This window comes from Cebus imitator, unplaced genomic scaffold, assembly GCF_001604975.1.
Source record: "Cebus imitator isolate Cc_AM_T3 unplaced genomic scaffold, Cebus_imitator-1.0 Scaffold84, whole genome shotgun sequence".
NCBI classification, from domain to species: domain Eukaryota; kingdom Metazoa; phylum Chordata; class Mammalia; order Primates; family Cebidae; genus Cebus; species Cebus imitator.
The window spans coordinates 3,237,970-3,308,926 of record NW_016107399.1 but is presented as its reverse complement, the minus strand read 5'-3'; the positions used below and the strand labels follow the sequence as shown (position 1 = coordinate 3,308,926).

Sequence of the window (70,957 nt, the reverse complement as noted above, 5' to 3'; positions counted from 1 at the left end):
GGAAGTTAACTCAGACTAGCTTAAGAACAAGAAAAGGAAAAATGGAGGTCATCTATAAGAGAGATCCTGGAGTAGCTCACAGGCTGGAAGAAGAGCTGTAGGAACTGAGAAAAAATCTGGGTTTCAATGTAGTAAGATTCCCTGTCCATCATCTACACCTACTTGTATTTTTATATCCATATTTGGATAGACTTACTCCAAAAGGTAAGAATATATCCACTAGCAGTCTGAGAGTCACAACTTTCCAGCTCATTTGACCAAGCAGGCAAAAGGCCTTACTTCTGAGAACAATCCTGGAGAAAGACTGTGGTCAACTCATATTGAGTCATGTGCCCATATCTGAGCTAATCGTGTGGCCAGAGACATGGCAAGTCTGTTTATGACCAGGAAGGTGAGACTGCAATGGACTGGATAGCGGGATAGGAAGATTTCTCCAAAGAGAAGAGAGATGTTATTAATAGAAGAAGTAGGAATAGCAATGCTGGGCAGACACATATACAACACCAGCAGCTACCTGCTACTGCATCCAAAAAGATTCTTTATCTGCAGTCACAGAGCCCTGAACAACCAGCCTTTCTGGCTTCCTTTTGTTGCCAATTCCCTTACACATATTATCCCTACCCAAGGCTGCAGGGAGGCTGTTTACACCGCAGTTCAGTGACAAATCCTACCAGAGCATTCCGTATAACAGTAAATGTCCTTGATTATGCTTAGCTCATTCTGAATCTAAAAATCCATCTCTGTGTCACTGCCTTTGTTAGGACATTTCATCTCTTCCCTGGATTCTTTCAGTACCTTCATTTCTTCTCTCCTACTTCTCTTGTCTCCTAATTATTTGCCTTCTACTTTTTTTTGTTAGAGGTTATAAACAGTTTGAAGAAAAATACTTGATGCTGAGCAAGGTGCTTCCCCCCTTGCTCTCTAAGCTCCTTAGAACAGGGGACATTTTGTTTCTCTGTTGCTATGGACTGAATGTTTGTGTTTTCCCCAAATTTTTATGTCAAACATTTAAACCCAATGGGATGGTATTTGGAGATGAGGCCTTTGAAAGATGATTAAGTCTGATGGTAGAACTTTTATCATGGAATTAGTGTCCTTATAAGAAGAGACAGGAGAGAGATTACTTCCTCTCTTTCTCTGCTATGTGAGGATACAGCAAGGCATCTGTCTTCAAACCAGGAAAAGGACCCTCACCAGGGACTGAATGTACTGGTACAGTGAGCTTGGACTTCACAGCCTCTAGAACTGTGAGAAATAAATTTCTGATGTTTAAGCCACCTAGTCTATGGTATTTTTGTCACAGCAGCCTAAAGTGATGAAGACACCCATCCACCTCTTCATTCTTTTCTGTATAAGCAGGAAAGGAGAACTACCTGGATTCCTGAGTGTCTGAAGTTCATCGTGCCACATTTCGCAGTGTAAAGTAAGTGTTTACACACCCCACATTCTCTTTTCTGGTCCTAAACCTTTCACCTCCTGTTCTCAGGGATGGCCAGTACATTTGTGCTTCCTTCTCTCAGGTGAAGGAGAACATGTGACTTGGGCAGAGTCCTTTCTTTGCATCTCAGCTTGAGACCAAAGCTGCCTTCTCTAATACGGTTATCAGAAATCCTGATTTTTGGGAGTCGGCTGTTCTTTGGTGAGCTCCCATTTAACTCATAGCCTTTATGTATGTGCAGCATTTGTCATGGAAGAATAGGACTATATCACCTCCAAATATATGTAATTTTTATATCAGATTATATGATTTTAAAATATATTTTCTTGAAAAAAGTTATTAATTACTTCTAAGCAACCAATATCTCACATTCCTCTGATTATTGATTACCCATGATACTAAACTTTCTTTCCATTCCAGCATTTGATACAGGAATTCAAACAAAATATTGAACATGTTTTAGCAAATTTAGAGCAACAGATTCTGGAGTGGGAAGACTCCATTTATTAAGGGATGTTCCCTCATAAGAAATGAACAACAGGCCCACGGCATGCTCCATGTGGAGAACCTGGGGTGTGCTCATTCTTCCATGGCAATTCTTGAGATGTAAATAACTCCATCACATGAAGGTGGATTTCCATAGTGATCCAAACTCAAGTCACTCACAGCAGGCCATGGGGAATTTTCAAAAGGAAACCTCTTCTCCAGGCACTTGAGGGCTCTTGTGTACATTTTCAGTGCTTCAGAGGGAAACGTCTTCAAGAACTGGCAAACAGCTGTTCGTCACAGCAAATATATTTCTCATTCCAAGGAAAGCATCAACACATTTTTTTTCTCTCTCTCAAGGAAATTCAGAACTAAATGGAATGATTTAAATTCTTGACTTAAGGAGACTAGCAGCTTTGATAATGCTGCCAAATTCTCCTCACAGTATCGGAAAGAAAAAAATGACCTGAAGACTTGCACGGTAAGAATTATAAGTGGTGAAAGGAAGCTACTCATCCCTGGTTTTTGGTAGACGGCAGCCTGGCAGTGGGCAGCACCAACCTTGCAGAGAGGACAGAGGCAATCGGGCACTGGGCTGCCTGCCTTGGAGGCCCCGAACTGATGGGTGGCTGGGTCCCCTAGGTCCAGGCAAAACACTAGAGCATCACACAGTTCATCCGTGAGGGTGAACCTGAGGGTACACCTGAACTCTCACATACAGCCACATCATATCTTGATAAGGACTCTCAGTCATGAAATTCCAGACATTCTAATGTTTCCTAAGCAGAAAACTCAAATAACAAGTGGTTCAGTTGAAATTAAGCTACCTGGCAAAACTGAAGTCTAACTTTGGCACTTTCTGCTAAAAATCCTTCTGGCTCTCCATAGTCTTTTTCACATAGAGTCAAGTGCCTTAGAATATACAAAGCTCTCTACGATCCCACCCCTTTCTGCCATCACAGCTTCATTGCCTGTCTCTACTTCTACTTCTTTTCTACTTCTTTGCTATGCTGTAACATGCAGAAACATTTGTAGAGCTTGACGACATTATTCCAGAATAACTTCCTCCCCCTCTTTGGGCAATTCTTACATGCATTTTAAGACTCAGCTTGGATGTGGCATCTTTTAGGAAATCCCAGTTCCAGCAGGCTGAGCTAAGAGCCCTTGGTCCATGCTTCCTCTGCAGCGTTTGCCCTGTCACGATGTTCAACGCACTAACACAAAATGATCTCTTTTTGTGTCTGGCTACCCACTGAAATGCAAGTTCTTTGAAAGTATCCTTTTTTTGGTATCCTTCATACCACCGTGGTATGTGGCAGGCAGTAGGTCCTGTAACGTGAGCTTAACTAAACCCAAGTGAGATCATTTTATGATATTCTGAAAGCTCTAACCTCAGGACAGCTGCAGAGCAGTCACTCCCATGCAGGTTGAATAAGCACTAACACTTTTACATCCAGGTCACATCTCAGCCAGTACAAATGTTCTCAGTCACTTTAAGGCTTTCAGCCTAGCCATACCCAGAACAAAGGTTGGAAGACTTTTCAAAGGGACTTGCTGAAAAACGAATTCCTTTCACATAAAAGCATGAAGGAGTTTGGAAGGCAGGCGATGGGGATTGTTTTCACTCGTAAACCATGGGCAAAAGAGATCCTGAGATAGTATGGTCAGATTTTGGAAGCAGAAACACCAGAGGCCCTGTATCAGTTTTCAGCCTGGTCTGTTCACTCCAACTGATGATTTATTTGTAGCTGTAGAGGTTCTAAATGATGCTGTGGCTGGGACATGAAGGAGGCAACCAGCCCAAAAGCTGTTTATGTGTTTTTATCAGCACCTAGACTAGCAATCACTATTCCTAAGCTGTCGAGAACCACGAAAGAGTATAAGCTACGTGTATAAGAGAGACATCAGGGTTGGACAGCTAGGTGGGTGGCTGGAAAACATCCTGTCAAGGTAGAGGGGAGGGTAAGGCACTGAAGTACTAGAGAAAGTGACTTAACCTCTGGTAGACCCTGGGTCTGCTCCTTCTCCACCGTATCTGAGCCTCAGTTTTGTTTAATCTAAAAGGTAACAAAATCAGTGTGACAGGTAGAAAATTTAAATGTTATGAGCGCTCCTCAAACTCTTTCTCCTTCAGTGCATACCAAATTCTGAACAGCTGGCTCAGCTTCTGCAATTTTGTGGTAAAAAATGATATAATGGGTTCACAAGGGAAGGATCCAGTAGAGCCTGGCCAAGCTCAATTGATTTACATGGAACCAGCTGGCCATGGGAGAGAAAAGGATGAAAGAGATCATGGCCAGGATGGGCTAGGAGAGTTTGGAGAGGAAAAAAGTAGGTTTTGGGTATAACCAGCATTTACATGAGATTTTGAGAGAGAGATGAAAAGAAGCTTTTAAGGTTTAAAATTTTTTTGTTATGAATACAATCCCCTTTGGGATTTTTGAGAGACTTTACCATGTGCCAATATAGGGCCATAGGTTAAACTGGTTATAACAACATTTAAAAGTGTCCCTTCTGAGTAAGGCCTTTATCTTGTTACCTAGCACAAAATGATTATTTTCTTTTGCAGTTTTTTTGAGGAGGTGTCTCCATGCTTGGCATGAAAACCAGGGGAGGAAACTACAAGATGCCCTCCTGTGTACAATGAGGTATCATAGACATTGACTGTAAAAAGGTAGGACAGTATTGGAATGTTGATCAGAGAAGGCCTCTCAAAGGATCGGATATTTTCAAACTGTTACTTGAAGGATAAGAAGAAACTGGGATTGTGAGGATCATTGGGCAGAGTCCCAAGGAAAGGGTGAACAAGTGAACAGTGCTTGAGGTGGGCATGATTTCAGAATGCTTGAGGAACAGAAAGGAAGCCATCATGGTGCAAAATTAGTGAACAAGGAAGGATGTAGGAGATGATGTTGGAGAGGCTGCAGGGGCCCCCAACATCTAGATCATTTAGGCTGAGAAGGGTATGATAAAGATGCCCGGCTGGCAGGCATCCTCCTCAAATCTCTTCTCTTTTTCGTTCTTTGAAAAAGACTTTTATCTGGATATCTAGCCAGAGACTAAATTTCCCAGCCTTCCTTATTGTGACTTGTGGCCATGTGACTAGAGTTATTGCCAGAGGAATGTGACAGAAGAGATGTGTGCAACACCCACCTTACTTGACTGAAGGGAAATTACTTGTCTTTAATTTTCTTCCTTTGAGTGACCAACCACACGAATAAGGACAATGTACTAGCCGTAGGCATGGTGGAGCCACAAGATGGGAGGAACCTGGCTCCCAAATGACCTCATGGAGAACTGGCCTGCCTGGCTGGACTAAGTGAAAGAGAAATATGCTTCTCTCTTATTTAAGCCACTGTATTTTGAGGTGTTTATTATAGTGATATAGTCTTTACTATAATTAAACCAATGAGAAATGTGGACTTTTTTTCTAAATTGGAAACCATTAGGAAGTTTCAAACAGATGAATGTTGTGGCCTATGTTTGAAAAAGATCATTCTGACTTCTGTGTGGAAAACAGATTGTAAGAAGACAAGAGGGGAAGAAGTGAGAACTTTGCGGGGGGGGGGCGGCGAATGCAGATGTTATGTGAGGGACAATGGAATAAAATGATGGCAGTGGACAAGGGTATTCAGGATAGACTGTGAATATATTTTGGAGGTAGAGCAAATAGGCTTGTTGATTTATTCAATTTTGGAGACAGTGAAGGAAAAGGGGAAAAAAATATGATTCCTAGGTCTCTGACTTGAATAACCGATGAAACAGCGGTGGAATTTCTTGAAGTGGACAAAACTGAAGTGCAGGGTAGGATAGGTTGCTCTGACTGCAAAACAAACAAACAAAACCCAGAATACTTGGCACAAACTGGCAAAACAATGAGAACACGTATTAGCCTACAAAATGTAGAACAGGCTACGAAGATTGGTTGTTCCAAAAGTTTAATATGTTACCAACATCTTCTTCTTAGCTCTACTCTTTGCCATCCAAGTTTGAGCTTTATCCTAAAGCTGGCTCCCCTTGTGGTCGGTGACTGAGACAACGTGTTTCCTCACTCACCTCCAACAAGGAAGAGAGAAACCATTTCTCTAATTGTATAATAGAAGTCTTTCTAGCATGAACTTTCTGACTTAGCTCTGCCATGTTCTAACTGGCTTAGATGAATAAGGAATAGGCTTGGAGTTACTGCCCTCTGAGTCATGGCTAATGCATAGAGGGCACTATATGACACCTGGGCAAAATCAGGTTCTGTTGGGAAGGGCAGGAGGAGGGATCGATTCCGAGCCGTTTTGCACTTCAGCTCTTTGTTTCTTCTTCCTGATCTGTGAAGTGGGGAGAGAGATATGCGCAGTCTTGGCAGACAGAGGAGGTCCGGGATCTCACACAGAAAGAGATTTTTGCATCTGTCAAAAGAAAGAAACTAAAAAACTGGGAAATTACAACTGAAGTTTCTCTGGAACCAAGGGGGAAGGCCACTCCTAATATCAAAGGGATCCATACGGCAAAATTGCTGCATAGATGAGGTAATGTGAATGTCAGAGGCTGTATTTTGTTAACACAGGTATCTGTCTGCTACCATTGAGTCCAAGCAGCCCTGTGGGGGAACCAGGGAAGAAGGCAGCAAAATAAAACCCTGCTGGCCCTGGTTTTTGTGTTTTAGAAATCCAGTCTTTCGGCCTGTGAGAGAACGATCACAGAGGATTCTAAAACTGTCTCCCTTTTACAAGTCACGTCTATGACATTTGAGAAATCAGGCCTTGAATATAAAAAACCAACTGGGACAGTGCCATTGAGGGCAAAAGGAGCCTTGGCTCAGGATGAGGGAGAGAAGAGGAGAGGACCAGGAAGAATGATGTCTTGGTGTCAAAGCCTCACCTGCTCTCCAGGCAGACAGATTCTCTGGTTGGGGGGCTTTCTTGATTGTCATTCCATGAATAAGAAACGTGTTCAAAAGCTGTTCACAGTTGGCCATGGAGAGGAGCTGTAGGAGAAGTTCTTACTCAACCTTTAACCCTAAGGCAATCCAATGATTGTAAGGTTGATGTGGGTCCAGCCCTCTGTTCCTCCCCAAGAGGAATGGAGCAGAGTTTATTCCCAATCATCTGCATGGCTGCCAAAAACCTGAGAAATTCGGGGAATGTGGAGTATTTGGGGCACTGCTCAATTAGTTTGCATTAGATATACAGAGTGTGAGCCCCTTGTAGCCCCAGACTGTACTTCCAGGCCGCCAACTCTGATTGCTAAAAATGGAAGGGGGCCAAAGAGACCAGGCAAAACTATAAAGCTACTGGTTCTTTGCTTCTGCTTTTGAGTGTGCTTCATCAATCATCTTGTATTCCTTCAGGAAGAGCTTGGTCTAGGGATTTTAAACATCAGAGTAAGTAGTTAGAAAGGTAGAATAAAGAAGGTGGGAAGATTGAAAGCAAGCGACTTTTACATTTAACCTTAGAAATAAAATGGAGTTTTAACATAAGCATAACAGTAACTTAGAACTACCCAAACCAGCGCACAAAACAAAAGGTCTTCCCTTTCATCTATTTTTCCTACTTCTGTTGGTAACCTCATCAACTGCAGTTTTATTGGGATGTCATTAAATAGGCATGATTGATTGAATCATTATCCATGTGACTAAAGTCAATCTCTAAGTCCCCACTCCTCCCCTCCCTAAGGTTGGGAGGTCTAGTCAGTTTCACTTGGCTCAAAGCTCCAACTTTTTAATCACATAGTTCATCTTTCTGGCATGGCCAGCCTCCATCCTGAAATTGTCTAGTGGCACACCAGGAATCACCTCATTAGCATAAATTAGGGGTGGCCCAAGAAGCCCAGCATAAATAACAAAGATACTCCTATCACTCAGAAAACCCCAAAGTTTAGAGGTTACCTCCCAGTAACCAGAGATAAAGACCAGCCAAATTCTTTAATATACAGCACACACCCACAGCTAATCCATTACCAAGCAATGCCAACTTCCTCTCCTAAATATCTTTTAACTACAGCTCCTCTGTTCCATCCCTACTGCCACTGTGTAGGTCTATATCACCTCTGATGTGGACTATAGCAATAGCCTCTTAACTGCTCACCTTACTTCTAGTTGTACTTTCCCACCAAGTCATCCTTTACTCTGCTATAAGAGTTATTATTCTAAAACCCCAACATGATCATATTCTTGTCCTGCACAAAAACTCTCAATGGTTCCCAGTTGCCTATATCATCAATGTTCAATAGAAACATAATTTAAGCTGCATATGTAATTTCAAAGTTTCTGGGAGCCTAATTTTTTTAAAGTAAAAAAAAGTAGACAAAGTTAATTTTAATAATTTATTTAATCCAAAATTTCTAAAATATTATCATTTCAACATAAGATGTATAGATATGTGTGTGTGTGTGTGTGTATATATATATATATATATATATATCTGTTTCCATTTTTAACTTTACATGAATAGAATTAAAAATTAAAATTCTTCTGCTTAGTTGTACTAGCCACAGTTTACCTACTCGAGAGCCACTGGCTGTCTTGCTCAATAGCACAAGCCTACAGTACAAAGAAAACTTCCAGCCTGTGGCATCCAAATCCTTCACATGCTGACTCCTGTCCACCTTTATTCCATCTCCTGCCATTCCATCCCTCCTGCCAACAGCAGCAGCACAGCACTTTCTTCTCTGGCCACGCCAAACCACCTGCTCTTCCTCCAAAGAGACCATTCTGTCTCCCACTTCTTCACCTTTGTCCACGCTGTCTTGTCTGCCTTAAAAATTCTTTCAGTAAAAGAGCCAGAAAAAAAAGTCACATATATTGTTGAGCATTAATAGAGTTCAGAACATGCTACTTTAAAATATGGCACCTTGGCGTTTCAGAAAACAGCAGAAGCAGAAGCTACCCTCACCTCCCATCACTCTTCTGCCTTGAAGCAGAAAATAAGACCCTCATTTGAGAGGTGCCCTTCCTTATCTCTGAAGATAAAGGCACATCTTTATCTCTGAAGACATGGGAACTTCGAGAAGAATCTCAACAAACAGGGCTTGCTAAGTTCTCCTCAGTTTATTGGTGTTAGATTATACTCTTTTGTCGTCCAGTTGTATTTCTCTGTGACTGTCCGTGACTCATCAAACCTAAACATGATAATATACAAGTCTACCTGTTTCTTTGGGTCTTCATTTCCAAAGCCTCCTATATCCATAAATATATTAAATAAATGTGTATGCTTTTATCTTGTAAACCTGTTATTCATTATAGGGGACCTAAGATGGAAAGAAAATATTTTTTTCATCCCCTACAGCGTTAAGCCCTGATTTTGCTTCCTCAGTGAAGACATCTCAGGCGCTCCAGACTGAGGTTCCTCTAAGCCTCTGCATTTCCATGGTGCTTTAATACCTCTTTTGGAGTAAACTACATTTTCTGCATCAAAGACTGTAATACGTGATTTGACACCTCAACTGACAAGTAGGCAGACTATTGAAAATAAAGGAAAAATGGGTTTTGCAATTATAGTACTTACCATATTACATTGAAATTGTGTTTGTACATGCCCGAGTGGTGAGCTCCTCAAGGACACAGTTGCTTGCCTTTATATCCCCCGTTCTAGTTCAATGCCGGGTGGCTGTTAGCTCCTTCCTCACTTATTAGATTAAACAGGACCAATTTCTCCCCCTTCCTACAATGGAATACTGTTCAATACTAAAAGCAAATTAGTTGTCAAGTCATGAAAAGATATGGAAGAAATTTAAATTCATATTACTAAGTGAAAGAAGCCAATCTGAAAGGGCTATGTACTGTAGGATTTCAACTAGATGACATTCTGGAAAAGGCAAAACTGTAGAGACAGAAAAAAGATCAGTGGTTCCCAGGGGCTAATGGGGAGGAAGGGGTGATAGATGGAACACAGAGGATGTTCAGGGCAGTGAAAGTATTCTGTATTGTACTTTAATGGTGAATACATGTCATTATATGTTTGCCAAAACTCATACAATGTTCATCAAGAAGAAAGCCTAATGTGAACTATGAGATTTTGGGTGATAGTGATACATCAGCATAGGTTCACTGTAACGATGAACCACTCTGATAGGGGTTGTTGATAGTGAGGGAGCTTATGTGCATGTAGGGGGAAGGGGATATGTGTAAAATCTATATTTTCTGCTCAATTTTGCTGTGAACCCAAAACTGTTCTAAAAAATAAGTTGTATTTCAAAAAATCAACACCATCAAATGAGGAAAACATATGTTTATGAGCTTCTGTAGTGCTTGAGGAAAAAGTAGTCTTCTATACTCTCCATGGCTCAGAAGCCTCCCTGAATCCCAAGTTGGGTGAGGTAGATACTCCCTGCACCTGCCACCTCCCAATTCACACATTTGCTCATTCATCTTCTCTGCTGGACCGTGAGCCCCGTGAGGGCAAAGACTGTGTTTGGTTTCAGTGCTGCACCGTCATTGCCTGGTGCAAGGCCTGGCACCTATTAACACACATGTGCTCAATCAGCAAATCAGGGTGTGGGCAGCTAGCTAGCTGTCCTAAAGCATGCTTGACTCCAGCCATATCTCTGGATACCTCATAGTACAATTCTGCAGGAAATCAGTGGTGCCCAGTGCTGCAAGTGGCATTTTCTCCAGAGAAGACAGGGCAATTTCTTCCTGTGGTATGTTGAGCTCTGCTTGGAAGCACATCTGAAAAAAAAAAGTTTCTGTTTCTGTAAACAGCATAAAAATTGAGAAAGCAAAAACACTATAATGAAGTTCTTGATGGAAAGAAATCTCTCTAGATGAGGAAAATAACACGTCGGCCAATGGGAAACCGATGGAGATTTGGGCAGATCTTGTTTCAGGCCCAATTCCTTCCTTTACTTACTGTGTGAAGGTGCACAAGTCACCAATCTCTGCAAACCTGTTCTTGATGAACAGAATGAGAAAGCGCCTGGGATGGATGATCTCAATGTTCTCTTTTACTTCTGTGATTTAACAAAAGCTCCACAGCAAATGAATTACTTTTAGCCTTCATTGCTTAGGTGAAGCAATTCAGCAGCTGTCTCTGCTATGCTTTCATTTAGTACCTTGTTTAAAATAATTACTGTTTGCAATAATTTATATTTTATTATAGTGCTGGGATTCTCAGTTTGGTCCTCTCTAGATCTGCTGTGTGTTGTGCTCTGCAGACGGCCTCTTTTGGGCTCCCTGGCCATTTCAGTTCGGCCAGTGGAAAGCACTGGAAGGAGATCAGAGGCAGTGGGGAGAGAGGCCAGGGTATTCCTCCTCCATTCTTTCCCTGCTGTACTAATTGCCTAATTGTCACAAACTGGGTAGCTTAAAGTAACAAACGTATTCTCTCACATAGTTTTGGAGGCCAGAGATCCAAAATCAAAGTGCCAACAGGGCTGGCTCCTCTTGGAGGCTGAGACCACCCATTCCATGCCTCTCCCCTAGCTTCTCAAGGCTGCTGGCAATCCTTGGCATTCCTTGGTTTGCAGACATATCACACCAATTTCTGCCTTTACGTTCACATGGCTTTTTACCTTATATCTTTCTGTGTCTCAAATCTCCTCCTTTCTCTTATAAGGACAGCAGTAGTTGGTGTCCACCCTAAATGCAGGATGACCCGTTAACTCCATCCTAAATCCAGGATGATCTCATCTTGAGATTCTTAAATACATTCGCAAAGACTCCATCTCCAAATAAGATCAAATTTACAGGTACCAAGGGTAAGAACTTGGACATATGTTTTGGGGGCCACAATTTAACCCACTACACTTGTCCTGATGTCATATCTCTGATAAAAGCAGAGACATCCAAAGGACTGATATCTCTTCCATAATTTAATTCTCATAAGTAACACTCCTCTCCTTGTCCCTTTTGCACTAGGAGTAGTAATAATTTCCCTTTATTGGCTAGACTCTGAGTGTCACAGAGACCCCGTGATAAGAGATTAAATTGTTATGTATGCTTCTAGACAAAAATAATAGGCAGGGCTTGGTGGCTCATGCCTGTAATCCCAGCAATTTGGGAGGCTGAGGAGGGTGGATCACCTGAGGTCAGGAGATCAAGACCAGCCTGACCAACATGGTGAAACCCTGTCTTTACTAAAAATACAAAGATTAGCCAGCTGTGGTGGTGCATGGCTGTAATCCCAGCTACTCAGGAGGCTGAGACAAGAGAATCACTTGAACCTGGGAGGTGGAGGTTGCAGTGAGCCGAGATTGTACCATTGCATTCCAGTCTAAGTGACAGAGTAAGATTCCATCTCAATAATAATAGCATAAGAATAAATTTGTGTTCCTGGAAAATAACTGACAAGAAATGAAAGTGAGACTGGACATAGAGTTCATAAAGATGCAAGCTAGGCAGGAAGATTGAGTGAATTTTATATTTTTCTTTGAAGAAGAAACATGTTATATTTGAATCACTTTTTCTGAGTTTTTCCTCAGAGTTCGCTTGTTAGAATTTAGTGGGAAAATAAGAAGTCATTATGAGGTAAAGACTCTGAATTTAATGTCATCTCAAAAAAAAATATAGAATCATATAGATTCTAGAATCATCCAGAATTTTTTAAAAAAGTTTTGATTTTGTACTTTAATGTTGATATGCTAAATTGCAATCCACAGATAGGTTCTACATAGCTTTACACCAACTCATGAGTATTCGGAGTAGGATAGTGTTGGTTTGGTTTCCCTAAAAGGCATACCCTGAAATAAGAATTTGAGGAAAGTAGTTTACTGGAGAGGGCTGGTCCTGAGAAAGTGAGACAGGGAAAGGAAGGGACATCAATAAAGAATACATTGTTAAGGCAGTTATCATTTCCTACAATTGGAGCTGAATCCTGACGGGTGAATGTGGGAGGCTATATGGGAATCCCTCCTTCACCCAAATTGAGAAGTGAGGAATCTGGACTAGTTATTCCTCAACTCCCTGCCCATCTTTAGTTGAGAACTGCTTCTGAGGGCATGACTCTTCAGAATCTCTGGCTTATCCTTTTTGCCGGGCTAAAGAAAAGTCCTCAGGCAGAACTTTTGGATATTCATGGTAAACAGCATTGGCTTGTAGAGGTAAATGTGAGGGGGATATAAGTGGGACATTGGCAGCATCTGCTCAAGAAATTAATGTCATTAAAGAAAAAGACAAAATCAAAAACACGCACATCCTGGCAATGTGGCAACCTTTCTTATATATCCCCAAATCTTCCTTCTCTGTCCTTGCCATTGCTACGTTATGGACAGAGTGTAATTCCCCACCTGTGCTACTCACATTGTTCAGTGGAAGGTTAAGAGACATGGTAATAGCAGAGATTTTAAACACCCTGCATGCAGGCGGCTTCTTGTGACCTCCTGTGCTTCAGTCATCTATGCCTTTACTTAAAATTCCACTTTAGGGAGTCAGTCCTACGAAAATACACACATACACAAATAAATTATGTAAAATTATGGTCATTGTAGAATTAATTATAAAGGCAAAAAAATGGAAATAACATAATAAAGATGGGTAAATAAGTTACAGCATATTTTTACTGTAGAATTTTATGCAGTATGTCCTTAAATGGAAAGATGTGAATGATATAAAAATTCAGAAAAGCAAATTTCAGAACTACATATAATCCCCATTTTTAACAACAAAGATTATAATTATGCATATTCAAAGATACATATTTGCATCTTTCTTATATACATATAGAAAAAACTGAATGTAAAATGTATCTCTGGGCATTGTAGTTGAGAAAAGTAAAGGCAACCCCTGATAATAGTTTTTTAAAAATGTCATACATGAAACATGTATCAGACGAAAAAAAATTTTTTTATTTCAATAGGTTTTTGGGGAACAGGTAGTGTTTGGTTACATGAATAAGTTATTCAGTGGTGATTTCTGAGATTTTGCTGCACACATCACCCGAGTAGTGTACGCTGTACCCAATGTATAATCTTTTATCCCTCACCTACCTCCCCACCTTCCCACCACTGGTCCCCAAAGTCCATCGTATCATTCTCATGCCCTTGCATCCTCATAGTTTTGCTCCTTATAAGATGAAAAATTTAATGAGCAAAAGATATGAAATGAAAGTAAAAGGTTTTTTCCTTGTCTTCATACCAGTCTCCATACCACAGATAACTAATTCTGTAATTTATTCTAAAAATTATTTTAATGCATATGTTCACACCATATATGCATCTGTCTGTTCTTATAAAAATGTTATTTGTACTGAACTTGTTCTTTGGACTCTTGAGGTCACAGAAGTACCTCAGTCTTTTCACAGAGACATCCTTATTCCATCCTACAAGTTTACTGTTATTTAGTTAACTTGCCCCTACTTATGAATACTGGGTGTTTCCAGTCTTTTCCTGTCGCAAAACAATGTAGCAATAAATATTCTTGTACATATATTTTGCTAAACATTTGCAACTATATCTATTGCATAAATTTCTGGCAGAGGGATTACCAGTGAAAGGAGATGTGCATTTTAAATTCTGAAAGATATTGTCAAATTATCCCCCAAAAAGAACACACCAATGCACATTTCTACCAATGACTTAGGAGAGTGTTCATTTTCCCTTTAGACTTGCAGCACTAGGTGTCATTAAACATCTACAGTTGCCCATCAGAGAAGTGAAAAAATCTTATTTATTCATTTTTGTTTTGATTATTTGCATTTATTTTTAATTCTGAGAGAATTAATATGTCATTTTAATTCTTTTTTTTTTTTTTAAATATGGAACGCTTCACGAATTTGTGTGTCATCCTTGCGCAGGGGCCATGCTAATCTTCTCTGTATCGTTCCAATTTTAGTATATGTGCTGCCGAAGTGAGCACGTCATTTTAATTCTTAATTAATCTTGTCATTTGTTTTCTGACCAGTCGTGTTCCTTTTTCTGCAAACATTAGTAGCCTTTGACCATTTTCCTCCTGGGTTGGTCATCTGTTTCATACTGACTTGTAGAAGCTCCTTGATAGTTGAGGAAGTTTAACTTTTTACCATTTGTTCTGCGAATACATTTTTTCCAGTTTGCTATTAATCTTTTGACTGTTTATGGCATTTTTTCCCCCATACAGTGTTTTGGAATATTTACATGGTTGAACATGTTAATTTTGTTTCTTTATGACTTCCGGAATTTGTTCTTATTTAAAGAAGCCTTTCTCACCAGAAATTATAAATTCTTTTGGAACTTTTATCACTTTTATGTTTAAATCATTGATCCAGCTGGAATTTATTTTGGTGAAGAGGAATGTTTACTTTTAGCTTTGTAGGTATCTAAAATTGTTTGAATTTTCTAAAATGAGCAAGTGTTCCTTCTGTAATTTAAAAGTGCCAGTAAATGAAAACAGATGAATGAAATGAAACGATAAGGCATAATAACTCACAGGACAAAGCCTGGAGCAAGAAAGACAAGGTAAGAGGTATTTTAATAGTCTCGATCGGGCTATTCATTCAATACATTGACCACCTATTATTTGTCAGGTCCAGTGCTAGATCCCAAAGACATAATAAAGGCCTGGATTGAGAAACTGACAATGGTAATGAGAATGAGGGAAAGGACTGATGGAAGTGTTTTAGCCCATAGAATGATCACCATGGCAACGGGAGCCTGAATCATCACTATGGAGACACAGTGCTTTAAATTATGACTACAGGGATAGTGTGATTCTGGCAGTGAGAATTTTGAAAAAGGCAAACAGGTATGTTACAGATGTTTCAAAATGACACTATTACTTGCCAAATCGAGGTTAGTGCCTTGCTTTTTCCCACTGTTCTGTTTGGGGAGACTAAAGACAAAATAATTCATAAATAACATAGATTAAGACAAGCACAAGCTTTATTTGGTCATTTCTGCTCCTGACTGCACCAGCTAGGGAACAGCCTTTCATTCAAAGAAGTCACCATCCAATATAACACACATTACATATATGGCCCAGTGTCCTGGACCTCTGAGCCCCAGGCTGTCTGGTTGTTTGGAGAGACTGCTCATAACATTTCTTCCCTGCAGCAACCATAAAGACTTCTAACCAACACTTACAGCCCAAAAGAAACACATATATTTGGGAGTGGGACTTGGTTTTAATGGGGAATTTGATTAGGGATTGAACTATTTGATTATTGCCAATATGTGGCAAACATGATTTGCTTATGAGCATAGCTGAGGTCGCTTTTATTATTATGTCCAAATAATAATGTCTCTTCCCCCTCCTTCTGCACTCAGAACTTCTAGCCTCACTATCAGAGGCACTGGGAACTTTGGCAGTCGTAGCAGCAGAAGGGGTTCACACAAGCTTGAAGTCGGTCTGTAACAGCACTGTGTTTCTGTCACTGCCTGGCTCTGGTCACTGCTCATGCCACTGCCAACCCCCTCCTCCAGTGTCCAGCCACCGTGCTGGCCTAAACAAGGCGACTGCTTCTCTTTTATCTGTTCACCTTTAGACTCTTCCCTAATTCCGCATGCACAGCTCAAAGCATACTGACACATTAGGTGTGACTTTTCTGAAAGCTTGGGGATAACCAAAGGGAAACTTACAGCTGGTTACCAGGTGAAATTGCTTTGGGGAACAAGGGCCAGGCTCAACCTCCTCCATGTGACTGAGGCCAATTTACCTCCATCCTAGAATGCCCTCAACAAGAATCTATAAGTTTTTATTAAATGATTCTGTAAAATTGGTTTCTGATTTGAGCCATAGCAAACATCTTGGAATTTGCCTCCTTTAATTCTACTTAATGTTTAGGTTCTCCGGGAATGTTTGGGGTTCCCAGCCCACGTGGTTCCTCTGCCCCAGCTGATGTGGTAGGTACCCTGTGCCTATTAGCCTATCATATAGGTGCCATATCGCTTATTAGGGTTTAGGGGAAAACCTATGAGGAATGGTGGCACATGGAATCTCAGGAGGGCTTTGAAAAATACTGATACCTGGGTTCCATTCCCCAGACATTCTAATTTAATTGTTCTGGGGAATGGCCAGGGCATGGAGATTCTAAAAATTCTCCCAAGTGATTCTAACACCAAAATTGAGAACCACTGCTCTTATCAAAGCTATATAGAGTGAATTAAATAGAAATAATCTGTTCAAGCAAGCAAAGTCCAGTAATCTCCTTTGGTTATTCATGCTCCAGAAACAATGGGCAGACACTCCTTGTTTTCTGTAGTCGCCCTTGGGCTCTCCATAGCAACCAGATGGAATGGATTCCATTGTCCCGGCCTGGTTGGTTCCACGGTATCCCCTACATGACATGTAAATTGTTGGAATAGACTAGACGTTAATTTATATGGACACGTTAAGTGTTTCATAAATGTTTCCTAACATTATCATTATCTGGTCAGAAGCTGACTCTGCTGGGCATTAGAACACACACAGTGCCTTCTTTCCAACTGTCCTCTTTTCTGCACATAGTAGAAATGGTTGAGGCTCCTATTATCGGCATTCTGCAAAAACCTGCCATGCAGGCCTAAAGCAATACAAGTACTTTGAGGTCTGAGGCTACCCAGCAGTCCATTGTATCTAGTAGTCACCTCCATTTACTATTTTGTATTGGGTAGGCATCCCTCAGGTAGAAATCACTGCCATGGAAGCAGCCAAATTTCATGACCCTGGTTTGCACCAGCTATCACCCTCTTCACAGACAAATCGAACGTCACAGGCTTCCAACAGATCCTAATAATGCAGAAATAGCAAAGGGCATACTTCTGGAATTTTTTGTTTGAAGTTGCAAGACCTCCAAATCCTACTAGGAAACAGAGCAAATACAGCTAGGTTAGGCTCTATCATAAAGGCACAGTTGCACAAAGTCCATTTTAAATAATATATGGAAATGTAGTAGTTTCATGTGGACGAAGCCTGGGTGAGACCTGCCTCATCTTCCTGAACTGGGGTCAACAATTCAGATACTATTTTCTAGTTTTGTACTCTACAAAATAACTGATAACTTGGGGAAAGCAATAAACTCAGGTGTCAGCTATTTGTAATAAATAAAGAAAGGCTGGGCACAGTGGCTTACACCTGTAATCCCAGCGCTTGGGGAGGCCAAGGTTAGCCGACTGCTTGAGCCTAGGAGTTCCTGAACTCCTGGACTCCTCATGTCTACCAAAAAAAAAAAAAGAAAAAGAAGAAGAAGAGAAAGAAAGAAGAGCTGGGCATGGTGGTGCACACCTATAGTGCCAGCTTCTTAGGAGGCTGAGGTGAGAGGATCACTTGAGCCCGGGAGGTTGAGGGCTGCATTTAGCCATGGTTGTGCCATCGTACTCCAGCCCAGGCAACAGAGCAAGACCCTGTCTCAAAAAAAAAAAAATCCATCTCTATAAAAAGTAAAATTAATAGGTGACAAAGCAAGGAGAGAGGAGGAAGAGAAAGAGAAGGAGGGGGAGGAAGGAAAAGGAAACAAAAGATTATTCTGCCTAAATCTCTTACTGATCTGATGTACATCTAATGAGGACAGTGCAGCCTGTAGAGGGGCTCTCTCAAAATGTGGGTGCAGGGCATGCATGAGCTCCATCCCCACAGTGTCAGAAATCATGGAGCTGCAGGGAGGTGTAGTAGAATGTGGATGGTTGAAAGGATGGCATCAGCTACATTGGCTGGAGGGCATCGAGGAGTTTTCAGACCATTCCAGCTTGTCTCAGATGGAATCTGTTGGAAGAAATGGACAGGGGCACTTACACTACAGTAAGCAGTAGAACTTGGTAGCTAGTGTATGAGTTCTGGAATGGGACTTTCTGGGCTTATGTCCAATTCTACCAGTTACTAGATGTGTAACTGTGGGCAAGTTTCTTAACGCTCTATGACTTAGTTTATCTCCCTATAAAATGGGAATAACAGTAATAGTGGCTACCTTGTGAGGGTTGAGGTGAGAATTTTAAACCGCTGCCAAAAAACATTACGTGCAATGCTTGACAGATATTAAGTGCTCACTGGAGTTAACATATTTTTGTGGCTACTGTGGAAAAATGGACTCTGGTGTCAGTGAGATCTGGGTTCCCGTGTTAACTCTGCCACTTCCTGTGTAACCTAGGCCAACTGAACTTTCCGGAGTCTCATTTCCCTCACATACGCCCTGGGGATAGCAGCAATTAAAATCTCACTGGATTCTGGTTTGGGCTAAAGGAGGTAATGTAGCAGACCCACTTCCTAGTAGGTAGCTCGTACACATCAGCCGTTGTTACTTCCTAGAGCCTGATGAAAAAGAGCTCACCGCAGGTTGCACTCTACTTTTTTCCTCTTTCGGGACCCAAGGTGGGGAGCGTGCGGAGGACGGTCAACTCTACAGGTGGCCGCTGTAAGCCTTCCTTCCCATTCAACTGCTCTCGGGCCCCTTTGGTCCGCAGCTCCCAGGTTGTCCCTCAATGTGGCAATTCGTCAATTTCTTACTGTGGGTGGCCCTGCCTGTAATATGGCAATGATTTTGAATCTATCCCTGCCATTATTGGAGGGTCTGAAAATCGCACCTTCGGACGGCCAAGATGTATTATGAGTTCAAGGGCCAGGACATCCCAGGGTCCGTAGAAGGAATGCCCAAGCGTCAGGTGGCCACCAGGGATCTGGTGCTGGTGGCCAAGGGTATCTTCCCGGGCAGAGGCTCCGGGCTGGGACGCGTTAGACCCCCTGCCCTCCTTGGCATCCACGGCATCCTGGAGGAAAGGTGAGGGCGCATCACCCCCTGGTGGCAGCCGGGCAGACGTCAGCCGGCCGAGGTGGTGCTGCGCGCCGGCCGTCCCTCCTTCCTCTAGGGAAGGTAAAGCGGTGCCGCTGCAGGGACATTTCGCTCGCGCTGGGGGCCAACTCTGCATCCTCGCTTCGTTTCTTGGCCAACAGCCGCTTTAGCGCTAAGCGCAGCACTGTGCTGTCCGCTCACCCCGCCTCCAAAGCCAACTAACCCTCCCACACTCGCTTTCTGTAGGAGGCGGGGTTTTCAAGCTGAGGGGCGGTGCGCGCCTAGAGTTGGGTGACCGCAGGGAAAGTCCTTCCTGCGGGACAGGGGCCGCCTACGCTGCCAGAGCAGGTGAGTTCTTGAACTTAAGACAGCCGAGGACGCACCTAGTCAGGTGCCTGGGTGGTGGCCCTTGAGACTCAACATAAGTCAACATGGCCAGGACCGAACCAGCTGGCCAGTTGGCCCGGACGACAGACGGTGCATTGCTGGGGACTCCAGAAAGTGCTCGATGTCCTTTCTGTCCAGTGTGAATAGGCATTATTCAATCTGTTGAGGGCTTGAATAGAACAAAAAGAAAGAGGAAAGGCCAATTCTTTCTCTTGAGCCGAGACATCCATTTGCTTCTGCCCACTGCCCATGGTTTGGAGGCTTCCTGCTCCTCAGCCTTAGGAGTGCAGGACTTACATAGGTGTCTTTTTGTCCCCGCAATGGCCCCCATTCCTCAAGCCTTTGAACTAGGACTGAATTATACCACCAGCTTTCCTGGTTCTCTAGCTTGCAAATGGCAGATGTGGGACTTGTTAGCTTCCATAATCGTATGAACAATAGACACACACATACACACACACTTCTTCCCTATTGATTCTGTTTCTTGGCAAACTGAGAATAAAGGGTGTCTTTTCAAATGTACAACAAATATACTTCCTGGTGAAATGTGAGAAGGAATGCCAGGTGCTCAGCAAAGAGTCTCACCCTGAGTACCGCTGCTCCACATTGCAATGGAAATTCTGGTCTTGAGCTGTTCAATACTCTTGCCACTTGCCACAGGTGGTTATTTAAATAACCTAGTTCCTCAGTCTCACTAGCTGTATCTCAAATGCTAATAGCCATACATGGCTGCCATATTGGACAACCCAGCTAGAGGACATTTCCATCATTGTAGAAAGTTCTGTTGGACAAAGCTGGTCTAGTCAACACAAAAAACCAAAAAATCAAAAAAGATGCCTAAGGGTTGGAAAGAAAATGGCAAGCTTTTCCTAATCTGTAGACAATATGATTGTCCACATAGAATATCTAAAAAAAAAAAAAATCTGCAGGTAAACTATTAGAATTAATAAAGGAGTTTAGCAATGTCAGTATACATAAGGTAGGCATAATAATAGCTATGACATATTGACTTTTACTACATATCTGGCACTATTCCAAGGCTTTCATGTACTCTTACATGTTACAGTAATTTAATTTGTACAACGGAGTGATAAAGTAACTTGCTCAGAGTCACACAACTAAATTAGAAGAAATCAGGATTCAAAGAAACCTCAGGCAAACTAGCTCTGTAGTTTGCACTTTAACACCATGCTATTTTGCCTCCATTGCGTTCCGAAGTGCCAACAAACCAAATTAGACAACATAATAGGAGGCTGGGCATGGTGGCTTACACCTGTAATCCCAGCACTTGGGTAGCCCGAGGTGGGAGGATCGTTTGAGCCCAGGAGTTCAAGACTATCCTGGGCAGCTATGAAAATACACTTTTTAAAGGGTTTTCCTTTGTTTGTACACAATTATATTCATGAGGGAAAAAAGTTGTATAGAAGCAGGCAATATATATGAGTAATACCACCAACCTTCAGTGAAATGGAAAAAAGATATGGATAATATAAATAAAGGAAATTTTATGTTGTATAAGTGGAGAATACATATATATACACGTATATTTATATACATAATCCATATACTTGGAGACATACTTGCATGTTAGGTAAGGTTGGATCCTCAGATGTCTGTTCTCAGCAACCTATTGAGTTGACTCTACTAGTTACTCTCAAACCAGCTTGTGACCAGCTGGGATGATCCAAAAAATAGACAAACAACAACAACAACAAAAGAATAAACATATGTCAAGTTCCTTGCACTTTATAAAGCATTTTGACACACATTCTCTGAAGCTATTTAATAGTTTCAGTATGCATTGTATAATATTTGCTATAATTAAAATATTAGAATTAGTTTCTTTAAACTTGCAAATTACAAGTGGTTTTGATTTTTTTTTTTCCAAAAAAAATTGTTTTTAAAGTCAGGGTCTCACTCTGTTGCCTAGGCTGGAGTGCAGTGGTGCTCTCATAGCTCACTACAGACTTGAACTCCTGGATCCAAGCAATCCTCCCACTCCAGCCTCCCCATAGGTGGGACTACAGGCATGTGCCGCCACCCTGGCTTGGTATTCATTTATATTATTACCTTGTTTGGTAGATGTCCATTTGTATATTATCTAAGACTGCAGTTTAAATGGACATTTAACTGAATAACTTTAGTAAAATTAGAGCTAATAGGTGTATAAAGTGCTGACAGAGAAAGGAATATTTAATTGAGCTAGATGTATGAGTGTTGTCTTGCATGGGTTCAAAAAGAAAATCTTTGAGGCCTTCCTTTGTGACTAGAGACAGATGAGAAACAAGGACTCTTCCTGGAAGATGTACCCAAACATCTATAGCCTTTCCTAATCTTGTTGAATTGATCCTTGAATAGAGTCATATGTATGTTTGAACCTGAATGAAAAAAATGGAGGTACCCAACCGTAAGTTTCAAAACCAGCAGAGAGGAGATATGTGTAAAGGGACGGAGCCATGTGTTGTTAAAGTCAAGCTAACTAGAATGCTGAGTGCAAATGTGGGGGTTATGTGGCAAGGCCAGGAGTATGTGAGGTACACAGGTAGGGTGAGTTCAGATCATGAGAACATCTGAATGCTGGAGTCTGGAATTTATTTAGCAGAGTGGGAAACCATAGAAAACTTAAGTGGATAATTTTTTTTTAAGTGTCAAAATTTACCTGGATTTTTGACACAGAGAGGAATACTTTGCCTGACGTGTTCACCTTTATACCTCCAGTACCCAAAGAGTTCCAGACACGTAATAGGAGCTCACTGTATGAATACAGTGAAGAGAAGGTGCCCCGGCCAGCTTTGCAGGTGGCGCTGCAGTAAGGATAAGGCTGGTGGGTTTAGGTTGAGCAGTGAGGAAGTCAAATGAATGAATAAACTTAAGGGGACCTTTTTGGAGAAATTACACAAAATTAAAAACTATCTAGGATTATTTTTAAATCTTTGGAAGGCAATTTGACAGTATACACCAAGGCACTTACAAATATTCTTATCATTTGATCCAGTAATTCTATTTGTGGGACTCTATCCTAAAGTAATAATCCTAAAAGAGGAAAAGTTTTATGCATAAAGAAGATTTACTTCATTATGGCATATGCTTCAAAAGCGATATTACAGTATTGCTTTTAATAGAAAAAAATGGAAACAGTCTAACAATTGGGAAACAAGTTATTGTGTACCTTCTATCTGCGGGGGTATTTAACATGCTGTGATTAAAATCACTAGAAAGACAACGTAATACTACAGATAAATCCTTAAGTTTAAAACGTGCAAAATTGAACATAGAGTATTTTAAGTTATGGGAGTGTGCGAGGTAAAGGAGAAATCTTTCTCAGTTAAGTGTTTGCCCTGGGGTGGTAAAACACTTTTTCTATCTTTATCCTTCTGTGTATTTCCCCCATTTTACATAATTACCTCATTTACTCAAATACTTATTAAGCATCCATTATGTGCTGCTCTAGGAACTGCGGGTAACCCTGAATAAAACGGAACTCCGGTCCTCGAGCCATAACATTAACAAGATAAATCAACTAAATGTCATATGAGACGATTAGTGCTCGGTGAAAAATAAGGCAAAGAAAGAGTACAATTAATACTGCATGTACTTTTTGAAATGGAGGGTCAAGGTACTCCTCCAGGTAGAAGGACAGCGGGCCGAATTCGGAATTGCCCCAGCGGAAATAGAATTAAAAGGCTGGGACGCGCCAGCGGGCCTGCGACGCCGCAGCCAAGGCGTGGTGCGCAGGTTCAGGTTGCGCGCGCTACAAGGTGAAACGGATCACGTGACTCGAGGGGCGGGAGGAAGTGAGCAGAGTTTGGCTGGGCACCTTCCCTACAAAAAGGCGGGCGGAGCCGAAAACCAAACAAACGACTTCTGAGTGATTGGGGGCGGGGCCCACGGCGGCGGGCTTAGTTTCCAGAGCCGAGGCCTTCCGCCGAGTTGGTTTTTCGGTTGTTGATCGCGGTGGCCGGGCGGTCTGCGGTCGGGCTGAGACGCGCGGAGCAATGGCGACCTTTGTCAGCGAGCTGGAGGCGGCCAAGAAGAACTTGAGCGAGGCCCTGGGGGACAACGTGAAACAGTAAGAGCTGCCCCAGCGCAGCATCCAGGCCAACACTCGGCTGCTCTCCTGGCCTCGGGCTGCCAGCCCGACCCAGAGACGCCCACACCGCCCGGGGGCCTGTGCAGCCTTGAGTCCGCGGCGGCGGGGCTTCGGGGTTTTTCCGGCCGGGGCGGGGCGGGCCACCCGAACTTACCGCCCTGGAGGCACCCGGACTCCTGGGCGCTCGGGAGACCCCAGCGGGCGCCGTTGCTCGGGACTCTCTGTCCTGGGTGGGGCGGGAGAAGCGCACTTCTTGCCCAAGGGCCAGGTGAGCAAGTGCGGGCCCCAGCGCGGGCGTGCGGGATGCGGGATGCCAACCTGGGCCGAGTGAGCCGGAGCCCTACGCGCCGGGCCAGAGAGGGCATCGCGCGGGGCGGCCGCTCCTGGGGGGCTTCCTGGAAGGCTTCCTGGAGGTGAAGGTCTGTTGATCTCTTGTGATCTGCTAGGCATTATTGGTAAGCGCTTTGACAGCAGTTTTGTAAGGCAAACGGACCCTGCGGTAAAATCACACTGACAGAACACTATGACAATTGTAGTGATAGCAGTAGCAGACATTTAAACATTTTAAGCTCTCTAAATGTATTATCTCATCTAATTTTTACAACAGATGTGTGATAGGTACAGTTGCTATTCTTATTTGACAGATGGGAAGACTGAGACATAGTGAGGATAAGTAACTCTTCAAAAGTCACTGTCAGGGTTGGGACCCACGCTTCTGATTCCAGACTGATGCATTAGAGGGGCTGTAAGGGATCCCGGAAACGCCCAGACAGACCTTCATCCAGGTTATGGTAGGGACCGAGTGCACAGCCGGGTTAGATGCAGAATGGCCTGGGGTAAAATCAGTATCCAGCCAAGGCCGAAGCCAGACAGCACAGAAAGAACCTCTGACATACAAGAAAGAGTTTGGAAATTTTCAAAACGTTGTTATTGCAACTTTATTTTTCAAAAATATAGAAAGTAAATGTAAACCTTTAAAATTATAGTGTGTGTGTCGTTGCTGCTAGATGGCTTCTGTGGTATTCTACACATTTGCATTGCTTAATGGATACATACTTTTAAATGACATTGGTGGAGGAGCAATTTGGGAATACTTAATTTTTCTCCAATACTTTCTTTTCATCCTTCTTTATTATTTCTGGATTGAAGTTACTTAGCTTGGATGTCATACATGAATTTTGGAGTTTTTCCTTCATGTGAAATTTTGGGGTGGTGGAGTTGACTGTCTGCTTTTCATCCTAACAAGATAATAAAACATTGAAACTATAAGAAGACTAGAATTAAAATCTGTTATTTTAGCACAATTATTTAATTTTTGATGACCATTTATTGACTCCCAAAGATATAATGTTCCACTTTTTTTTTTTTTTTGAATTGGGGTCTTGCTCTGTGGCAGAGGCTATTCACAGCGACCTTGATCTCCTGGGCTCAAGAGATCCTCCCCTGCCGCAAGCCCATAGCTGGGGCTATAGGCATGCTCCACCAATCCAGGCTGAAGATTTTTTTTTTTTTTTCAGAGGTAGGGCCTTGCTATGTTGCCCAGGCTGGTCTCAAATCCTGGCCTCAAGCAGTCCTCCCACATTGGCCTCCCAACATCCTGGGATTACAGGCATGAGCCACCACACCCAACTATAGTGTTCCACTGAAAGTTATCTTTTAATATTCCTGTTCGTTGTCAGCCTATTCTTTATTGAATTAAATATTCTTAAACTTATTTTAATAGTAAAATTGACAGCTTTCACCTTGATTAATTACTACAGCTTTTTACTTTTTTAATACTGACTGGTAAAATTTACATTTTTAAGCACATACTCAGCTTTTCACTCTGTTCCATCTAGAATGCTTACAAATATTTGAAAGCGAATGTTTACCTACCATAATAAATCTGAAGGACCTGGTTTGTGTATGATTGCCTTTAACCTTGATTAGATGCAGTGGTGACCTCTGTGGTCCCATACTCATCAATTACAGGTCCAGGGCTGCCAGAAGTGTTTTTGAAGTTAGCATTCGTTATTCAGTTTTTAAAGGCCAAAGCCGACTATCTGGTGTTGGTCAAATACTGATGCTGAAACTAAATTTGGTGCATCTAGATAGAGCATGAATCCCCACTAAAATGCAATCAAAAGAGGTTTTTATGCCAGAAACAGTTAATGGTACAGTATCGTTCTAAATTTGTTTTTCCATTCTTTCATTGTTCTTTTCCCTTCTCCTTAAAAAGTACCTCTTGGTTAAATAGTAACACTGCTGTACTGTACAGTCATTTCTTACATTTCCTCATGAGCACTTTGCTTTGGTTTGCACAACCTGACTATTTAAGTGTGGTCCTTGGTGGTAGGCAAAACATACAAGGTTATGCATGGAGGCTGGATATGAGTTATTTGCAATTTATCCAGTGGTCTGAACATCCCTTCATGTCTAACTGGTTGGGTTGTGTGCCCAAGCTGCTTCCAGGAAGACATGGGCTTTGCTAAGCAACTCACTTTGTATAGTAGCCAGTAGAGTGCCATGTTCAAATAGATGCCTGATTTTTTTTTGAAGACTTGATCATATTTATTTATATATTTATTTATATCGCTCTGTTGCCCAGGCTGGAGTGCAGTGGCGTGATCTCGACTCACTGGAACCTCTACCTCCTGGGCTCAAGTGATTCTCCTTCATCAGCCTCCTGAGTAGCTGGGATATAGGTGCTTGCCACCATATCCGGCTAATTTTTGTATTTTTTGTAGAAACAGGGTTTGGCCATGTTGGCCAGGCTGGTCTCGAACTCCTGACCTCAAGTGATCCACTTGCCTCGGCCTCCCAAAGTGCTAGAATTACAGGCATGGGTCATTGTGCCCAACCACGATCATATGTTATTAATATTCTTCAGGTATCTCCAGTGCTTCGTAGTCCAGCCCACTTACACTTCTACCCATTGTCCTCACCTTCACAGGGATTGATTAACTTTTTTTTTTTTTTTTTTTTTTTCATATTTGTCTTTAGTCCATGTGTGTTGCTGGAAAGGAATACTTGAGGCTAGGTAATTTATAAAGAAGATAATTTGGCTTACAATTATGCAGACTATACCAAAAGCATGGCACCAGCATCTTCTGGTGAGGGCCTCAGGCTGCTTCACTCATGGTGAAAGGTGAAGGGGAACCTGCATGTGCAGATTACTTTGCGAGAGGAAGCAAGAGGGAGGAAGGTGCCGGGCTCTTTTTTAACAACTGGCTCTTGGGGAATCTCTTGCAGGAACTCAGAGTAAGTGAGCATTCACTCATTACCACCAGGAAAGATCGCACCAAGCCATTGGTGAGGAATCCGCCCCCACAATCCAAACACTTCTCATTAGGCTCCACTTCCAACACTGGGGACTAAATGTCATCATGAAGTTTGGTCAAGTTTCCAAACTATAGCAGTATTGTTGAGGGAAACAGTCATTTGTCTGTGGCTACACAGTGAGTTAACACAGGGACCAGGATTGGAGAGCAAGTCTTTTAACCCTTGGTAGCTCGCTCTAGCTCTTTGGGCTGAAATGTTTGCCATTGGAGAAAATAGTTTGCATTATTTTGACAGAGCTTCCTGGTAGAGCCTTGTTTTAGTTCCGGAACAAGTTTACTCATTCCAAATATACATTTGCTTTTTATAAAATACTGACATAGGACTTTTAAATAATAGAGTTTTTCTCCAGATTATCCTTTTTTGTTGCATTGAATGGGATAGGAAAACAACTTTTTCTGTGCAGCTTTTTTTTATTTCTTTCGTTATTATTCCTGTCCTTTAAAAAAATGTATGAAAGTGTCCACTGTTGGAAAGTTACTGTTGACCTATTGACTAATGAATGTGCAAACATCAGGTGGAAAGGGTGCCAAGCTCTAGAGCTGCACATGTTTTGTTGTTGAGTGAAATGGGCCTGAAAGATGGCCGTGTCATGGGTTTTGGGCCTCTTAAGACTTCATAAAAGCTATGGGTTTTCTCCTGAAAAATAGCAACCACAAACATGAATCCAGAGCTTTGCATGCAACTCCACATGTACATAGTCAATTACGTACAGAGATACTAAGATGACTTGAAGCTAATCCACACACAGGGGAGGTCCTACCATGGGTATAATATAGCAGTGAGAATATAAACCATCTTGTTTAGAAATCCGATTTTTTTTTTCCTGTTAGGAACTCAAGTACTAAGTAATTTTTCATCCCATTCCATGAACAAGAAGCAGCTTCCTTAAGTACCAAAACAAGGGTTGTGGATGTGATGCGAAGTGATATATTTCACTCGAATTTCTAACACTGTTGTTAAAGTGTAAAAGGTTAAGTCATTTTTTTTTCTACTAGTTACTTAGTAATTTTTATTATTAGGTGTTGGTTTTCACTTTAAAAACTACCAAGTTTCTCATATCCCCAGGCATTTTCTTTGTGCTGAGATGTTTAGAAACCCGTCTTTTTTTCAGCCAGATAGATTGAAAGTTGAGTTTATCTGAAGCGAAGGATGTCACCTAAAACAAATATAAATGACTATTCCTCTCTCTGTTAAACACACACACTTTAAAATATAAATCTGAAATGCAGGATTCTGGAGAGTAGGTCTATTAGAAACATGACAGTGAGAAACAGGTATAGCTGTAGATTCTAAGTGAATCATGAGTTCAATTCTGTGACTGCCTGCCAATTCCCTTTTATTTGTTTTGAGACAGGGTCTTGTTCTGTGTCCCAAGCTGGAGTGTGGTGGCGTGATCATGGCTCACCGCAGCCTTGACCTCCTGGGCTCAATCAGTCCCTCCACTTCTGCCTTCCAGGTAGCAGGGACCACAGGCATGCACCACCATGACAGCCTTGTTTTGTGTTCATGTGGTTATTTCTTTGTATGCGAATGTGTCTGTATCCTAATTGCCTCTTCTTATAAGGACACAAGTCATACTGGATTAGGGCCCACCCTAATGGTCTCATTTTAAGTACTATTTAAAGGCCCAATCTCCAAATACAGTCACATTCTGGAGTAGTAGGATTAAGGCTTTAACATAGGACTTTGTAGGGGGACACAATTCAGCCCATGAAGCTAGGTAATGCAAAATTTCCTTTCCTGAGAATTGGAGCATTTATGCTGAACTTGGGAAAGAAGCAACATCTCTTCATGCTGTAGTTCCAGCTACTCAGGAGGCTGCGGTAGGAGAGTAGCTTAAAACCAGAAGTTCAAGGCTACGGTGAGCTCTGATTGTGCCCCTGCAATCCAGCCTGAGTGACAAAATAAAACTCTGTCTCTAAAAAAAACCAAAGAAAACTAGAAGCGGCAAAATCTGTGGTTCTTAATATTGTTTCTGCCTCTACAGATACTGGGCTAACCTAAAGCTGTGGTTCAAGCAGAAGATCAGCAAGGAGGAGTTTGACCTTGAAGCTCATAGACTTCTCACACAGGATAATGGTAAGCTAATTATCTGTGGAGTTATTTTACTATTCTCTAGTTTTCCTAGATTAGTAGTAAAGTCATTTCCCTTTTTAAAATGTAAAGTTTGGGTTTTGTGGTGTGTAAGGTGAGCTTAATAATGTGGATATTTAAAATTAAGTATAAAGAATGGCAGAGTAGGGGCTATCCAAAATCCTGACAAGCTAGACCAAAGCTGTGGTTTCCTTATGTTGAAAATATTTTTAATTTTTTTGTCACTATCTTCCCTTTTTCAGTCCATTCTCACAATGATTTCCTCCTGGCCATTCTCACGCGTTGTCAGATTTTGGTTTCTACACCAGGTAAGGGAGTGGAAATACTTCCAGTGTGTCAGTCAGCAAAGCACTAGACTTTAGCTTTCTCTAATAGACACAGCCAGTGTTTGTAAAGCAGACGTTTTTAAACTGCTCAGAAGAAAAATTTTATTATGTAGATACAAATTCTTTTACAGAATCTTTTTTCTTTTTAAAGCAAAAACGATTTTTAAGAAAAAGGTATGATTTCTCATTTTCTATTCTTGGCATACATTTTAATTCTTTCCAGTGGAACCAAAATCTCCTGAACCCCTTTCGGTGTCATCCAGAGCTTGAACTTCTATTTCTGGAGAAAAAAACCTGTTCACAAATGAGCTGTGCAATTTGATCACCATTTTTGACATCAAACTTTTCGTTGCCAAAATTGAATAGTACAGTATCAACCTTTCCTCTATAATCTTTATCTTATGATACCAGCTCCTACATCAATAAAGTGTTTTTCAGCCAAGCCAGATGTAGGGCTACTCTTGTCTAACACCCTGAAGGAAGGGCTATCTGAATGTCCGTTTTCACAGGCGTTTTCTCTCTAGGTGGTATTGTGTAATCGTAGGCATGTTGAAGTCCCAGCCCAGGTGGACCCTGAGTCCAGGTGTGTTGTACTGGGACAGCCGTGCCACCTCCCCAACAGGCCGGTTTGCTCGATGGGGGACATGATGCGGTCCTTCAGAATAGGGAATGGCATAGCCAGAGGGCGAGCAAGGAGACAGCCCAGGAACAAGAGGGCACAGGGCAAGCACCGCAGCAGGGACTGCCCAAATCTACAGAGCCTTTGTAAAGAAGGCTATGGTCTCTGTACTTACATTGCCTTTTGATATTGACTCTCGACTCAGCTACATTTTAGATGACTTAAGTAAATGAGAAAGAGGGTGGGAGGTCAGGATGAAGAAGGTAAGGAGGATGAAGAGAGGGCAGTTGGTGTTAGGTGTCCCATACCTAAGGGATACCTAACTTGAAAGGTGTCTGTAGCAGGGTGGTGGGGGAACTGCAATATATGTCGGGACCTGGACTTCCACTATGTTCTTAAGTAAGATAGCACCTGGAAGGTCAAGCTTCAGCACCTGTGTTTGGCAGATTATTGGTAGAGAACAAGAGGTAGGGGACAGTAGCATGTTGAAGGGGTGGGTGGAAACTAAACCTGTCACTTTAACCTAAAGAGAAGATTAAGTTATAAGTCCCCACTTTCAACTATCTTGTTTGAATCAGTCAAAAACAAGTAATTAGATACATTGAAAACTTTCTTCATGATAAAAGTCATGCTGCTCAAGTTTTTGTGTTTCTAAATTGCAATTTATGTCTATTTATAAGAGTACAAAAGTTACCATTAGAATTGTGCTTTCCAACCCCTGTTGTAGATTAAACTGAAATTTTTTAAGGGCTTAGAGTGATTCTGATGATCATATATCAAAAGCTCATGTTTTATGTATAAATGGCTAGTTTTTTTTATCCTTTCTCTCTGTTTACCTCTACTGTATAATAAAGAACTCACAACCTGGGCGTGGTGGCTCATGCCTGTAATCCCAGCACTTTCGGAGGCTGAGGTGGGTGGATCACTTGAGGTCAGGAGTTCGAGACCAGCCTGGCCATCATGGTGAAAACCCCAACTCTACTAATAATACAAAAAAAAAAAAATTAGCCGGGTGTAGTGGCGCACACCTGTAGTCCCAGCTACCTGGGAAGCTGAGGCAGAGAATCACTTGAACCTGGGAGGTAGAGGTTGCAGTGAGCTGAGACTGTGCCACTGCACTTCAGCCTGGGTAACAGAGTGAAACTGTGTCTTAAAAAAGAATAGAATTCACATAAAATCTGCTAACACCTCATTCCTTGATCCTCAGAGAAGTCGTTGTTAATGTGTAGTAAATTGTGAGCACTTGCTTGTGGGGTTGTGTTAGAGAACAGTGACTGCTTCTCTACCCTCACCACACTCATCACTGCACGTTCTTCCACTGTGTCAGATTTTTGATGTGCTATTTTATTTATATACAAGTGGACTTTAGCCATTCCTCTTTTATGTCCAAAGTTAAATCAAAATCTACCTTGTTGTATAAAATTTAATTTGATCAGAAAAGCCAATATTGTGAGGATTACATCTTACTTTTTAGGAAAGTATATTGTAAATTGCCACATACACAAAAGATAAATGGAGGGATCAGAAATAAAAACACTGGATGATAAGAGTCAAGAGACTTAAGTTCAAGTGTAGGTTTTGCCACTAGCTTACATATTACAGTTACTTGGGTGTTCTTAGTTTTCACATTTATAAAATAAATACGGCAATTTCTACCCCATAGGATTATGAAAAAACAGATGAAAGAATGTATAAAAAAGTGATTTTAAAAATAAAAAATGCCAGTTGGGTGGCTTAAGCCTCTAATCCCAGTACTTGGGAAGCTGAGGTGGGTGGATCACCTGAGGTCAGGAGTTCAAGACCAGCCTGGCCAACATGGTGAAACCTGTCTCTACTAAAAACACAAAAATTAGCCAGGCGCAGTGGTGGGCACCTGTAATCTCAGTTACTAGGGAGGCCTAGGCAGGAGAATCGCTTGAACCTGGAGGCGGAGGTTTCAGTGAGCCAAGATCGTGCCACTGCCCTCCAGCCTGGGTGACAGACTAAGACCCTGTCTCAAATAAAATAAAATAAAATTAAATTTTAAAAATAAATAAAAATGCCAGACAAATGTTGAAGTAGTATTAGTAAGTGTGGGTGGCTGATTTTAATTAGATAAAAACTTTTGATATTCTGAATGTTTGTTAATAGTTACTTTAAAATAAATGAAGAAGCATTTGGATTTTCAGAATGTATTCTTCCATACAAAATTCTTCTGATAAAATTCCCCGAATTTATTTTCTCAAAATGAAATTAATATTTGTTAGTAACAAAGAGGAGATTTCTATTCAAAGTAAAATATAGTTCTTTGTACCTCACCATTTTGGATGGGTTGTTTTCTAGTTTTCTAAGTTAGGCAGGAAAGATGATATTAATAATAATATTTGTTGAGTAACTACAGCATACTAGACACTTTATATGCATTATATTTAATCCTCACAACAATTCTGCAGGGTAGGTGTTAGCCTGTTTTTATAGATAAGGAAACAAACTTCAGAGAAGAGAAAACAAAATAAAAACTTGCCTTAGGCCTTATCCAGCTAGTAAGTGGACGGGTTGGATCAATACTGAAATCTAAGTGCTACTAAAAAGCTTTCCCTCTCGTCAGGGTTAGGCCTTACCACGCTTTGCATGGCCACACAGCAGCAGCTGGTTAGCTCTGAGTTTGCAGGCCTGCTCCTTTGCATCATCTTCTTCATGTTCAGCCTACTTTCCTATCATCACCTAGCATCCAGTTTCATTTATCAGGAAGAGATTTCTTGGGAAAATCATCTAAGATTGGGTGACTTTATCAAGTGAGATCTGTGCATGCCAAAGATAAGAGGAACTTCCCAAACAGTTCTTTTTAAACAGAGGCATCTGGAATATTTTTTTTTCAAAGCTTGAAAAACTTTCTTTCAAAAAACATCAAAATTGCAGGAACATTTTACTATGATTATGGGTGATTTTTTTCTTTCTTAAAATTTTTTTTGGGTTTTCTTTTTAAGTGTACTATAGTGAGGTTGTATTACCTTTTTTTTTTTTTTTTTTTTTTTTTTTAACAATATATGTTCATGGTTAAAAAAATGTCAGTAGCACAGACGATTTCATGATAAAAGCTTTTTCCCACCCCTAGACCTATTCCCAAAGGCAACTACTTTTTGGTTTTTGTTCTTCTGGTAGGACCTCTATGGCCCTCATAGTTGCTTAAATCTGTTTCTCGATTTACTGATTTTAACATCTCTGTCTTATTGCTATGTGTTCTTTGAGATTTCCTCAACTCTTTTGGCCTTTCTGTTGAATGCATTATTTAATTCAGCAATTTTAATAGCATCTTATTTCATGGATAAACATGTTCTCAAACTTTTCTGTGGATACCAGTTATAAATTTATCAAAATTCTTTTGCATTTCCTGTGTAGGACCTCATTATTATTATTATTTTTACCTTGCTCTTGTCATGTTTAAGTATATTGTCAAACATCTGGTGATTCATTGTTGTCCATTTCATGTTTAAGAATGAAGGATAAAACTGCCTAGCGACTTTGCTTTAGAGTGAGCTGACAAGAAGGCTGTTGATAAACTGGGGGTCTCCCAAATTTCCATATGCAGAGAACTTTGCTGTAAGGTACCAATGTGCATACTAACTACCTTAGTAAATCCCAGAAATTGTGTTCAGTTTAACTAGAGAAGAGTCCTTATTCCCTCCCCACCTTCCTTCTAACCCCCTGCCCCAGCTATTATAAATACCCTGCCCTGTGTCATTCTGTGCCTGGGAATGAGCCTTCATGGGCCTGTGAACTGCAGTTGCGCAGAAGGGCCCTGCTGCCCTTGGTTTGTTGCTGTACCATCATTATCTTGAAATTCTTAATTTTTGACTATGAGGCCCAGCACTTTGATTTTGTACTGAACCCGCTTTTGGGGGTGAGTGAACGGGTTTGCGTGGATGATTTAAGGATACAGACTTTCCATTAATTTTGTTTTTAGCCTTGCAGATCCCTCCTGGTTTCCACTCCACTCGCATTCTCCTAGTCTAGGTTGTGGGTTTCTACCAAGCAGGTCGACGCGCTTCTGCCTCATTTGCCTAGCCTAGGTTACAGCTTCCATGGGTCTGCTTTGTGAGTCTGCATCCTAGAAATTTGTTGACATCTCTTCGTGTCTGCCACTCATTTTCCTTTTTTTTTTTGAGACACAATCTTGCTCTGTCTGCCAGGTTGGTGTGTAGTGGCATGATCTTGGCTCACTGCAACATCCGTCTCCCGGGCTCAAGCAATTCTCCTGTGTCAGCCTCCCAAGTAGCTGGGATTACAGGCCTGTGCTACCATGCTCAGCAAATTTTTGTATCTTTAGTAGAGACAGGGTTTTACCACGTTGGCCAGGCTGGTCTCGAACTCCTGACCTAAGGTCCCCCAAAGTGTTAGGATTACAGGTGTGAGCCACCATGCCCGGCCTCATTTTCCTTTTTAATCTCTGTTGTGGAAGTGTGCCATTTACCTTCCTTACTTTCATATTTCGTGGAGTCTTGGAAGAGAGAAGATAAATACCGGTGCTTGGTTAATCATCTTAGACCAGCAAATTTTGTCCTGCATCTGTAATAATACCACCGCTGATCAACGAAACACCCAATAAACATTAATTAAAAATATAAAAATATTTATCTTCCTAAAAAATTTTAGTTGCAGCTAGGAAAAAAATGTGATTTGAAAAGATTGATAATTTTATTTAGCGAAGTAGAAAGAGAAGATTTGGATTTAAGCATTCATTATTTATTTGTATTTTTGAGCATTCCATTCTTCTTACCCCAAATGAAAACAAACTTAGTAGTTATCAGTTGTCATTATTTTTATTTATGGTTATATTTTTCTGTCTCCTAGAGGGTGCTGGATCTTTGCCCTGGACAGGGGGTTCCGCAGCAAAACCTGGAAAACCCAAGGGAAAGAAAAAGCTTTCTTCTGTTCGTCAGAAATTTGATGTAGGTTGTTCTTCAGTAGATCTTTATAATGACTGATTGAAGTTCTGGTGTGATAGGACTAGCTTTAGTTTTTAAACGAATATCAAAATACTGGTAGTGGAGTTAAAAAAAAGGGAGTATGATTAGAGAAGAAAAGGGTTTCAAGGACTGTGAGTTCTAGGTGTCTGAATTTTTATAGTTCTTGCTTAAATATTAATGTTATTATTAGTACCTAATGACTTTTCAGTTATTCAAAACAATGCCTTTGTTCTCTCTCCTCTTAAGTATTTTTCTTGAACAAATAATATTTCTTGGTTGAAGACATCTGTACCAAAGGTTTAGGCAGCTTGGAGGCCTTTGGTGGGATCTTGGTGATGCTCAGCTTGGCCCTGAGCCTTTTGGGGACTAGTAGAGATGCCATGAAGGCATTTGGCTTTAAAATTTGTAAGCATTTAAAACAAATTGCTTTTTCAAACATATATTTGGGGGAAAAAAGCTTCCCGAAAGTAACCATTTTATAGGTTTATGGGGTATTGATAGCTTTATTGATTAACATCAATAAACATTTATTTTCAACTGACTCTATGCTTTGTATCAGTAAGACTATCCAATCTGGAGGGCATCAGGATCTCTAGAGAGACATGTCTGGTTTAAAAAGACATGTTCAATATAAAATAGTTCTATACTTGGAAAATGGGAAAATAACCGTGTTGTTTTCATAATAGTTTCAAACAGGGACAAATCATCTTCACTATAAAATCTTTTATGTTGGCCTTAAGCAAAAGCTACCAGTGATGATGGAGAATATGAATGGGCTATCAGAATCTCCCAGGGGAAGGCTGAGATTTTTATGAATGAAAACGACTGTATCTTAGGTTCTGTGTTGAGACTTCTAAGTAGAAAATAACAGCAATTAAATAGTTACACTACACAGCATTGTCTTGGAATATTTGTTATTTGATATGCCATATTGGTTAGCCTGCCATATTGGTTAGGCTTTTTAAGGCTTAATTGAATCATTCATTATATGTTTATACTTTTAGAACCTACCACAGTTAAATTTAAAATGCTCTGACTTGTTTGAATATAGTTCCATACTTCTCCCTCAGTTATTTTTAGCACAGTGCCATACATTCTGTGACCACCAGGGTATTAATTGAATAGAATAAACTACTATGCAAACTACCATTATTCCCCTTAATTCATGTCTTCATTATTACCTTGTATTGGATGTGAATTTGTGATTATTTGTGCATGAATTACTTTTTTATTTCCTTAACCCCTGTGGTATATAGTTTTGGTGGCATTAATTTGTAGGAGCTCAACTTCAATACGGGAGTTACTTTGTGTCTTGTTTGCCACTGTAATAAATAATTAAAAAAATTTTTTTTTTACTCATAGCATAGATTCCAGCCTCAAAATCCTCTCTCAGGAGCCCAGCAATTTGTGGCAAAGGATCCCCAAGATGATGATGACTTGAAACTTTGTTCCCACACAATGATGCTTCCCACTCGAGGCCAGCTTGAAGGGAGAATGATAGTGACTGCTTATGAGCACGGGCTGGACAACGTCACCGAGGAGGCTGTTTCAGCAGTTGTCTATGCTGTGGAGGTTGGTTTGCTGTTGGGAGAAATAATTTTACAGGTTGAATGTGATAGGCTTGTGTGTTGTTTAAAGTCAGTGTTGCAAGAAAAGAACCCAAATGTCACTCTGATTTCACAGAATTGTCATTGTTGAAGTTGTTTGCCCTTTTTTTTTGAGACAGTGTCACTTCATATCCTAGGCTGGAGTGCAGTGGCGTGATCATGGCTCACTGCAACCTGGAAATCCTGGGCTCAAGCTATCCTCCTGCCTTAGCCTCTCAAGAGCCAGGACTGTAGACATGTGCCACCATACCTGGCTAATTTTTTTAGAATTTTTTTGTAACAATAGGGGTCTCTCTCTGTTGCCTAGGCTGGTCTTGAATTCGTGGGCTCAAGCGATCTTCCCACCTTGGCCTCCCAAAGTGCTGGGATTTACATGTGTGAGCCACAGCACCTGGCTGAAAGTTGTTTTCTTTTAGGAGGAGATACTCATTACAATCCAAATAATTGTCTTTAGTTAATAGACTAAGCTTTTCAGAAAGGTTATTTATGGCATAACTCTTTTGCTTGATCTGATGTTTTGTCAACAGGGCAATGGTTTTTAAGGAAAGAAATGAAATTGAGAATCCTGAAGATTAAAGTCACTTATTTTTGCTGTGGTACTGCACTGAAGAGCATTAGTCTTGGCATCTGAACAGCAGAGTTCTTGCCACTGCCCATGATTTAATTCATCCATTCATTTTATTCATTTAGTTATTTGACAAAACTAATTTGACATTGAGGTCTATAGTGAATGGGTGCAGCCAGATAACATTGGATAATTCTTTTCAATTCTCTCAGCCCTGCTTTCTTCATCTGTACCTCAAAAATAGTAACAGTTGTCTCATGAAGTTATAAACGTTAAGTGAATTCTGTGTGCAAATCAATTCTAAATAGTACAGTAATGTCTTGATATAAGTGGATTTTCCTTGGTTTAATTGAAATACCCTGCCTGATCCTGGCTCTTCTACTAATAATGGTAGCCTGGGATGAGTTCCGTCACTCTCTTTTCACAAACTTCCTTAATCTTTTCCTATGTACTTGGCTGTCATAAAAGTGAAGAAAAATCAAGTACCTAATTTATTTTGTGCTTATTTCCTATATATCTATAGTTTATGTGGCTTTTGAGAGAGCCCAAAGTCATTTTTGTGTACTTTTATTTAAAGTCATCTAAAAATCATTTTTGAGAGAGAGGGTCTAATTTAGGGATGTAAAAACTTTTCAAATAGGCCGGGCACGGTGGCTTGAGCCTGTAATCCCAGCACTTTGGGAGGCCGAGGCGGGTGGATCACGAGGTCAAGAGATCGAGACCATCCTGGTCAACATGGTGAAACCCCGTCTCTACTAAAAATACAAAAAATTAGCTGGGCATGGTGGTGCGTGCCTGTAATCCCAGCTACTCAGAAGGCTGAGGCAGGAGAATTGCCTGAACCCAAGAGGCGGAGGTTGTGGTGAGCCGAGATCGCGCCATTGCACTCCAGCCTGGGTAACAAGAGCGAAACTCTGTCTCAAAAAAAAAACAAAAAAACAAAAAAACTTTTCAAATAAACTTCATGTGGAGCAAGCCCCTCTTGAAGAGAATTATTAAATGAAAATGAGCATGTCCCCTTCTTTCCCGTATCCTCCTACTCCTTTGGTATGGCTCTGTGGCTCTTCATGTGAACATTCATTTGGTTGTATACACATCTCCATCTAAATGCCAATAAATGTTTTTGGTCAATGGAATTTTATGATTTGCTTTTAGAGAGGAGGAGATCATGCTATTTTTCTTTTCTTATTTTCACAGAATCACCTTAAAGATATACTGACGTCAGTTGTGTCAAGAAGGAAAGCTTATCGGTTACGAGATGGCCATTTTAAATATGCCTTTGGCAGTAATGTGACCCCACAGCCATACCTGAAGAATAGTGTAGTAGCTTACAACAACTTAATAGAAAGGTAAATGAAGTTTCTTGTAAATTTTTTTTTGAGACGGAGTTTCACTCTTGTTGCCCAGACAGGAGTGCTATGGTGCAATCTCAGCTTGGTGCAGTCTCAGCTCACCGCAACCTCTATCTCCCGGGTTCAAGTGATTCTCCTACCTCAGCCTCCTGAGTAGCTGGGATAACAGGCATGTGCCACCATGCCCAGCTCATTTTTGTATTTTTAGTAGAGACGGGGTTTCTCCATGTTGGTCGGGCGGGTCTCAAACTCCCGACCTCAGGTGATCCGCCCACTTCAGCCTTGCTAGTTGGTTATACTCCTCTTACGAAATAGACCACCGTTAAATAATTGATTATGTTTCCATGTGTTTAAAGTACCTTTAATAGGAGACAATTTTATTAAGTCCTATACTTGCCTGAGATGAAGTGAATTATTTTGGTATTCTTTTTAATCAGAAGTGAAGTTCCAGAGTTTGGCTGCATGTGGGTTTAGTGTGCTTGTCCCCCACCTCGACTCTTAGGTGGAATGTAGTAGTGCATAGGCAGTGCATCCTGAGGGCTCCTGAGGGGCATCACCTGCTTGGTGGGGAAGTGAGCCTACTTTCAATTAGAAGCAGGGCCTGTGATTGTTGGGTCACAGCTGGGTTTCTTGGTGGTGGGAGGAGGAGTGGTAGATATTTCTCCAGGCCCTCATTTTGCTCTTGTAGCTCAAGATCATGGCATGTGCCTCGTGCCATCATATTGCTTTTTTGGCCTCCTGCTGTGCAGACGTGGTCTCTCAGCTCATCTCTGGGATTCCTGTGTCCTTTTCCCATTGAGGACTTCAGGACGTCTCTATGTCCTGAGTCACTCCTTTATGAGACAACCTAGATTACCTTCATCCCTATGTTGTCTTTCTTACCCTTCCGTCTCCCTGTGTCCTCCACTTCCCCCAGTGGGAATTTAGTCTGAATTTTAAGCCTTTGGAAAAGCAAAAAAACAGTAATATAATTTTCCTTATGGTTACTGAAGTGACTTGAATTTCCTGTGAACGCTGGACTTTGCATATCTGGTTAGTTAGGAAGAAGAGAGGTAAAGAGATAACTGAGACTTGCACATTCAGAGAAAAAATTATGACTGGGAAGGCTGGCAGGGTGATTGGTGGACAAGTAACAGGAAGGGAAGGCAGGAGGTGTAGGTGGAAAAGCTGAGAGTTGGATAGAGCAGAGTGTTGATAGCACATGTGGGAGTCTGTACCGCTGCCCATTGCATGACTCTGAAGATCTTTACATGGGGCATGGGCCTATTTTAACCCATCTTAAAATTGGGCTCACTGTTTAGATTGCCGTATGTGGTGATTTATTGCCTAAGTCGCATTCAGGCATATCTGTTTGGGATCATTCTTCTCTAGAAAAACAACAAACCCCTAAAAGTGGCTCCTTATAGTGGGTGATGTTGGGAGCAGCGTCTGGCCCTGGCGGGACTCCCAAGCCCTCTCTGCCCTGCTGGCCAGTCTCTGAGTGCCTTTGCCTGTCTATTGGGCACTTGTTACTCTAACAGGCTGCTTTTGTCTGATGTTTCAGTCCCACGCGAATGTTCCACTGTGCTTTCCTCTGAGTTACTGCTTTACTCTTTTGTTTTACCTCATGCTATGTCTCCAGCATTGTGTAGTTTATCTCCTACTGCGTTATGAGGTAAAAACCATGTCTGACTTCTCAATTTGTATCTGGCTGTATTTTAGGAAATTGGCAGTTTCTGGATTAATTTTCCCCATTCTCGATTTTTGCCTATTGCTTCTGTGCTGTCTTTTCTTCTCATTTATTTTAGAACCAGTTTTCTCCAGTACCATTCACCTCCCTCTTTATTTGTTTTCAATGTTATATTCTTGTAGTTAAGGTCTATTAGTTGTTTCAACTGGAAGCCCTTTAAGGGAAACAATTTTTGTTCAGTACCCTGAGCTAAGTAAATATTTTAACATTGTGGAAGAAGGAGGGTAAATATAGTTGCATTATGTTTTATTTCCAGCCTTTAAAAATTAAAATTACAGACTATTCATGTCTGCAGGAGTAGACATTGAATGGATTTCTAATTCAATTAAAGATATTTTTAATAAGATTCTAGCAGGCCAGTCCTGTCCTTGTTGTTCAGTTGTCTCCATGCTGGGAATATTTCTGAAATTTTTATTTTCAGCCCTCCAGCTTTTACTGCTCCCTGTGCTGGTCAGAATCCAGCTTCTCACCCACCCCCAGATGATGCTGAGCAGCAGGCTGCACTCCTGCTGGCATGCTCCGGAGACACTCTACCTGCATCTTTGCCTCCGGTGAACATGTATGACCTTTTTGAAGCTTTGCAGGTAAGTCTTGGCTCCTTAAAGTTTACCTAGATTTATGGATAGGTTAAGAGATTCTTCAAGTCTACAAAGGTACTAACTTTTTTCTACTTCTTGGCTTTGTGTTTTTCAGTTTTGTCTGTTATGAAAGCCATTATTAATACTAGCCTCATTTTTCAAATCCTGAGTCCATCTTCCTTCTCCCCACTAAAGAAAAAAAAAAAAAGAAAAAATCCCGTTTTCCTATTCCTATTTCAAAACATTTTTCATTATCTTATTGTTATCCAATTGGTGATTCATTTTAGTGTCTGACTGAAAGTTTTTAAGTTGTGTATCTGTTTTGTTGATGTAAAGCCTTTTATATGTTGGAAAAGTAAGTCTACTGAATAATTGGAGCGTTAATTTTTTAATCCCAGGTACACAGGGAAGTCATCCCTACTCATACTGTCTATGCCCTTAACATTGAAAGGATCATCACGAAACTCTGGCATCCAAATCATGAAGAGCTGCAGCAAGACAAAGTTCACCGCCAGCGCTTGGCAGCAAAGGAGGGGCTTTTGCTGTGCTAAATTAGGATTTGAGGGTGTAGGACCCTCACCAAATTCACTGATTACTGAAAATTTATGTTTTTTGGGTCCACATTTCAAGGCTGAAGTGTATAGTGTATATATAACCTTTCCTATGGAAATGTGACATTGAGTACATTTGTGTTGCTGTTGTGAAGCCATTAATATAAATCTTTGGTAATGACCCATATCTCTATATTTATGTGTTCCCAGCTGTGGGAGCAGGCACTAATGAAATCCTATGCCTGGAATGGAGATGCTTAGGTACCTGAGGCTTAGTGTCCTGTGGTCTGCATGTAAGATAGATGACATTCTAGAACAAAGAAGCTGTTATAACATAGTCCCTCTGATCAGCAGGACATCTGTGTGTTCAGTGACATCATACATTCTGTATCTAGAAGTCTAAAATTTTTCTGCCTTTCTCCTAAAGAATGTGCTCTTGCATTTTGGCTGAAATAACCTCCACAGTGTTAAAAATCAGATACCTCCTTTAGTGACCAGTTTAATTTTAATAGCTTTAGGTAGCCCCTGAAAAATGTATCACTGTAACTCCACAGGAAATACGACATGGAAGTGCTGTGTGTACTAAACCTTATAAAGTCTCTGCATTTAAAACCAAAATCAAAACTCTTGGAATGTAAGTAATTAACTCTATGTCTTCCCATGACTCAAATTTTGTTACAGTTAGTATGTCCAAAGACTTTGATTGGCAGTTTCTTGGGTTAATTATTCCTATAGAATGTATTTTAAGAAATCTATACAAATTTGTTTGGTAATTGCCCTATTTCTAGGAGGTATCTAATTCTACCCTTTCAAGTGATAAAGTGAAAATAATTTACATTCGACAGTGTTACTGATAACAAACCTAGGTTTTTTAAAAGATATGTTGCTTTTTACTTAAGGGATAGCATTGACAAATTAAGAATATATAGATAGGTTTGTGTAGGTCTAAATAATAGCTATATAGATATGTATATATGGTTCACGTATCTGGATCTGTGTATTTGATTTTGTACTTTAAATGTGACAAATAAACTTTTTGGGAGAAAACTTTGTTGTTTATTAAACATTGTAAGGAATATTGCCTTCTACAGAAATATGAAAATTGCTTGCTTTTTATGAGGGCTTGGCAGAGACTTCTCAAAATAATGTACCAGATGAGAAAGATTAAAAAGCAGATTCCAATTAAGGTATGCCATTTTTTTTTTTTCTTTTTGAGATAGAGTCTCCCTTTGTCTCCCTGACTGGAGTGCAGTGGTATGGTAACGGCTCAGTGCAGCCTCGACCTCTGGGCTCAGGTGATTCTCCCATCTCAGCCTCCTTAGTAGCTGGGACTACAGACTTGCACCGCCATGCACGGCTAATTTTTTTTTTTTTTTTTTTTTGGTTTTTTTTTTTTTTTTGTTTTTTTTTTTTTTTTTTTGGTAAAGACAAGAGTTTTACTATGTTGCCCTGGCTGGTTCCGAATTCCTGAATTCAAGCAGCCTGCCCACCTTGGCCTCCCAAAGTATTAGGATTACAGGCTTGAACTACTGCACCTGGCCAGGTATGTAATTTCTTTACTTATGTATAGGTTAAGACTTAAAAAGAGAACCAACAGCTTAGTTTCAGTTCTTGGCACAAGCCTTTAGTTTTAGGTGAGATACTGAAGGATTTTTAGGGTTTGGAAGAATTTGAACTAATACTTGAATATATTAATTTTGGTTTGGACTACTCATATATCTGGGCCTTAATGCTGCCTAGGCAGTATGTGTGAAATGTCATAGTCCCATAGATGGAGGGCCAGCCAGGAGCTTTGACTATGTGCTGCTGCCCATTGCAGTGTCAGCTTCCATAGGCTGTATGGCTGTATGTACAGCACAGAGGAAACTGCAAACAGGAAAACTCACTACTCTCTAGGACCTGGTCTGAATTCCTAGTCATCTACCCACCTGGTGGGACCACAGAATGCTGGAGGGTCTCCCTTTGCCTCGTGTATTTCAGTCTACACTCTGGTTTTCTGCTCTCCATGCCAGTTTTCCTAGGAAATCATTTTCTAAAGAGGGGAGATGGAGTAAAGTGCAGGGCAGGAAGGTACAAACAGTAATACTTTGCATTTTCACAAGAGCCCCTAAAACGTCTGAACTTTGTCCCCAAAGGCTGGTTTCATCTGTAACAGCATTGCCAGCTGTGGGGACTCTGAGTGCAATCATCTCTTCTCTAATTAGGTTAAGAAACGAATGCTTATTATCAAGCCTCATGTAGAAAAATAATTATTTTTAATGAGGGAAAAAGCTGTTAGAAACCATATAATTTCAGACTTAGAATAAAAGTTATTTTTTCCTCCAGGAATTTAAGTAATTATCTTTTGGCTGTAGGTGTATCACTGGGCAAAACCAGGTGTGATAAGGCTGGCCGTACTCCAGGCAGGTGGGAGGACTCACTTAGCATGTTCTTTTGTTGTTCTGAATTTATAAAGAAAAAAGCTTTTAGGTTCAGGAGTACAAGTGTGCAGGTTTGTTATGTAGCGCGTTCTTACTACCTTTATCACCCACTCCTCTGATCAGCCAAGCACAAAGTTACTCAAACACTTTTCCTTGCCAATGCCTGAAGTGATGCCCACAGGTAAATGCCTGTGTCCTACTATGCCTTTGACTCATTCCAAAATGCCTGTGGGAGGAAGAGTAAGAGTGAGGAGGCTTAGCTGAGGGGTCAGATTTGGAGTGGCTCAGCATTTAATTCTAATGGGTTAAAAAGGACAACAGGGCCAGATTATTTCTGGAGAATCAACTACTTTATGGGCACTGTAAATTGTTAGGACTAATGTTACTAAAAGCGTACAATTAAGACTTATGGGTTCATACTTTCATTTAAAATTCAGATCCCTTTATGGAATTTCTTTCATGTGACTTTGGTAACGTACCATCGCTGAGAGCATACAAAACATGGCTGAGGAAAAAAGGTATTTATGCCAAACTTCCCCCACTGCACACACTTTCTTCCCTGGGTCTTCACAGATACCCATATTACACTGCATCTCATCAACGCTTTTCAATTCAAAGGTGTAATATTAATATGTTGGTACCAAACTGGATGGAGAATAAGGTGCAGCCAATAGCCTGAATGTAACTGTTCACAATGCTAATAGGTAAAGAAAACCACCATAGCCTATTGTCTTTATTATCAAAGTTTATTGTTGGGGTCAGTTCCTATCTACTAGGGAGTACAACTATGTCTCATTATGTGCTATAGTAATTTTAGGGTAATAGCCATTCTGCAAAATAGTTGTACTGGGGCTCTGTTAGGCATAGATCATAATTAAGTCAGTGGAAGAATGAGCCCAGAGAAACCCTGACAGTAGAGCCATTACTCTAGGAAAGTTCCAGTGCTGTACAACCTGTAAGGCATCATCGCTCAGGTGATGATGAGACTCACGGAGGTGTTGGAGTAAAACAGGAATTGAACCCATTTTCTACTCTTCTTGGCAGGATAACTATGGCTCCAAGGCAGGAACCCAAAATAAGCTCTTGTAAAATCTTTCAAGTTCCCAAAGCAAGAGAAATAAGACATAAAGAAGAAACAGCCAGTAATTAGGACAGTAGATGAAAAATTAGGTGGAACTGGAGGGAATGGAAACTTCTGGAATGCAAAGTAGCTGGGTTTAGATGCCATTTGAGATGACCAAGAATACAGTACAGGAAAAAGCAAATGGGGAAACAATTAAAATATTGACAGTTTTTTTCAGATACTAGAGATTAAGTAAAATTTCCCCCTAAGGGGAAAACTGGTTTAAAAGGATCAGAAAAGTGAATCAGTAACAGGAAAATGAGTACCTGAGTAGAAATAGGTGTTTCAAGATGCCAAGAACAGTTTATTATACAGGTGAGCTGAGTCTACAGGAAGCAAAAGTGGTTATGGCAGCCTGTTTCCAGATTTGACATTGGAATGATCATTTCTAGCAATGGCTTTGTCTATGAGGTCCTGGCATATTTTTTGTAGCACAGATCGCTTTTAAAGGAATGTTTTCATAACACTCAAACTTATGTGGGAATGCAAATTACTATAAAAATTCAGTGACCTCCCACCTATTACTGGAGGGCAGGAGATTAGCAAGTCTTGAAAGAGCTGTGGTTAAAGGCCCAAGCCCCCACTGTCCCTGTGATAAAAGTATTAAAGAAATTAACAAAACAAGCAGCAGATGAGTCAATGGGCCTTGTACCATGTAGACAGCAGATAATTTATAGCGACTTCTTCTGCAGGCAGCCTGAGAAACAGAAGAGCTTGCATACGAAATCTTGCCCTATCATTAAATATAATAATGAAAAAAATAGGGCCATCAAATGATACCCTAAAAAAGTCTAGCTGCCAATCACGTTGGGATGATAAATAAAACAGCATAGTTTAACCTATATTTTCCACACTAACCCAGTTTGTCTATAAAAAAGCCATCTGCTGGCACCAGGCCAGTATGTCTTAATTTTGTTGTTATCCTAAGTATCTCATTTTTCCAAAAGGAAATGTGTAAGTAGCAGGTATACATTAAGTGACACATTTCTACAAAGCTTTTTGGAAGTGCTACTTTTGGAAGCATTTTCAAAGGCAGAATAAAACTTTGAGGTTTTCTCCATAGAAGGACACCAGAGTTGTGCCCATGAGTGAGTCCCATGTTGCTGTTGAACAAATTGTCTCTTCTCCAGGAAATACCTTTGTTCATATTTACAGGTTTCTTTTGATGGACAGATGGAGTAGTCTCCAAAACAAGAAATGGGGCAGAAGCAGTTTTGTTTCTGATCACGACTCTGATGAAATGATAGGTCCTAGACTTTTCTGATACCTTATATGGTGTGGGGGAGGGGCTGAGCTGTGTCCTGGGATGGATGTATAGGCTGCTGTCTGGACCCAGGCTGTTAAGAGACCTGTGCCCTTTTCCTGATGTTCCCTGCGCATCCAGTACATCCACACTTTCAGGAATAATCTTCATGAGGATTTTCCTCTCCAGCTGTTTCAATCAGAGTTCCATTTGCTGGAAAACAGAGAGAACCTAAATGAATTAACCCTTGGCTTTTTGGAATAACTTTTAACAAACATAATAAATCTATCAGTCAGATTTCCAAATTGATGACAAGAGGCAGTTTTATGGCCACTTGGTCTCCCAAATCTCTTGTTCACTGTGAATCTGGCTACTCCCATCACTTCCTCAGGAGCTGCACAGAGAACTATGGCCGTCTAGAAGAGCAAAAGCTCATGACCAACATTAGATGCTAACATTCATAGATGTAGCTTAGCATAGCTTTTTCTCCTTCCCTCTTCCGGCAGGTTTTAATCATGTCCCTGAGGTAGTAAGGAGCTTAGGATATTAAAAGTGCACAAAAATGTTATCTAACAAAAAGAGGGCAAAGTAAAAGGTAAATGAGGAAAAGAAGGAAACTCAATGTAATGGTCAGCAGAAAAGGGAGGCTGGATTCATGGGGTTTCTCAAAGCAGGGGGACCACAAGTGGTAAAAGAACCAATTTTGGTGATTTTGAATGTAACAGTAAGAACTTCTCCTTGCTCCATTTAATTCCAGGGATCTCAGAATTACAATGGGATTCAGCAATATGAGTATATTTTCATTTGAGGGCAAGGAAGGAGATGTAAGTCACTCTTTGAAACATCTGGACTTATATAGTTGAAGTGGGTAAAAGAAGGTTCCCATTAACATTTCATTTGGAGAAAAAAGGAAGATGAAAGCACCTAATTATACTTTAAAAGAAAGAAACAAAATGTGTGATGATTGATGATTTCAGGTCCTCTGTAAAAGAGGTGGCTTCTTCCTTCATATAAAACACTGTGTCTGGAGGATCAAGTTAATTTATAATTAGGGAGATAAGAATGAGAAGGTAAATGAACTGTTTGTTCTTTGTGGGTGTCTCCCCCTGCTGTACATGCTCATCTTCTTCCTCTCTGGAGTTGTGGGTGGGTGGGGTCATTTCAGTAGTGTTGTCTTGGTTAGACCTCCATTCCTATTTTCCTTTGGAAGCTGCTCTTCTTCTGTACTCAACCCGGAAAATTCCAGGCTTACTGTCCTCAGCCCTCAAACTTTATTCACTAGAGTCTGTTTTATTTTTTGTTGTTGTTGCTTTAAAGATTCAATTAAAAAATATCTTCAGACATCTGCACTACAGGAAATTATTGTAATAGCCCACGTGAAGGTCATAATGAGACTAAGATGATGTTTTAAAACCCCTGAAGTCCCTAGCGAAAAGCATGCAGAGCTATTATTATTTCCTAGTGGCATACTGTAGCCCACTCCAGGACTGAGACCCGAGGCCCAGAGGACACTGTACTGAAGGTACACTTAGTGCTCTCCCTGTGTCATGGTCCTACAGGCCAGTGAAAGTGAATACAACTGTCCCAGCATGTCAGTTACACATACTGGCCATAAATGTTCAGCATAATTTATAAGCGAAAGAAAAATGTTGGGTTTTCAGACAAAATTTTGTGCAAACCGAACAATGTCAGACTATGCTTCTTTGGGCCCAAATAATTTCTTTCAACTTTACCGCTCTCAGATGTTCTGGCAGCTCATTCTTTGTTAATTTCACCTATTATACAAGTGTTTCTGGGTCCAGGCCACAGAGCAAAATAGACACAAAGTAAATCAAACAACGGAAGTTTCATATAAAGGAGAAAATGCTAATGGTCTGTTATCTATACCAGTAGTCCCCAACTTTTTTGGTACCAGGAACTGCTTTTGTGGAAGACAGTTTTTCCATAGACCCAGGGTGTCGGGGGTAGGAGCATGGTTTTGGGATTAAACTGTTCCACCTCAGATCATCAGACATTAGATTCTCATAAGGAGCGCACAACCTAGATCCCTCACATGTGCAGCTCACAACAGGGTTTGTGCTCCTATGAGAATCTAATGCTGCTGCTCATCTGACAGGAGGCAGAGCTCAGGTGGTATGCTAGCGCACTCACCTCCTGCTACGCAGCCCAGTTCCTGACAGGCCATTGACTGTTATGGTCTGTGGCCTGGGGTTTGGGAACCCCTGATCTATACTACTGGATTGTAGGCTCTAAAGGAACTTAAACACAGAAAAATACTGGAAAGAGAGAAGGTATCTGTAGAACACAAACATGTCAATCAGCAAAGGCACTGTGTATCTACTCCTGAGTAGTTACCTGTCCCTTTCCCTTCAGTTGCCCTCAGCCATGCTTTCGGTGTCACATTCTTTTGGTGGTTCTCCTCCTCCTGGCAACTCACTCTCAATTTCCCATAGGACATCGTCTTCCTCCTCCAAGTTGCTAGAGATATGGCACTTCTTGAACCCTTGGACAATGGACTCACTCGAGATGCTATTCCACGCGACCATGACCCACTCCAGAAAGAGGCCCAGGGGTGGCTTCTTAGCATTCCCCGTTGGGCTCAGCGCCAGGTTTCCAGCCAGAAGCCAGTTGGAGTACTGGGCCCGTACACTGTCATTCAGTGGCTTGTAGACCACGACGTCCAGCACCTGAAGCTGTGAGGTCAGACCCCCTGGGATGATCACCATGTCAGTGTTCATGCTTTCCATGGAGTTCTTCACAGAATCTGTGGCATGGCCCCGGAAGCCATTCAAGATGAGCATCCCTCGCTGCTTAGGCACCGCTCCTGTCCTCCGTCTCCACACCACTTCCAACCAGTCCTGCATCAAGTCTTCAGTCATCCACCCATACCGGTGGCAGCGGATTTCCATCCCACTGGGAAACTTCCCTGGGGGGATATACGTTCCCCTCAAAATGATGTATGGAGGTAACTTCCTCCCATCAGCCAAGACACCAAGCATTGCTGTGATTTTCAGTTTTTCCCTGCCTGGTGTCTTGACCAAGACAGGCTTTTCGCCCTGGTTATCAACAGTTACCCGTGATGGCACCTCTAAACAAATGGGCGTCTCATCTGCATTCCCCATCTGAGCTACCTCATAGTCATGTGCCCTGCGCAAAGCCAGGACACTGCGCTGGTAGGTGACGAGTTTCTCAGTCAGGTCTTCCGGCAGGTGCTGGGGCACAGGCACTTTATGCCTCAGAGACAGGTCATACCTTCTCATCATTCTTCGACACCAACCCAAGCTTGCCTTGAACCCTTTCTCTGGAATGTTCATTTCCTGGGCGATTTCAAGAGCTTTCAGCTGCATCGCCTCCCGGGTGATGGGGTCCCCTTTGGCCTGCATGTATCTGACATATTCGGCCACACGTTGGTCCACCAGAGCAAACCTCCCATTCTTCGGGCCTCGGAATGCCCGCCGCATGGCATGGGCGTTTTGAAGCTGTGGCTTCACTTTGCGCCAGTCTCGAACGTTTTTTTCCAGTACTCCGAACTGCTTGGCAGCCTGGCAGTTGTTGGTGCTCTCAGCATATTCCACCACCATCAGCTTGAACCCTGCGTCATAACTGCGGCGCATGCCCCGGCTGAACTGAAACTTCCCAGCTATGTCGTCAGCTGAGAGGTCATACCCTGGGAAGCCCATGGCCATGTAGAAGGGGTACCCCTCACTCCACTCGGGCAGCTCTGTGATATCCCGAGGCAGACGGAGGCCAAAGCTGTCAAAGTGCTGAGGCTGAGGAAAGTGGGAGGTAGCATTCATTGGGCTTGGCCAGTCTGGAGGCTTGATGTCAGATTCTTCATTTTCTGGGAGACAAATAGGGAAGGGCAAAAATAATGCCAATAAGTAAAATGGCTTATACCCTGATTTTTAGGGGTTGAAATGACAAGAATACCCTAATTGATGTTCACCAAAAATAGTAACTTCAATAACAGGTAACATTGCCTAAGTCCTTATCCATATGCCAATTTATATGAACTGCCCACATCCAGTTCTCTCAGTAACTGTAAGTTACTGTTCCTTCTTTGCTACGGAGGTTACTTAATACAGCAAGGTAGCCAAGCCAGAAAATGGCAGAGCGGGGAATTGAACATAGGCACCAAGCTTGGACCAAATAATCTGGGGGCCATGTTTGTGCCAAAATACTCTTTATGTGAATGAGAAGCCAAATGTAAACCATACTACCATATAATATTACAGAGATACTTCATGGCCTGAATCATATCCCTTTTGAACCAAGAAAACCTATTGCAAAAACCATACTTAGCAAAGTAAGGCTTATGAGGCAGATAATTAGTTCTTGCACATTAATGGTAGAACTGGGTTTCACTTTATATTTAGAAGGTGGTCACAGAGACCAGGCACAGTGGCTCATGTCTATAATCCCAGCACTTTGGGAAGCCAAGGTGGGCAGACTACAAGGTTAAGAGATTGAGATCATCCTAGCCAACATAGTAGCCCATCCCTACTAAAAATATAAAAATTATTTGGGTGTGGTGGTGCGCGCCTGTAGTCTCAGCTACTTGGGAAGCTGAAGCAGAAGAGTCACTTGAACCCAGGAAGTGGAGGTTACAGTGAGCCGAGATCGCACCACTGCACTCAAGCCTGGCGACAGAGCAAGACTGTCTCAAAAAAACAAAAAAAAAGAAGGTGGTCACAGAAATTGAACATGATTTGGGGAAATTACCCCATTACCCCATCTCACCCAAACTAACTAAAATGCCATCAGTTGTAGGATGCATCATTACGTGTCATTAGGAAAGAAAACACTACTAATTAAGCTATGACATGTCATTGATTTTAAGAGGCATTCTCAATTTCAGAGACAGTAAAGCAATGGGGAAAAAACATGTCTTATAGTTAGTGAAATACGGCATTTTAAACTCTTACTTCTGGAGAAAAGACAAAACTATTCCAGCCATCTGGAAGCAATGCTATATTCATTCAACTGCAGCCACACTAACCATTTTTCTTGATAAAGGACTAGGTACTTCTTAAGATACATTTGCTCAAATGTATTGCTATTGCTTTTTCTATCCAATATGAAATGGACAGGAAGCCGGGTAACTCAGGAAGCGTGCTTCCTCTCACTATTCTTTGTTTGCAGAGGTGCATGGTATGCTACTGAGGTAGCCCTGTTCAGCCACAAGGTGCACTGGACCAAACGCCGCACAAGCTCATTTCCCTTAATCCACATAGGTCATACATCGAGTCTTGTTACTCAGAGCTGACAGAGGAAGAATGGAAGCTCTGAGGTAAAAGCAGTTGCCTAAGGTCACACATTTAGCACTTCTAGAGAGATATTTTAAAACTCCAAAGCCCATAATCCTTCTATCTCACTCTTAAATACCCCATGGAATGGCCACTGAAAGTCCCACTTCACAGTGTTCCCAGCGGGATGGACGCTGAATGGATTTACTTGTAGTACCTGCAGAGGTGCCTCCTTGCAGTTGCCACTCGTCAGAATTCTGAGACTCCTCCTCCCCTTCCAACCGGGTGATCATGTCTGGCTTAGGGAATGGGAATTCTGTTTATAGGAAATAAAATAGGTAACAGCTGCGTGTTACTGTCCTGGAGCACTACCAGAATGAGTAGTATACTTAGGAACCACTCTCCCCTTCTTTGTGAAAACAAGGGGAAAAGGCTCAGGGATACTTAAAAAAAAAAAGATAATGGAAAATAGATCTGTCCAAGGAAATGGATGGATCTCTCCTAATGAGGGATGGTATTGGCACCAACAATAAAAGAACTGCATTTAGAAGGGAAGAGAAGGAATGTAGCTGCTGATCCAATGATTTGGTACCTGTATGAGCAAACGGGAAATCTCTTCAAATGGGTACATTCTGCTGATAAAATGGATGATATCAATTTGGGGTGGGGACTGGGGAGAGGAGTCTTTGCGAGTGTATGTCCCCAAGCTTCTGAGGCTGACAGGATAACAAGGCCTGCCTTCCCTCCTAAGGAACAGTGAGGCACAGGCCCAGATCCATGGGGACATTTCTAAGGTCATATGGTTTTTTCCTTAAAATGCGAATGCCTGGGATGAATGAGGGCAGTTCTGAGGCAGCTCGGGTTGCTGAGTAGGACAGCACAATATTTATATACTGCCCAAACAAAAAACTGGAAATTAAATGGGGGTAGACATTGAGGGGGCAGAGCCTAAGTGCAGGAGAGAGGGATGTTGGCTATACCAGAGAAGAGAGTCATGTAAACAGTTCTCTGGGCTCAGAGCTTCCAGGAGACAAAGGAAAGCAAAGCTTTACCCAGGGACAGGACGGTTTCATAATTCATCCTCATGACTTCCCGGTACAGGGCCTTTTGCTGCTCCGTCAAAACTTCCCACTCCTCATCGGAAAAATATATGGCCACCTCATCAAACAGGGCTGGTACCTGGAAGAGTGAACAGCCCTTTCTCAATGATCAACAGCCACATGCACGCAGACAGACTTTCAGACCAGACAGGACCTTACAGACAGCCTGGCACAGCCCATCCTCACAGGTCAGGTAAGGGACCCTGACCCAGGGGAAAACAGACTGTCCACATTCATACAGCTGCAGGAGGCCAACGAGGGCAAGAGCACAGTCCTGTGCCCACCACAGCGGCTGCCACCCTGTTTGGATAAGGTAAGCAGCACCTTGAGAAGAAAACTAACTCCCTACCATGATCACTGGCTGGGGGACACTGGGACATTGTACCCTCATGTGCTGCAGTGAGAGCTGCTCACGGCTCACTTCTGACCCACCCACACCCAGATAAAGTGTCTCACCAACACACTCACTCCCAATTGCCTTGGCTCGGGGCGGGGTGACTTGGGTTTGTAAATCTGAATAGGATCACTGCCCTCCATGGGATCTTTGTGGTTTTCCAGGGCACTGCATTTCCAAGGATACTAACCAAAGTGTTAGACTTGGAACCCAAAGCTACAGGGAGGAACCCTACTTGGCCTTTCAGATCCACAAGAGCATCAAGAGGAAGAAAGAAGGGCTAATTAGAGCTTAATGTATGTAATGAGATTCCAGAGCAAATTCATTCGCTTTGATCCTAGACCAGGTGGGCAGAAGCCCAAAGTCTGTGTCTCCCCTTCCTGTTCCTCTGCTTCCCAGCCCCAGCACAAGGGGACTCCTCACTAGCCCAGGGCAGCCAAGCCACCCAAACCAACCTCCCCTCTTTGTTTTTCACTGTATTTTTTTGTTCAGTCATTAAAAACCCTACTCCAAAGCTCATCCTATTTAGTGATAAGGCGGCACTGGACAGCTTGTTTCAGGCTGGTTATTTTGTATTCTTGCCTTCAAAGCTATTTTCCAAAGCTGTATCTTGGGTCTGAGTGATTATGATGTTGTTTTTCCTCAGTGTAGAAAATTAGTGTCCTTATACTATATAGACTGCAGCCACTTCAGGGGTCAGGCCATCAGTCACATGCATTGGCATTTCCTCCCTGACCCATGGAAGCCCCCTTGTTCTCTTCCTACTTCCACAGCACCTCACATGTAGGAAGCACATACTAGGAAAGTATGTGCCCTGTGACTGCTTCATTTATTAATTTGTTCCCCACAACGGGCCTGTGGAGAAACAGATACCTCTATTTTTTTTTTCCTTTGACACAGAGTCTTGCTCTGTTGCCCAGGCTGGAGTGCAGTGGCACGATCTTGGCTCACTGCAACCTCTGCCTCCCGGGTTCAAGCAATTCTCCTGCCTCACCCTCCCCAATAGCTGGGATTACAGGTGCATGCCACCACACCTGGCTCATTTTTGTATTTTTAGTAGAGACAAGGTTTTACCATGTTGGCCAGGCTGGTCTTGAATTCCCGACCTCAGGTGATCCACCCACCTTGGCCTCCCAAAGTGCTGGGATTACAGGTGTGAGCTACTGTGCCCTATTTAATCAAATAGATTAAAATGATTCTATTAAATCAAATAGAATATGGGCTCAGAGAGGTCTCATTTCCAGTCTAACATCATAGGCAATAAATGGCAGGGTTGCATTTTGGATCCAGCACTGCCTAACCCCAAGGCTCCAGCAATATCGAGCACAGCTGTCTCCTGATGACTAACCCTCAACTCTCCGTAGCTCTGTGCTCCACTTGTACTCAGCTGTGTATCGTTCCCTGAACAACCATTCCCTGATGCCCCCATACCATGGCCCATAATCTCCCCCACCCTTGAAGGACCTCCCCTTTCTTGGTCTGGCTAACATCCACCCATCTTCCAGGACTCAGCCCAAACGCCCTGCTCCCCAGGAAGCCTGCTCTGTACCGTGCTGTGAACACACCCACATGTCCCTGTGGTGCCCTGGGCTCCACGCTCCCGGGGCACTCGTCACACTGTAGAATTCTTTTGGTGGACTTGTCTGCTCCTTCCACTAGGATCTGAGCTCACTGAACCTTTTTGCTTCCCTAAGCCTAGGACACTTCCTCTAGCTAGTAGTCACTGAAAAACGTGTTTTTGAATATACAATCTAGGAAAATCTCTGGATTTCCCTTCTCTTGTTCCACTTGGAACTGTTTCAAAGAATCATTAAATTTTATCTGTCACAAAACCAAGCCAACTCTTTGGAGTAAGAATGGACAAAAATCCCTAAGTGTGAAATACGAGGAGGTAAAACGGATTCGTCTCCAGGCTTTCCTCAGACTTCCTCGCCCTGGAAAGCCAGTCAGCCTAGGAATTTTCCACCCCACTCCTTTCCCACTTCCCAGGCTTTTAAAGAACTCTCCCTTTGGCCTTTTTTTCTCCCTGGGAAGTCCCAGATCCAGGCCATACCTATTTATAGTCCCCTTCCCTTTGCTGATAAAATGGGAGCAGGACTGGCTATGCCTGTCATTTCAGAGGGCTATCAATACTCTTAGCGGGGGTAACACATTCTAGGTCTGATAAAAAACATCAGGTACCAGGAGCCCTGAAGCTGCAAGAAGGCTGGGGGGCTGGTGCAGGATTCATCTCCTCCTATTGATGACTGAGCCATGGAGGATCTTCAAACAAGCCCACATTATGCTCCAGAGGCACAGTGCAGTGGCTTAGAAATTCTCCTCACAGCAAGCCTCTGTGAGAATGGAGCGATCCCTTCAGCAAGGCCCTGCTGCGCAGGCCTTCCCTCGCTCCACAGAGGCCTTTTATCTGGCCAAACACAGCAGAAGGTAAACAGGGCCGGCCCTGGGCAAAACTGAGAAGTCAGGCAGTCTGCGTACCACCTCCAGACACCCCTTCTTGGCCTTGCAGGTAGGAGCCCTCCATCCCTGCCATCCTTCCTTTCCTCAGAAGATCAAGGACTCACTGGTAAGTGTTCTTCCTCCAGCTTGTGTGCACTGCCTTGCTCTGCTCAGGAAGCTGGCATTCCAACGCTGTCTCCAAGGGTAAATGTTGTAAAGTGCTTACACATTGCACAGCCTCACTAAAGCCTTGCAGCCACCCAGCAAAGACGTGGGATCCCAGGGGAGTGAGTCTGTACTGACCCACTGATGGCGTGCCTGCTATGTGCCAAGCACTGTATGGGACACTCAATCATCTATTCTCTCATTTAATCCTCTAAACTAGGGACATGGGGATCACTACCTCACTTTTATGGGTAAGGAAACAGTGGTTAAGTAACTTGTCCAAGGTCACAGAGATAGAAAGTCTGATGCCAAAACTAGGCTTTCTTGGCAGGCCACTCAGGCCTTAGCATAGTGGCTGTAGAGAGCCTGAGGCCTCCCTTAGAAAGACGGGCTAAGGCCTCATTCCACAGAGCTAAGGAGAAAGTTCCAACTTGACGGCGCAGCACTCCACGTCCTCCTGGCTGGCTCTGGCCCCTGGCCCGGCCTCCTCCTATGCCTGATGCCCTTCCACTCTCTGCTGTGAGTTTCAGGTTCCAGCTCCAGGGGAGCTGCTCCTAACTGCACACAAGCGCCTTTCCCCGTGCTTCTGCCTGTGCTGTCCTCTTGCCTGAAGCGCAACCCACTCCCTTCCCTCGGCTGATTCCATCATGACTAAGACTCAGTTCAAAGTACATTCTTCCTTTTTTTTACTTGAAATTGTATTTCTATTTCAATCCTATAAAATTTTATCCTACTATATATTATAGTTCTTATACTTGAAAAGCTCTCACTGATCACCCTAACATAATTCTCTATAACCAAAATACATATTTTAAAAATAGATTCTTTTCTTCTAATTTAATGCTCTAGAGCAGGGTTTCTCAATCTCAGCACAACTGACATTTTGGGCCAGTTAATTCTTTGTTGTGTGCATGTGTGTGAGTGGGGCATCCTGTGCATCGCAGATGTCTAGCGGCACCCCTGGCTTCTACCCACTAGATGCCAGGAGGATCTCCCAGTCCCCAATGCCCCCCCGACTCAGTCAGACAACCAAAAAGTATTTCCAGATATTGCCAAATATCCAGGGGTGGGAGAAGGAGTAGTGTTTCCAGATGTTGCCAAATGTCCAGGGGTCGGGACAAAATTGCTCATTGCTCAAGATTAGGCCTCGTCCAGGAAGCCCCAGGTTCTCGGCCTGAATGAGGCATCTCCCCACCGGCTCCTGGCGCATCTTTGCAGACTTCCACCACTGCACTCTGCACACTGTGCTTATTGTTACTTATGTTTACTTCCCTGCCTTGCTCACAAGACTAGAAATTCCATCAAGAAAAAAACCTCTTTTTACACCCAGCACTGTGTTTGGTAACTGTGGATGGATGGCCAATTGCCTGGAGGCTACAAGTGCCCAATCCCCAGCACCAGCCAGCTGCTGGCCTCCCTCCTCCAGCTCCTCTGGTTACTTCCTTCTTTCCCCACTCAAACATTGTTTGTCTTCATCTTGCTCCTTCCTCACTGTCCCAACGCATTCACTTTCATTGCACCTGTTCTCCAAGGCTGTCCATTTAGATGTTCTGGGCTCACCATTTTAGCCTCAAAGCCCTGAGTTTCGACTGCCTTGGGGTTTTGTTCCAGGCTAAATGGACCTGACACCTGCTTAAATCAGAATTGGCAAGAAGGATGTAGTGGGCAAAGAACACTGCTAAGACAAAGGCAGTGCAGCGTCCAAAGCTAGACTGGCAAACCCAGAGCCTGTGGCTGCACTGCTTTTTTTTTGTCAAATTAAGGTATCGCATACATGTGGTAAAATGCATTATTTTAAAGGGTACAGCTCAGGAGACCTGTTTTGAAGAACAAATGTCAGTGTACACGTGTATCCTTGGGGTAAAGCAGATAGTCTTTCTGCATCCCAGTTCCATCATGTGGTAGGGAACAATTTAGAAGTGCCATGCTTCTATAGATAGAGACTTTTTATGGAAGCAAAGGATACTATGTATACTGACAGTATTTATACGCAATAGAAAATAAGCAGAGAAAAGTAATGTCAATTTGTTGCTTATTTAAAATGCTTAGTCTTCATGCCTAATTTCCAAGAAGTCCAGTAACTACTGTGAATAACTATCTGTAACCATAAATATCTACTGCATTTGCATATGTATAAACTGACCTCTATCACACTATTCTGTGTGTGTATCCGAAATCTCCATATTCCCTGCTGCCCACCATTTCAATCCAGGCCAGCTGGATACCAGCTCTCCTGTGTGAACTGTGATAAGAGGTGCTCACACAGAACCAACCAGCCTAACCTCTCATGTCAACCCAATGATTCGAGTCTTATTTAAAATGGTTCCCTTCAACCAGCACTAAGTCAGCAAACATCTGCTTCGTGCCTACAACGTGCCTGGCATCAAACACAGTGCAGGAGAAGTGGCTGAATGAGAGAGACAAGGTCTTGGCTTCTAGGACTTCCAATCGAATGATGGCAAGCTACATGGCTGAGGGACTGCTTCCATAACCACCGCCTCCATTCTTTGCACTGCCTTTTAAAGCCACAGGGCTGATTTCTCAGGAATGCAGACACACCGGGCTGGGCTATTTTTACTTCCCTGGCTCTCAGGCCTGCTACTGCTGGCTGTGTGGACTCCACACCTTCTTACTTACCCATCCGCCCTCAGAGCAGATTCGGACTTTCTGCATGACAACCGGGCCGTCCTCCAGTTCCCGGCTCTGAATCTCTTCTTCCTCTTCCTCTTCTTTCAGGGTCAAATTGAGAGGGTAGGCTGCAGACTCCATCTCTGCAGATAAGATTCAGGTTCAGAAAAACCAGGTGTCACTGCAACGTTCCCAAAGCCTATGATGGTGGAGGCTGAACTACATACTAACCTCTTTAGCCCCAAGCACTGTGACCGCTGGAGGGAGGTAAGGGAACAGAGTCGGCCAGGAAGCTACAGGGTGTCATGTTTAATTATGATAAGAGAGGCTATGGGTAGATAATGTCTCTGGCTGCCTTCAAATATTTAAAAAGCTATCTGGGGAAGAGAACCCAGACTGGTTTGTAGAGACTGGAGGGCAGAATTGAGGCCAGCCAGTGGGTAAATATTCCACTACAAGGTTTTAAGCTGTGAGAAAGGCAGTACTTTCTCACTGCCAGTCCCACCCAGGGGAAAGGTGCTGATGTCCTATCAGTGAAGGTGTCTGAACACAGATTGGATTGGGTGCTAGAAGCCAGTTAAGCATGGGCGGAGTGGTTGCCTCCGTAGGCCTCTCACCTGGATTTTCCAAATTGAAAGCAGAAAATGGGGTCATTCTACCTTAAGGGACTTTGCAAACCCAGGAGTCAGTGAAACATAGTGAGAGCTATGCCTGGATACCCAAAAAGATGCAGAAATCTGCTGGGGCCCACCCTAACGGGGAAATGATCCATTGCCTCTGGGATGCAAATTCTCTATTCGCTGACTCTTGGCCAGTACAAAGGGCCGCGCTCCTGCCCTCTACAGGCACAGGCAATTCCTAAGTGCAGAGTGCGGGTGCATCTTAAGGGCCGCATCTTCTAGGACTTCCAAAGAAAAGATCCCTCTGGAGTTCAAAGTCGGTTCTTTCGATAATTCCAAAAAAGATGGGCGAACACGGCATGGATAGGTCTAGGCTTCAGATGCCTTAAGCAGCTGGGGCCCGAACTTGGCCGCGGCCTCCCCGCCGGCTCCCGGGCAGAGGTGGGAGGGGCCGCCGCCCCGCACGAAGGTGCCGCAACCAGGGCCGCCGCCCGCCCTGCCCAGCCTGCGCCACCGCCGCCGCGCCCCGGGGCGCGCTCGGATTTCTCCAGCCATCTTGTCCCATTTCCCTTTCTCCGCGGCCCCGCGCCGGCAGCGCTCCCGCCGCCCCCTCCGCCCGGCCCGCCTCCCGGCCGGGCCCCCTCCCAGCCCCAGCGCACCTGCCGGGCGGCGAGAGCCGGCGCCGCCCGCCTCCCCCGGCGGGCCCACAACAAAGGCGGCGGCGGCGGCGCAGCCTCGGCGTCCCCGCCCCCGCCGCGGCCCAGCCGCCCGGGACCCGGGGGAGGGGCCGCGCCGCCGCCGCCCCCGCCCCCGCCCGCGCGCACTCACCGCCGGGCCCAGCGGCCGGGGCGCGGGGTGGGGACGCGAGGGCTCCGGCCCGGCTGTCACAGCGCCATCCTTTCCGCCTCTCCGGCCTCCCGTGCGCGCGGCCCCTCGGGAGGGAGCGGGGAGGACACGTGGTGGGAGGAGGGAAGGTCCGGCCCGGAGCTGAGGGTGTTGGGAGGCGAGGGGAGGAGCGCGGCTGATGTCAGCAGGCCTCGGTTGCGCCGGGGGACGGCGCCCGCGCTAGCTCCGGGGCCCTCCTCCCGGCGCGGCTTCCGGCCGGTTCGCGCACCGCCCGGGCAGTCCCTGGCGGGCCTGGGCAGCAGTGCCCTTGGCCTTCTCCTGCCCCGCCCGCTGCAGGCCGCTTCCAGTGCCGCGTGTGACCTCGGCGTGGACGAGGCAGGAAGAGCCCGGATTGATTTTAACCGAGCGTAGCGTGGGCGCACAGTTCCATGTGCTCACTTGCAGTCACCAGCGGGTGCACTTGCTTGGATGAGCTCTACAGGCGCTCTCGCTGCGCTTCAGGGAGTGAGAGACTAGACCGGCATGGGAGTGTAGGGACAAGAGGAGTGGTCTTTGGGAAAGAATATTCGTATTCTGGCAGCAGGCTCCTGTCCAGAAATTCGTCATATAGATGGAGAAGGAACTTCCTGATTTTTGTAGCTGTTGTCTGTTAAATCCCAAGGCATATAATCCCTTGAACAAAGTAGGTGTATAGAAGGACCTTTCCTCTCCAAAACGTTCAAAGGAGTTGTTTACTCTCAGCTTTGGGGACAATACAACAAAAGTGACCTGAGAAGCCTTGAAACCTTTTTCATTTCAGAAAAAGATTTTGGGTTTGGGTTTTCGTTGAGAACTTGTTAAAGAAAAAATTATTCTGACACTTGTTAAAACAGTAAGGAAGGCTTTATACAGTGTTATTGCTATCTGTAGGTGTAACGATGATCACACTAGGGAGAGAGATGAGGTCTAACCTGGAATACAGTAAGGACAGCTGGGAATGTACAGCCAAGGAGCAGAACGAAGGGGTCAGTAGATGGAAAGTTACTGAGACGAGACGCAAGCTCTAGATGGATTCTTGCTGAACCCACTTAACAGGATTCTTGCTGAAGGCAGGCCAGGGCGATCAGATATCTCAGATATCGAGGGTGAGGGAATAAGGAATTTGATTAGATACCAAGGGTGGTGATTTCTCTTTAACCTGACTTAGCAGGATTCTTGCTACAATAGAGCTGGGCAGGCCAGAGGTGCAGGGGGTGGGGGGTGAGTGGTCAGGGGACCAGGGTGGAGGGCTGCTAAAGAAGAGGGCTGACACCTGATTAAACTTTTGTCAAGGAGAGAGTCCGTCAGACTCTTCAGATTGTCCCTGAGACCTGAGTATCTGTTGGAAAAGATCTGTCTTTCCAAGTTTTCGTGGGCACTACTATTTATATATGACTTTTCTCTGTCATGGGAGAGGCCACTGTGCACTGTACTCTTAATACATAAAATGTAGCATGACATACACATCTCTGACGTCCAATCACTGCTGACAACCCAAGACCATAGAAGATCTAATCAGTAGGTGGGAAAGACTGTTCAAATACTGGGAGGGAAGCTAGAATTTATTTTTTTTGTTTTAATGAACAATTATTTTTGTGTATAAGGTAAGTATTTGTAGAACAGGAGTGACATCTTAGCTTGAATTGATTGGCATTCCACTCGATTTTTCTGATGAAATGGCAGGTTCAAATAGAAAGGGCATCAGGAAGGGAGAGGGGTACTAGGGGTGTTCGCTGGCACCTCAGCATCTTAGAAATTAATACAGTTAGCCAAAAAACGCCCCTGTATATTAGAGTTTTAGTCTCTGAGAACCCTAATGTTCTCATGGGCTTTGATTAGGTGTCCCTGGGATGAAACTAACAGTGACCCCCCCTGAATTCTTGACTTGGAACCCACAGTCCCATAATCTCAATTACTGTCAGAGGATCCACCATTCTATGGGTCTGTAATTGCTAACAAGACTTACTCCAGGAGCAAGGTGCTGGTGTGGCACAATACACTGCATACTCATGTTTAAGTGGTTTTAAGTGGTTTTCTGAGTCATTGTGCTTCTCTCTGCTGGTGTTTCTTCTGCAAAAAGAGCGTTGAAGCAGATATCGTCCTAATGTTCCCTCAGCTCTATTATTGTTCCCATTCTCCACAAGACTGCATCTCAGTCTGAATGGGGAGTGATTGAATCCAGTCTTTGAGACAGTGCATTACTCTGGTAATTCCATAGGATGGACTCTTAGTTGGTGGCTAATATCAACAGAACATGCATGTAATCAACATAGTTGTTCTTTAATGATGCTGTTGGTCTGACTTCATCCTTCCTCCTGTTGAATTATTACAGTACACAAACCATAGGGATGCCAAGGAGCCTCAAATTCCAAATTTTACAAAATACTTATTTCTAACTGTAGTGCCCTCCAGTGAATACACATTTCTGATTGCCTTCAGCAGAGGCTCCACAGACGGGTCAGCATAGCTATTGGCTCACATACATCTATTCCTCAGGGACTGCTGTAGATTGAATTAATAGTCTTGGTACTTTGTGTCCCTGTGGTAGTGTTATATATCACACCTTTGCCAAGGTGTCATGTGCAGAATGTACTTCAATGCCCCTTCACTTGGCCTGCTTTTATGGTGAGCTTCAGCCAATGGAATTTGGGGGGAAGTGACTGTGTGTGAGTCCTGAGCAGGGGTCTTAAGGACACAAAAGTTTTTCCTTGCACCTCTGGGAGCTTTTGATCTCTGCTATGACAAAAGCATGCTTAAGTAGTCACTGCGTCTCCAACTTGGACATCAGAATGAGGCATGTGTTACAGAGCGATTCTTGCTAATATGAAGACCAGTGACAATTAGAAAAGATCATTATTTGAAGCTACTGAGTACAGGGGTGCCTTGTTATATAGCAATTTTAAAGGTATAACTTATTGAGATGATGACAAGAGGCAACCTTGGCCTTAGGGCTCCCAACCTTGGCCCTCAAAGGGTTGCTCTGAAACAGGAGAAGAATTGACCATTCTGTGATAGATAGCCTCAGGTATATGAACAAAGAAATTCTAGTTGGGAAGGAAAGGAGGAGAGAACCAAATGGGGAAGAAGCATCAGTGCTGGCTGTTTCTTTCTCTTTCCTGGGATTCTGGCACTTCAGAGAAAGGGCAAGAAATGAGCTCTGGCCCTAGAAATTACCCAATAAGAAGCCAGGCATGCTGGCTTTTATCTGTAATCCCAGCTACTCAGGAGGCTGTAGGAGGATTGCTTGAGCCCAGGAGTTCAAAACCAGCCTGAGCAACATAGTGAGACCCCATCTTTTAAAAAAGATATTACCCAATAAAGCCAGAAGTTATTCCTGGGACATCTTCATAAAATGGTAAGGAAAATTCTGCTCTGAGCAGTTCATTGAAAGGTCCTAGAGGTTCTTGGAGAGGAGGTGTGCTGTTAGAGCATCTCAGAGAATTAAGGAACAGTCAGTAACACTTAGTTTCATACTATTATAGCTACTGTAACAAAGAGACTCCAAATGCATAAAGGCAGAACTGTGATTTCCATTGATGTAATAGTCCAGAGTGGTTCTGTCCACAGGTGACTCCTGATGCCATGATTTAGGATCCGTGTTCCTTCCATATTTTGCCTTTGGTACCACCTGGGGCCTGTGGTTTTCTCTATCTGCCAGAGTGAAGGGGAGAGAAAATGAAGAAGGCACACCCTTGTCTTGCACCTACAGTGACATATATCTCTTTTATTCACATTCCATTGGTTGGGATCAGTTACATGGTCACACTTGTATGAGAAGAGGCTGGAAAATGTGTGTGTATCTCTATATAGAAGTGGAGTAGAGGGAAGGAAGAGAGGAGGGAGGGGGAGAGAGAGAGAGAATGGAATTGGCTTATGTGATTATGGAGGCTGAGTCCCACAATATGCTGTCTGCAATTTGGAGAGCCAGGAAAGCTGGTGATATAATTCAGCCTGAGTCTGAAGGCCTAAGAACCAGGACCTTCAATGTCTGAGGGCAAGAGGAGATGGCCACCCAGCCCAATAAAAACTTTTTGTTCTATTCAGGCCCTTAGTGGATTGTGTGATGCCTGCCTATGTGGTGAGGATGGATTCAAATACTAATTTCTTCCAGAAATACCCTCACAGGAACACCCAGAAATAATGTTTTACCAGCTATCTGAGCACCCCTTAGCCCAATAAAGTTAACATATAAAATTAGCGGTCACAGATATGATATTTCTAGGTGTAAACTTTTTGATATTTATTCTGCTTGGTTTTCTCTGAGTTTTCTGGATCTGTTTGGTTTGGTGTCAATTGCTAATTTTGGAAAATTCTCGTCTATTATTATTTCAGATACTTTTTTCCGTTCCTCTCTTTCTGTCTTCTCCTTCTGCTATTTCCATTTTGTGTATATTATACCTTTTGTAATTTTCACACAGTTCTGGTATTCTTTTCTGTTATTTTTTTTCTTTTCTTTTCAGTTAGGGAAGTTTCTTTTGACATATCTTCAAGCTCACTGATTCTTTCCTTGGCTGTGTCCAGTCCACTAATGAGCCCATTAAAGCATTCTTTATTTTTGTTATGTTATTTTTGATTTCTAGAATTTCCCCTTTCAACTTTCATCTCTCCACTGACATTACCCATTTGTTCTTCCATATTGTTTACTTTTTCCATTAGAGCCCTAAGCATATTAATCATAGTTATTTTAAATCTCAATTTTGATAATTCCCAACTATCTGCCATATCTGAGTCTGGTTCTAATGCTTGCTTTATCTTATCTTTTTTTTTTTTCTTCTTTTTGAGACGAAGTTTCACTCTTGTTGCCCAGGCTCACTGCAACCTTTGCCTCCTGGGTTCAAGCGATTCCCCTGCCTCAGCCTCCCGAGGAGCTGGGATTACAGGCATGCACCACCACGCCAGGCTAATTTTATATTTTTAGTAGAGACAGGGTTTCACCATGTTGGTCAGGCTGGTCTCAAACTCCCGACCTCAGGTGATCCACCCACCTTGGCTTCCCAAAGTGTTGAGATTACAGGTGTGAGCCACCACACCCGGCCGCTTTATCTTTTCAAACTGTGCTTTTTTATTTTAACCTCCTTACCATGCCTTGTCATTCCTTTTTGTTGTTGAGAAACAACAATCTGGCTGGGAGTTAGGCTGGGTTTATTGTTTGCTGTGCTTGTAGTGTTGGAGTCTAAAATTCCCTCTCATGCCTATGTTCTTGTCTGCACTGTCGTCTTTGGATTTCTGTAGACTCTTTCCTAAATACAGTCTGAGGCTTGCATTTCTTTTATCTGTAAGACCCTGTTACTAGACAGGTGCCTGATTGATGTGGTGTTGGGATTTGGAGGGAGATGAAGCATTCTTTAATCCCGACTCGGTCTCAGTCTCAGTGAGCCTGTGTCCCTGGACTGGGACCTTCACAAGTGCTTCTTGGCTTCTTCCCATTTCCCCTTAAGTGAGACAGGAAGAGGGGGCTGGATTTGGTCATTTCCCTTCCCCAGGTCTGGCAGACTCTGGTAAAACCCCTGTTGGTTAGGCTCTGATAAAATAGTTTCCCTTGAGGGCAGGCTTTTGTTGAGGACAGAATGGTCTGGGATTGTTTCAAAAGGGTTACTTGTTCCTTTTCCCTTGCCAGAAGCATTAGGGGAACTTTCTCTGATTTTAACCCTGAGAACCTGATGGAGCTTCTGGAGGTAAAACTTCTGAACGTGTGAAGACTCCACTATGACTGCCCCTCCCCTAGTGGGGAGAGGTTACCTTGCATGCGGGTCCACACTGAGCCTCTGACAAGTATTCCTTGTATTGTATTGGGCTCCAGCAGTGGCTTCTGCACCTGTAAGCCATTATTCTCTGTATCCCCCCATCTCTCTACTTGTTGAGGTGGCAACTTGCCCTGTGACCTCCATTCTGTTGGATCTAAATTGTTAATTTTCAGTTTGTTCAGCATTTTTTTCTTGGGAGGATGGGAGTTACTACTTCTAAGCTCTTCATATGTTTGGACTGGAAACTGCTTTTCTTATTAGAAAAATATTTTACTCATGGAAGAAAATAAAAATCACTTGAAATTCTCATCACACATATAACTTACGAATATGGCTGTTTCTTAGGAAAAGCTGAGGGAATGACAACTTGTGGCTCAGTGAAGATAACTAAGTAAGGTGATAAATATATGAAATGTAATATTTATCCCTTAGGTGTCCAAATTTTCACCAAAGGAATGAATTTAGAGATTCTGGAGGAGTAAATGGGAGCTTACTTGTTGTTTAGTCTTCTCTAAAGGTCATTACTCCCAGCCTAGCTTTCACTAGGAGCTAGAAAGGAGACACTTCTCTAGTGAAAGAGTGAAATGCTGGTGTCTTATATTGTCCACTGGAAGATTCTAAGTGCTTTGGAATCACTTCAGCAGAGGAAGAGTTGATATCTAACTACAAAATTACAGAAATTAAGTGGCCTGGATAAAAAGGCATCTGTAGACAAAGCCAGACTTTCCTTCCTAAGTAATTTTAGATCAGTTTCAGCACATGTTTGGTGGAATCCCTAAAGTTCTAAACTTCAAGCATGGTAAAATAATTTTGATCTGGAAAAATTTTAAGCATGTGTTAAGAGTTTGTTAGCAGTGCAAATATTCCAGTTACTGGCAGTAAATCCATATGGGTCCGCAGCAACCTCAATTCTTGCCTCCTCAGAAGAAAGAATTTGACAGAGGGGCATTGACAGAAAAAAGAGACCAAAGCAAGTTTCAGAGTAGGAGTTGAAGTTAATAAAAAGCTTTAGCGCAGGAAAGAAAAGAAAGTATACTTGGAAGAGACCCAAGTAGGCATCTTGGAGGTCAAGTGCCCCGTTTAACCTTGAACCTAGGATTTTAAATACTGCCTTACTTCAGGCATCTTGCACCCTTTCCCTTCATTCTTCTCTTCAGGTGAGCCATCAGCATGTGTGGTGCTGCCCTGCTTGCACTTGGAAGGTAAGCATGCACGGTGTGCTTACTGGAGTTATACGCATGCTCACCTGAGGCTTTCTTCTCTTTTCTGGTGGAATGCCCCCGGAAGGTCATACTCCACCATTCTGCCTCTTATGCACATGCTCAAGCCCACTTGCCCAGTTCCAGAGATCTTATTGGAAGCTGCCAATTTCATGTATTTTATCTATTGGGAAACTGCCTCTCCCTGGTGCTGGCTGTGACCAATTATCATTTTAGAGAGGCACTGTAACAACTGTTGGACTATCACCTGATGGTTGCCTGACATTCCTGATGCATTGGGGGAGCCCTGTCCTGCCCTGCTCTTGCTTGACTAGCTACCTACTGTAACAAGTTGTCTTGTCAAAGTTATAGAAGAGTAATGGTCCCATGAATATCATTTCTCATCTGCTATGGTTTGGATATGGCTTGTCCCTGCCAACGTGATTATTTTGAGAGGTGTTTGGGTCTGGAGGTATGTACCTTCATGAAAGATTAATGACATTCAAGGTAGTGGGTGAGTTCTCACTCTGGCAGGAGGAGAGCAGATTTGGTCCTGTAAACCAAAAAGTATCTGACACAGGTCAGATTAATTTAGCAGTTAGTTTTGCCAAGGTTAAGGACGATGGCCTGTGACACAGCCTCAGGAGGCCCTGAGAACATGTGCCCAAGGTAGTTGGGTTACAGCTTGGTTTTATATATTTTATGGAGATGGAAGCTATAGGCAAAGACATAAATCAATACGTGGAAGGTATACATTGGTTTAAGCCACAGAGGCAGGACTTCTCAAAGTGTGGGGGCTTCCAGGTCTTAGGTGGTGTACCTGTCCGTCTTCATGCTGCTGAAAAGAGACTGGGAAGAAAAAGAGGTTTAATTGGACTTACAGTTCCACATAACTAGGGAGGCCTCAGAATCACGGCGGGAGGCAAAAGGCACTTCTTACATGGTGGCGGCAAGAGAAAACTTAGGAAGACGCAAAAGTGGAAACCCCTGATAAAACTGTGTCTCGTGAGACTTATTCACTACCACAAGAACAGTATGGGAAAAACTACCCCCACGATTCAATTATCTCCTTATTTCATCTGTTCTCCTGGCTTTAAATACCCATGTTTGAAATAAGACCCACATTGATTGATGTTCCAGCTTAGACCTCTCCTCTGAACTGCAGACTCGTATATCAAACTGCCTGCCAGAAATTTCTATTTGAATGTCTAATAGGTATGTCAAACTAAATCTGTCCAAACATGAAATCTGAACACGTCTCCCAAGTTATTCTCCTACAGTCTTCACATCCTATTAAGTACAAGCTCCATGCTTTCAGTTGATCTGGCTGTTATTCTTGATTCCTGTCTTTTTCCTTTCAGTCAGTAGGAAATTCGGAGGCACTGTCTTCAGAATATATGCAGAGTCTCCTCCTCTACCATCCCCATCTTTGAGTAAACTGCCATCATCTCTCACTAGGCCACTGACCATGACCTCATGGCTGGTCACCTCGCTTCTACCTTTGTCCCCTACAGCCTGTTCTCAACACAGTAACTAGAATGTTTTAAAAAGGCAAGGTGCCTCCTCTGCTCAAATCCCTCTAATCAGCATAGTACAATTCACAGTTATTACAGTGTCTACTAAGGCCTTCCATCCCTTCGTCCTCCGAGCCTTGGCACTTGCTGTTCCTTTCCCTTGAAACATCCTCACTTCACCCGCTCTCCATTCCAATGTCCCCATCTAGATAAGGCCCTCCATGATTACTCTTTATAAAGCAGTTACTTCCCCATGCCCCACATCCCCTATCTCTTACATTCCACTTCATTTTCTCCATTGTACTTAACACCATCTGACATCTTTTATATCTACTTGTTTATTTATTATTTACTTCCTGGCTGGAATGTAAGCTCCATGGGTAGAGGGACTTGGTCTACTGTATTAATTGCTGTAACCCTGGCAGCCAGAGGAGTCCTTGGTCAATAGGATGCCCTCAAGAAATTAATGCTCAATGGATGAAGAAATCATGAGTAACTCTGCTTCCTGGTGTTTATACTAGAATGTAAATCTGCAAAATATACCTTCAGGAACAGGAGGAGATGACCTTCAGAAAGTAGTTATTTGATGTAGACATATTAGATTATGGAGATTGTTTATTCCAAAGATAATACATTTCATTTTAGAATAGCTAATTATTTTTTTCTGGCAGTGGTTACAGAGTCAGATAGTTTGTTTATTGCAGCCACTTTCTGGTCTGTGATATACAATCAGGAATTTTATTATCCCATCATTCACTGATGCAGTGGCGAAAAACGGGAGGGAAATGAATGTCAAAGAATAATTTTTAAAAAATGAAAAATATACTCATACTTGGCTGGGTTCAGTGGCTCATGCCTGTAATCCCAGCACTTTGGGAGGCTGAGGGGGGGTGGATCACTTGAGGCCAGGAGTTCAAGACTAGACTGGCCAACATGGTAAAACCCCGTCTCTACTAAAAATACAAAAATTAGCCAGGCAGGGTGGTGCATGCCTATAGTTCCAGCTACTCACTTGCGAGGCTGAGGCAGAAGAATTGCTTGAGCCTGGGAGGCCAAGGTTGCAATGAGCCAAGATTGCACCACTGCACTCTAGCCTGGGTCACAGAGCAAGACCCTGTCTCCAAACAAAACAAAACATATACAAAAATGGAATGAACTACATCAAAGATTTATTAAGCTTGTTAATAAGGGGATCAGCAAGATGGTAAAGCTGGTGTCAAGATCATTTGAGGAAGTTTTAGGCACTGAGAAAAGAATGTTGCCAGGTTATATGCAAACCTAGGTTAATATACTGGCCAATAAAACAATAACTTTGTGGTTCTCTTTTCTATAGTACAGGAATTGTTTGCATCAATACCTAATGAAAAATCTACAAGTTATCATCTAACCTTACAGTGTCCGGGCCCCAATCAATAATAAAGAGCAAGTCGAACAAAGGTATGTCTACTAGAGAATTAAGTAATTTTGGGTGAACCTGTTAAACAAAGTTTCAGTCTGACATTGAAAGGGCATGCAGTGCCCTTTTTTTTTTGCCTAATTTCCAAATTTTGAATAATTTTTCTTACAGCAATATAGAGCAAATTAATCTAAAAGTAATTTCTACTTAATAATTTAGAATTTTTTATTCTATTTTATTTATTTATTTTTTGAGACGGAGTTTCGCTCTTGTTACCCAGGCTGGAGTGCAATGGTGCCATCTCGGCTCACCGCAACCTCCGCCTCCTGGGTTCAGGCAATTCTCCTGCCTCAGCCTCCTGAGTAGCTGGGATTACAGGCATGTGCCACCATGCCCAGCTAATTGTTTGTATTTTTAGTAGAGACGGGGTTTCACCATGTTGACCAGGATGGTCTCTATCTCTTGACCTCGTGATCCACCCGCCTCGGCCTCCCAAAGTGCTGGGATTACAGGCGTGAGCCACTGCGCCCGGCCCCTAGAATTTTTTAAAAGAAGAAGTTTCCAATTATAAAAGTAGTGTGACCTTATTTTTAACCCCACAATGAGAATGCTCAGTTTGACACATTGTAAGTGGAGGATAACAGTAAGGCAGCTTATTTGAAACCAAGACTTCCAGACAATTGTGAATGGTGCTCAGTATAAGAATACAGAGTCTCCTAATGTAGTAATTTATCTTTCCTTTGAAAAATTTTCTTGATTAAGGAGTTTTTGTTTTGAGGTGGGTGCAATGCACTATCAGGCTCAGAAATCCAGGTAAGCAGGGAAATGAGCACGCTGTGGAACTGGTCCTAACTGTTAGAACTCACGGGGGATTGTGGCTCTGTGGCTGGACATGGTCCCCCACAGAATGAGGTTATAAGGGCTGGAGCCTCCACCCTCAAAAATTTGGAAGAAACCACCAGAGCAAAAAGAAGATGGGAAAAATAAGGAAGGAATTACATTATCTCAAATATTTTTTGCATCACAGTGGATATTGTTATTCCCATTTTACTGAAAGAAATGCAAAACTTAGAAATATTATGTAACAATAGATTGATGCAGTTAGTGTCAGGACTGAGTTTATTCATCTCCAAAGACAGTTATTTTTTCTTTTTCTTTTATTAAAAATGTTAG

At 42.6% G+C, this 70,957-nt stretch overlaps 2 protein-coding genes and 1 non-coding gene across 8 annotated transcripts; 1 reads left to right on the top strand and 2 right to left on the bottom strand.

Annotated features, from left to right (window-relative positions):
- Positions 1-14,598: 14,598 nt before the first annotated feature.
- On the bottom strand, positions 14,599-14,705 carry LOC119472080. Its single transcript, XR_005201192.1, has one exon. It is a non-coding gene; the product is annotated as a U6 spliceosomal RNA (small nuclear RNA).
- Positions 14,706-23,681: 8,976 nt separating this feature from the next.
- On the top strand, positions 23,682-42,736 carry TADA1 (transcriptional adaptor 1). 3 transcript variants are annotated; one of them, XM_017534067.2, is made up of 8 exons: positions 23,682-23,980; positions 29,310-29,401; positions 29,659-29,724; positions 35,192-35,289; positions 36,670-36,879; positions 38,677-38,828; positions 40,982-41,144; positions 41,537-42,736. In XM_017534067.2, exons 1-8 carry the CDS (start codon positions 23,907-23,909, stop codon positions 41,687-41,689), a joined length of 1,008 nt encoding a protein of 335 aa, XP_017389556.1. In that variant the 5' UTR covers positions 23,682-23,906; the 3' UTR covers positions 41,690-42,736. The 3 variants fall into 3 exon arrangements, with proteins under 3 accessions (XP_017389556.1, XP_037596410.1, XP_017389557.1); XM_017534068.2 differs by lacking the exon at positions 23,682-23,980 and adding an exon at positions 24,052-24,269 and having other exon boundaries at positions 36,675-36,879; XM_037740482.1 differs by lacking the exon at positions 29,659-29,724 and having other exon boundaries at positions 23,774-23,980.
- Positions 42,737-44,836: 2,100 nt separating this feature from the next.
- POGK (pogo transposable element derived with KRAB domain) lies at positions 44,837-60,090 on the bottom strand. 4 transcript variants are annotated; one of them, XM_017534064.1, is made up of 7 exons: positions 59,896-60,090; positions 58,457-58,590; positions 52,774-52,900; positions 51,939-52,037; positions 49,514-50,316; positions 48,831-49,459; positions 44,837-46,688 (listed from the first exon to the last, which is right to left on the bottom strand). In XM_017534064.1, exons 2-6 carry the CDS (start codon positions 58,586-58,588, stop codon positions 48,845-48,847), a joined length of 1,776 nt encoding a protein of 591 aa, XP_017389553.1. In that variant the 5' UTR covers positions 58,589-58,590; positions 59,896-60,090; the 3' UTR covers positions 44,837-46,688; positions 48,831-48,844. The 4 variants fall into 4 exon arrangements, with proteins under 4 accessions (XP_017389553.1, XP_017389550.1, XP_017389551.1 ...); XM_017534061.1 differs by having other exon boundaries at positions 48,831-50,316; XM_017534062.2 differs by lacking the exon at positions 59,896-60,090 and adding an exon at positions 58,679-58,784 and having other exon boundaries at positions 48,831-50,316.
- Positions 60,091-70,957: the final 10,867 nt, after the last annotated feature.

What these genes read in the sequence shown, in the direction of transcription:
- TADA1 (XM_017534067.2), top strand. Translation starts at nt 23,907, where the DNA reads ATGGCGACCTTTGTCAGCGAGCTGGAGGCGGCCAAGAAGAACTTGAGC. An exon ending in CAGTTGTCTATGCTGTGGAG is followed by an intron (nt 36,880 to 38,676) that starts GTTGGTTTGCTG and finishes TTATTTTCACAG; the next exon opens with AATCACCTTAAAGATATACT. An exon ending in TACAACAACTTAATAGAAAG is followed by an intron (nt 38,829 to 40,981) that starts GTAAATGAAGTT and finishes TTTTATTTTCAG; the next exon opens with CCCTCCAGCTTTTACTGCTC.
- POGK (XM_017534061.1), bottom strand. Translation starts at nt 58,588, where the DNA reads ATGGAGTCTGCAGCCTACCCTCTCAATTTGACCCTGAAAGAAGAGGAA. An exon ending in TCTGCTCTGAGGGCGGATGG is followed by an intron (nt 52,901 to 58,456) that starts GTAAGTAAGAAG and finishes TCACTCTTCCAG; the next exon opens with GTACCAGCCCTGTTTGATGA. An exon ending in GCAAGGAGGCACCTCTGCAG is followed by an intron (nt 50,317 to 51,938) that starts GTACTACAAGTA and finishes TTTGTCTCCCAG; the next exon opens with AAAATGAAGAATCTGACATC.